Here is a 71,371-nt window from a genome sequence, read left to right on the forward strand (position 1 = left end):
ATTGCCATCTTTGTGAGTAGATTGAGCCAAGAAATATATTGACCTTTCTTGAACCTGGGATTTATTGGTTTCCTTTCAGGTTCCATGTCTGTTTTTCTATTTTGGCATCAGCTCTCAGCACGAATAAAGAATAATTTATTGCTACCACAGAGACAATTTTAATCTCATGTATTCCCAATCTACCACCCTACCTTTCATCTCTCTCCCAGACTAGGTGTAGGGCACAACCTGATGTATCCAGGGATCATCCAAAGTTCATGTCTACCTTAAACTTCCTGTATCTTCTCACAGTCAGTGCCTTCCTACATGACCAGCAGGCATGTGCCCCTGACCATCCTGAGAACTCATGTGTCATCCCACATACTTCCCAATCTCTGTGTCTCGGAAACCACTCCTAGAGGTGGTGAAGGAAGTGATGGATGGGCAAAATGCCATCTTGTAGGCCCGTTGTTGTGGGGTTCCTTCATGTCAACTCTACCCTCCATACCTTTTGTCTTTACCAGTTTTTACATTCCAACACCCTTTGTCCTGCCTCTAGGTGTGTGATCCCTGCGAAAGTGTGTGTTCTTACCCACATACTGACATGCCCACTCAGCAGCACATAGTACTGTGTACCATCTCTTTAGATTTTCAGCTGGATGTGTATGTCTGACTTGTGAGAGTGACATTTTATTTGTTTAGAACTTTTTTTATGTAGATTTCTGTTTGCAATATAGACTTCTTTTGGGCCATATTAGAGGACCTCCATTATGATTTTGTTTTCCTTTTTCATTATTTCATTAAATAGTATCCTTCATTCCCCACTTCTCTATATAGTAGTTCCTGCTTTAGACTCAGTCAGAACTTTTGGTACTTCTTTCAAGATTGTTTTTGTAATTATCCTGACCTATCTTCAAATCACATCCTAAATTATGTTCTGCTTATCTCAAACTAATGATATTTTTAGATTTATTTTTGTTGTCAGCTATATCGTTGTGTGTAACTATAGTGCGCATCCTCTGACAATATGCTGGTTGATGTTGCAATGACCATGCTGCTGGTACTGTTTGAATATGTATATATGTTCTACACTTTTCATATATTACTACACACTTCCCATGCAAGTGCACAAGTGATTAGAGGAACCATAAAGGTTATTACAATCATGTTTATTGTAACATGGATCTTTGTGATAAGTATTCATGAGTAAGCATTAATGGAGATTGCGATTGTGATGGTGGTATCCACATTTACCGAGGTCTGTCACTATGCAAAACAGGCGATAGTTTAGGTCAGGATCAGGCTGTGCAATTGTGGCAGGTGGGTGGACTAAGCTGGAGGGGCTGCATGTACCTGTTGTCCACCACAGGTACCAGGGGCATGGCTTGGTCTTGGTGTGCTGACTGTGATATTGTCAGTAGTAAGGGCACAAATCATTTGCAAGCCATCCTTATTCCACCTCTTATTATCATCACTTAACTCTTTATCACACATTTGGTCTTGTTGGTGGTTGCACATGGTTCTCAGGTGGGTATTGATTAAGAGTAGAGATGCTTCAATGTGTTCAATGCCATCTTGCATAGAATTCTTCTGGTTGAAGCATTCCCTATTTAGATAATATCTAAAGACACCTTGTACAAAGGGAGATTAAGGGTCAATCAATCAATCAATCAATCAGCTTTTGTAAACCATGGCAACTCAACCATGAGGGTCTCAAAGTGCTGGGGGGGCAGAGGGGAAGGGCCTCATCTGAAGAGCCACATCTTGAGGTTCTTCTTTCTTAGACCTGACAGCCTTAGGGTGGTCCCCCCTAACTTTTTGCCTGCCTCCATCCACTTTTTGGACACTGTTTTTGCTGGTTTTAGGACTCTGTGAACTTTACCACTGCTAACCAGTGCTAAAGTGCATATGCTCTCTCCCTTAAAACATGTTGACATTGGTTTATACCCAATTGGCTTATTTAATCTACTTGTAAGACCCCAGTAAAGGGCACTACATGTGCCCAGGGACTATAGACTAAATGCTACTAGTGGGCCTGCAGCACTGATTGTGCCACCCACTTAAGTATCCTCTTAACCATGCCTTAGGCCTGTCATTGTAAGGCATGTGTGTGCAGTTTCACTGCTACTTTGACTTGGCAAGCCCTAAACTCCCATTTTCCTTCATGTAAGTCACCCCTACGGTAGGCCCTAGCTAACCCATGAGGCAGGGCACCTTGTAGATAAAAGGCAGGACATGTATCTATGCAGTTTATATGTCCAGGTACTGTAAAACTCCTAAATTAGTTTTTACACTGCTGCAAGGCCCGCTCCTTTCATAGGCTAACATCAGGGCTACCCTCATATACTGTTTTAGTGGTAGACTCTGATCTGAAAGGTCATATTTAGTATAGCCAGCATGATAATACAAAATTCTGCTGTCTGGTGAAGTTCGATTTAATATTACTATTTTAGAAATGCCACTTTTAGAAAGTGAGCATTTCTCTTCACTTAAATCCTGTGCCTTACAATCCATGTCTGGCTAGATTTAGTTGGCAGCTCCCTGTGCATTCACTCAGACCACCCCAAACACAGGATGCTCAGTCATACTTGCACACATCTGTATATTGAATGGGTCTTCCTGGGCTGGGAGGGTGGAGGTCCTGACACTTACATGTCAAAGGACAGTAGCCTGCCCTCACACAAAGGAATGCCACACCCCCTACTGGGACCCAGGAAGACAGGAGGGAACTGAAAGGGGACTGTGTCCACTTATAAGCCACTCTTTGAAGTCTCCCCCACTTTAAAGGGACATTTGGGTATTTAAGCAGGGTCTCTGACCCTACCAATTCAGAGACTTCAGGACAAGGTACCACTGGAGAAGAAACCCTGAACCAGAACCTGCAACCTGCCAAGAGGAACTGCCTGGCTGCCCAGGGACTCACCTGACTGTTTTTCTGCAAAGGACTGCTGCCCAGCTGTTGCCCTGCTACCTTGCTGTCCTCTGGCTCGCTGAGAAGTGCTCTCCAAGGACTTGGCTAGAGCTTGCCTTCTGTTCCTTGAAGTCTCAGGACCAAAAAGACTTCATCCTGCAAAAGGACTCCTTGTGCGGTGAGCATTGGACGCACAGCCTGCAAGAAACGATGCATAGCCTGCATCACGGTCAGAAAATCAATGCACGCCGAACCGGATCGATGAAGCCCGACTTCCCGAAAAGGAGAACAATGCAGCGCCAGCGATGCAACCGGAAATTCAATGCATGGCCCACTGGATTGATGCAGAGCCGAACCAGAATGACGCAGCCTGACTTCCTGAGAGAAGAATGGAAGCAGCGCCTGCTGTGCGGCAGAAATTTCCATGCATCGCCCACCGGATCGACACAGCCCCTGTGACTTCATCCTGCACGCCCAGGATTTCAACGCATCGTCCCTGGGGCATCCTAAAACCCTGCAACCCGAAGAGGATCTCAGTCTATGTGCCGGAAATTGACACAAAGCCTGCCCTGTGTGAAAACTCAATGACGTCTCGTCTGTGTGAACCAGAAAAATCAACGCACACCTCCTCATTTTCCACGCAACTCCTCCTCTGTGGTCCCTTACGGAGAATTTGAACATAAACCAGGCACTTTGTACTTGCAAGAGACATTTGTTGCTTTTTAAGAACTAAAGACTCTTTATATCATTTTCTCAGTGATATTTTAACGTGTACTTATTAAATCTTAATTGTTTTGACCTGCATTTAACCAGATAAATATTTTATATTTTTCTAAACACTGTGTGGTGTATTTTTGTGGTGTTATATTGTGTTATTGCATGATTTACTGCACAAATACTTTACACATGTCCTTCTAAGTTAAGCCTGACTGCTCAGTGCCAAGCTACCAGAGGGTGGGCACAGGATAATTTCGATTGTATGGGACTTACCCTGACTAGAGTGAGGGTCCTTGCTTGGACAGGGGTAACCTGACTGCTAATCAAATACCCCATTTCTAACATTCCTGGAGATGGTAAGTGACAGGCTTTGTCTGAGGTGCAGGGGGAGGTTGTTTCAGCTCTTTGCTCTAATGTAGGTGAAGGATCGTCCTCCGGCGGTGGTTTTGTAGATGCGAGGGATGGTCGCCAGGGCCATCTGGGTGGAACAGAGGGATCTAGCTGGGGTGTGGAAGGAGACGCGGTGGTTCAGATAGGCTGGTCCTGCGTTGTGTATGGCCTTGTACGTGTGGCTGTGTAGCTTGAAGGTGATTAGTTTCTCAACAGTGAGCCAGTGGAGGGTCCTTAGGTGCTGGAAGATGTGTTCTCGGTTTTGGAGGTCCAGAAGGAGTCTGGCGGCAGTGTTCTGGATGAGTTGTAGTTTTTTGATGGTTCTATTCGAGGAGCCTGCATAGAGGGTGTTGCCGTAGTCGAACTTGCTTGTGACTAAGGCGTGGGTGGCTGTCCTGCGACAGTCTGCTGGGATCCATCTGAAGATCTTCCGAAGTTTGCAGAGTGTGTGCCAACAGGAGGAGGTGACTAAGTTTATTATGGATAGGGAGGAGTCGAGGATGATGCCTAGGTTGTGGGCGTGCTCTGGCACTGCAGGTGGGGCACTGAAGGATGTGGGCCACCAGGAGTCGTCCCAAGCTGAGGTGACGTTACCAAAGATTATGAGCTCAGGCTTGTCAGAGTTGAGCTTGAGGCAGCTTTCTCTCATCCAGGTGGTGACGGCTGCCATTCCTGAGTGGAAGTTCCTTTTGGCCATGTCCGGGTCTTGAGTTGTGTGCCGTCGGCATGACATTACATTCATACCGTGGCTTCTGACAATGGCTGCGAGAGGGGCTATGTATATGTTGAACAGTGTGGGATTAGTGAGGGCTAGCTTCTAAGGAGAGGCATCATGGAGACTTATGTGTATGACGGATTCACTGCTCACCTGCAGAATCCATGTTATTGTAACAATGGAAAACACATGTGTCCTCTAAGAGTGAGAGGCTGGAACAGGAGTTTCACCTGCGGTAGTTGCAAGCTGCTTGATGGAGATAGGTGAGTTCTGCATCACTGAAAATAATATTTGTGGCATTGGTCCTGTGGTTGGAGAATTGCAGTCTGAAGAACTGGCAATTTTTTGACTGACGTTGACATGGTGAAAGGTGAACCATCCTGCATAGGACCAAAATCTCCTCATACCCAAATATGTTGTGGGCTGCTGAGAAGGCTACCTAATTAAAAGGGGGGTTTCTCCCAAAATGGCAGTTTGCCTCAGATACTTTTATAATGAGTATGAAGAAAAACACTTACTGATATGCACAACATGGTCTGAATTGGGTATTTCACATGACACACTGTTACACACTTAAATATGCAATATAAGTTATTAGGTCCACCGTACTTTCAATAGGCCCCAGAACATTAAACAGTATCATGTCTGAACTAACAATGCCATAGGTGATGTATGAGTGTAAGAACCCTGAGATGTGATATGTTTGCTAGTAGTTCAGCAAGACAGTTAGAGGGCATAGAAATGGAGACACTTATGAGTATATGTGCACCCTGTGACTGTTGACATCTGACTTTATTAAAATGGCATTTCTTAAGCCAAAGTGATGTAGTTGGAGCCAATTATTGACCAATAATTCCATACCTACATATATGTTTGACTATTTTCTGGTGACATAGTGATGGAAATGGTCACACAGTGATGTGCAGAAACTGTGGGAATGTATATCACTGATTGGCAGATGGTTACTGTTCTGCTTGCACAGTGTGCTCCAGTTCTGGTACAATGGTTGCATCTTAGTACTGTGACAAGTGGATACTGGGTATCTCCTACTATGGAGATATATGAATTGAAGCACTATCATTGTTTTGTGCTGACTGACTAGTACTTCTAGAAATATGGGTAATATTGTAGCTCATGGAACTGTGGTACACAGTCCAATTCAACGGCACAAACTCTGACAACAGAGACAGTGACAGATTGACAGTTGTTGATCACTTATGCCCACTAGACATCTATATTCTCTGATGCAATATTGGGACACTCAAGGTCTCAGTATGATCAGGGAACAAGTAGATATGTGAATGATTTTGAGTGGAAGTTATTTAGATTATGCCTCATTTTTCTTTATAAAAGTATAATATTAAGCACTCCTATTTTTAGAACAAGGCCCAATAATATCATCTCATTTATGCTGTGGTGCTAGATGTGCAGGTGTTAATTTTAAACTCTGCACACATTTTTATATAACTATCTCCCCTGTAATACACCCAGGAGCATCTACATTTGGGGAAAGTAGAGATTGAGCAAAACAGACTATGGGCCTGATTACAAGTTTGGCAGCCTTGGTACTACTGCCACAGCCAAATTACGAAGTTGGCGGTTTGCTGAATGATTGATTGCCAGAGTCAACCCAACACTGCCAGCCACTCACCGACTACCTCAATGACGACCAAGGAATAGCAACTGAGAGATTGCGACACAGACAAGGTAATTGCCATTCAGATTGTGATGGGCGTTTCCATCAAGCCAACTGTGGTGGGGAGACCATTTGATTTGAGATGGCAGAACCAAAAGAAATGGGGTACTAGCTCCCTGATCCCCTTCTTTTCCCTTTAGTCTCTAACATGGAGCCCTTCATCCAGAGCCCCTCTTCACAGCAGCAACTTCATCCCAAAGAAAAAAATAATAATTAAACAGGTAAGCACCTTTTGTATTTTCCTACCATTGACTAGACCGGGCATATAAGGTCCAGCAATGGAACAGTACTTAGGGGGTGATTCTCACCCTGGCGGCCGGTGACCGCCAGGGTCACCGGCCACGGGAGCACCGCCGACAGACCGGCGGTGCTCCCACGAGCATTCTGACCGCGGCGGTTCAGCCGCGGTCAGAAGCGGCAAGTCGGCGGGCTCCCGCCGACTTACCGCTGCTCGGGGGAATCCTTCATGGCGGCGGAGCGCGCTCCGCCGCCATGAGGATTCTGACCCCCCCTACCGCCATCCTGTTCATGGCGGGAAAGCCGCCATGAACAGGATGGCGGTAGGGGGTGCCGCGGGGCCCCCGTAAGAGGGCCCCGAAAAGTATTTCAGTGTCTGCCTTGCAGACACTGAAATACGCGACGGGTGCCACTGCACCCGTTGCACCTTCCCACTCTGCCGGCTCGATTACGAGCCGGCATCCTCGTGGGAAGGGAGTTTTTCCCTGGGCTGGCGGGCGGTCTTTTGGAGACCGCCCGCCAGCCCAGGGAAAAACTCATAATACCCTCCGCGGTCTTCTGACCGCGGAGCGGTATAATGGGGGCGGAATTCTGGCGGGCGGCCTCCGCCGCCCGCCAGAATCAGAATCACCCCCTTATTGTGTTATGTGTACATTTTAGTACTATTCAGTCAAAATGTTCACACCTGCATCAACACATATAGAAAATATTCCTTGTACTGCTGACTGTATCCTGTGCCAGTCCATGGCCGTCAGTGAAACCACCGGTGGGCCAGTGGTAACATCATAATACGACGGATAGGAGACCATTGACTCAGCAGTGTTTTGGGACCGCAGCTGCTGTAGTATGGCAGTAAGACCATCCAACTAGTAATCAAGCCCTCTGTCAAACATGCAGGGAATTCATATTATCACTTAGATAAATCATTAGTACAAGTGTGACTATGCTTGCAATTTTACAAATCATGACACTGTATACCTAACAGTTCTGTACTCATTTCCAAGTATCACTCTGCATGCATATTTGAGTCATTGGCATTGGATCAACCTAAGACCTCACAGATGGTGGTAAACAGGAGATGACAGGCAAGGCATAAAGTATACAATTCACCATAGACTCTCATTTGTTGAAACGCATCACATACCGTTAGTCAGATGAAATATTGATTGATGAAATTGACCCTGATGTCTTCAGCTTCATGTACATCATGCTCATCCTCACTTGGCAAATCTGCCTTTCCAACCACATAATCTGCTGGCGCACCCTCATCTGGTATGAATGGTATCTGATATCCCAGGGCAAGGCTGTGGAGCATGCAGCAGGCAATACTAATTTGATGGATGAGTAGACGAAGGCTCCTCCAGATTTATTGAGGCTGTGAAATCTTGCCTTCAGTAGCCCAAACGTCCGTTCCACAACACACCTTGTTCTTCTGTTGACCTCACTGAAGCAGACTTCTCCTGGCATGGTAGGGTACCTCACTGGTGTCGACAACCAAGGATGATTTGGATAGCCATTGTCTTTGTGTGACAAATAGGTAAAACCACACAAACATATATCATAGACATGCACATTTGTGATAGCAGGAGAACAACTTCACAGACATGCATAACATCTATGACTTACCAACCAGCCAGGCCCTTTCTGTGTACAGTCATGTCATCAGCAGTGGGATATTACTGTTCCACATGAATAAGGAATCATGGACTGATCCAGGATACTTTGCACATACCTTGTGAAATGTACAGGTCAGCCAAACAGACCACTTAGACGTAGTTGGAATGGTAGTTTTTCTCTTCCTATACACCTGTTCATTGGCACTGGGGGAGGCACTGGGGGAACCAAGGCAACATGGTTGCTATCTATGGCTCCAACCACATGTGGAATGTGTCCCAAAGCACAATACTCTGCCTTCACATAGGCCAAACCCTCACGCTGGGGAAATCTGTTGTAGCTGCCCAGGTGTTTCAACAATGCAGAAAGTACAGCCTTCAAAACCATAATGTACATGGGCTGAGACATCCCTGCAGTTTGGGCAACTTTATTCTGAAAGGACCCAGTGGCCAGAAAGGGTATCACTGACCTGACTTGAACGATGGGAGGTATGCTATTGGGATTGCAAATGGCAGGCATCAGATCTGTCTCCAACTAACAACATAGATCCATGATTGCATGTCTATTCAGGTGTATTATAAGTCTGTCCTGCATGGTGTGCAGGTCCACCAGTGGGTGGTACACTGGAGTTTGTCTACCTCTGCTCATGCCAGGTGAACTATGTGGAAAAACAATTTGATTGTAGGTGTCTTTTCCAATGTACACATGATGAATATGTTCATATACAAGTCTGACATATCTGTTGTCAATGCAAGATACAACATATGACATCTCAAGTACAGCATCATGCTATGTATTCTATTATACTCTCCTTTGTTCACATTCCCTTAATCCTCTAATATATTATACATACAATTTATCTGTGACTGTCAGTGTCTGATACTCCAACTTAGTATACATGTGAAACATATTTGTTGCACCTATGCTACATTACCGATGCACATAGGATGTTGAGAATAGGTGTACATTTCCATTTACACAATTCCCTTTATCACACACCTTTTACTACTCACATGCACAATTAGACTACTAAACTATTTTTCACAATATGGGGAACCATTGATGACATAGATTCCAATACTTCTTAATACATATAATTGCATCAGAATGGCAGCTGCCTGACCTACTGTACTGGACATGATGAAGTGACCTCACTACGCTGGCAGATGGCGGTTACAACTGTGGTGGGCATTTCCATTGGAACACATTGCTGCCTTTGGAGGACTTAACCAATGGTGATGTCCACCGGTGGTGATGGTCCTCTACGTGGCGGACGTGATCGCCATCTTCTGCAGGATTGCTTAATTGACTTCTGACACTGCTGCCAGCAAGACCTCTACTACCTGAACTGCGAACTGACTCTGGGAGCAATCATGTCATGTCATGTCCTGCAGGTGATAGGGCCCCAGCCTTCACCCGCAAAGAGCTGGACAAGCTTGAGGAGGTCCTACCCCTGCATGAATAGCTATATGGTGCACCAGAGCAGCAGGTGAGTCCAATGGTGTACCAATGTGTGAAAGGTGGAGTGTATGATGGTGTACATGAAATGTGAATTTGTAAAGGTATTGCCACTCATGTCTGGTTGTATGGAGATGTGTACATGTGCATAGGAAGACATACTGTAGTGTCACATGGTAGATAGTATGCAATGAAACCTTCTTCATATGCAGCATAGGTTGCAGCATGGACAACAATGATGATGTTTTTTTAGACAGTTCATGTTATGGACAATCATGTGGCCTGGTCATATGCGTGTATTCAATACCAGGTGCTGATCATGCATGTTGTATGGGACACTCCACTTCACACATGGGCTGCCTACAGATGCTAAATTCTGAAGGAGTTTGAACTCAGAGGATGGGAATATCTGCCTACTTGCGGTGACTGAAGTGTTCTGACCACTTATGTTGGTATGGTGCATGTGTATATGCCTTTCTCCTTTTGTCTGTGTCATCCATGTAGGTCAATGCTCATCAAAAAAAGGAATCTTGCATGCCATCACCGAGCAGGTGTGGACCCCGGAGGTCCACAGCAGGCGGAGCACCCACTGTAGGAAGTGGTGGGAGGACCTGAGACGATGGGCCTGGAAGATTGCAGAGGCCCATCTGAGGATGTCCTCCCAACAAGGGAGAGGTGCCCATCAAAACTTGACCCCCCCTAATGGCCCACATTTTGACAGTGGCCTACCCCGAGTTGGATGGGCATTTGAAGGCAGCACAGCAGCTGCAAGGGGGTATATTTCACTACTGACATTTGAATCCCGATGCCAGTTCAGTGTCTGATGTGTAAGTATCTAAACTGTAACAATGTGGTAAGTGTTAAAGGTGAAGGGTCTCCTAGGAATACATAGAAGTACAATTGCTACCACTGATGCACAAGTGTGAACATGGTATTGTTTATAGGGAAATATGACTCACCTATGTTAAGCCTATTGAATGACAGCATTTATTGATGCACATGTGAATGTGTTATTTGTTTACCTCTACAGTGCAATACATATGTATGCCTGTTGTGTCATCCTTCCAACCTACTGATCCATAGTCCAGATATCCTGTTGGTAAGTTGTCCAGCTCTTTGGTCACAGTCCATTCCTGCTCCACCGGATCTAGCTCTATGTGCAACATAGAGTCTCACAGGTGAGAAACCGTCCAAATATTCCTGAGTTGTGAAATAGATGTCAACCTCATGTGAGGGTGCTATCTTATTCAGATATTCCACATGGCATACCTGCTACACTTACTCAGAGATGTGAGGAGGTATCCCCATTGTTAATTGTGGACTGTACATTGGCAAATATGATGATTGATCAGGATGGATATCCTACATGATGAAAAGTATGGTGGTAATTATACATTCCTAGTGCAGGGCATATCATACACATGTAAGTACAGACTATCTACACCATGTACGTGTTATTGAGAGGGTAAGTGGCTAGCCTGCAATACACTTAGCAAATTTGTTTTGCCTATTCTACATAGGATAGGATATCTCTTATATAGGTACAACATCAACTGTTTTTTGCCAACATCATGTGTACATTGGTACTTCCTGCCATTTTTAAGATTTAAGATTTAGGTATTGCATGCTTACTTTTGCTATTCTGAATACGTTTTGAAGTATTTTAGAATGGATAAGCTCATTTAATCATGACTACATAGTGTTGCAGGTGTTGTAGTTGACGGTGACATGTTAGTGGAATGGTGTATGTTGTCAGTCAAATTGCTGGGATCTAGGTGTATGTGTCAATCATAGTTACTTTAGAAGTGGTTTATGTCCGTGTCACTGTACTCCAAAGATGTAAGGTGATTCATGTCTGAAGTGTTGATAGTGATGTTGGTCATTTGATCTGGGCAGCTTCAAGTTGCTACTCAGCATGATTAGTGAAATTGTATGTAGCCTACATGCACACAGCAGGTGTCCATTGTATTGAAGATGTTGGTATGCTCCGTGTGGTTGTCTGTAGGTATATCCTTTGTGCTAAGTAGACTATGTGAGAATGACTAAGATGAGTAGGTTCTGAATGTTTGTCCAATCCCTAGCAAAAACACAGTTGATACATGTGTAGGATAAATGGTTTGGGAGTTTATTATACATCAACATTGGATATCCCAAATAATGTAGATGCATCTGAGTTATTTGCCATTGTGAATTTTTTAGACACAATTGTATTTTAAAGATGGGATAGCTTAGCAACATGTGTTGTAACTGGAATTTGATGAGGTAACTTTCATAGAACATGATGTCAGGCAATTGATCGAGCAAATGTAGATTTGGAGTAGGTATGAATTTGAAATCAAAGTGGACACTGATTTCCATGCATGGATTGTTTTTTCACAGTGATGCTCTGTATAGGGACACACTTTTTATGGTGACAAATCAGCTTGCGCAGGAATAGTTTGTGTTTTAGCTGTGCTGATAGGATGGTGATGTAGTGGTCAGATAGTAGGCTTATGTTGGGTGTGACATTGTTGTCATATGGGGTTGTGGGAAGTATGCTGTTGTGACATGATGTTGGATCAAAATGGTTCCTACCTGGTGAACACATAAATGTGATGTTACTGTTGTGTATGGTGTAATGTATGTGTATGTAGAGAATGTGATGGCCCTAACTCTCTCTCTGTTTCTCAGCATCAGCATTGGCAGGCAAAGGAGATGGGGCACACCCAAGTGTGGAAGCTGCTGTTCATGGGACCCTACGTGCTGATACCACCATCACTGAGGGACCCTGTGGCCCAGACGGCGAGGGGAGTGCCATGAGGGAAACAGGATCCACGTCTTCATCTTAGGAATCCTCCTCCAGTGGACACTCCCTGGTGGTGGCAGACCCATCTGGGACCACCCAAGCACCATCTGCCACCCCCGTTACTACCACTGCCCTCCCTGTAGCTCCCTGTAGCTCCCCACCCAGTTGGCTGTGCCTGCTCACCCAGGAGGATGTGCATCTCCTTTGCTGCAGGCACCTCTTTCCCTGCACCTGATAGCCCTCTGCCCTTAGTGAGGAGTCCATTGACCTCCTGAGGTCCATCTCTGTGGGTCAATCGACTGAATGCCATCCAGGGATTAGCACCTCAGATCCAACAGAGTAATGCATTCCTGGAGGGCATTCACGGGGCACTGGCTGGCCTACAGAGATACATTAAGGGTCTGGCCTCCACACTGATGGCAGCCAGTCATCCTTTGTCTCCTGTCCACCCGTCACCTTCCTCTTCCCAGTCCCAAACCCCTCTTCACCGACCCAGCCAAAGCAAACAGACCGACAGTCATGCATCCACCTCAACATCCAAGGGTAGGTCAAACAAACACAAACACCAAAAAACGCAACACTGGCATGCATGCAAGCAGCATTCAGAGGCACACACAGCAACAGTCACAACCTGCCCTGACACCCCAGCTATCCTCAGCATCACTGACAGCACATCTGACACACCTGCAGACAATACACCAACGTTCACTGATCCAGCCACTCCACCAATCCTACCCACAGACAGTACCACAGCAGACCCTCAGACATCCACCCCAGTCACCACACCCACAGACTCCATAAACACTGACACACCTACATGCTGCACATCCACCCTACCTGCAGTCACCACGCCAACAGACAGTCACCCACCCACCACGGCATCCCTAGCACCTTCTTCCCCTCATCTCAAGACACATAAACAGCCACACTCACCCACCCAATAGACACCAACACCCACAAATATACCTTGCACAAACATGCACTCATTACATCGACAACACCTCAGACAACCACTCCCTCTCCCTCCACACCCAAACCATTTTGCTATGACCTTCCCTGTCTGTCTAAAACAGCTTTTCTTTTGGAGTTTGCACTTTTCCCTACTCCTCTCCTACCCCATGATACCCCTGGACATTCTGTGTCTCTCCCAGATCCGGCCATACCACCTCCAAGACCTTCCCTGCCCCACCTGAAAGTACCCATGCCCCTCCCCCTGCCAAGAATTCTATCCCTCCTAAAAAAAACAACCCTCTCCTAAACCTAAGATTAAGCCAACCCCCCAAACCAGATCCTAAGAGCCCCCTTCAAAACCTAAACTCAAACCCCCCTCTACCATCCCTCTCCAGATGCCCCCGGAGGTGCCTGCCTGCCCCATAGTTACCCTTACCTGTGGAGGTTACATGGCAGCCAGGAGTGAGGTTTGGGGCACACATAAGTGCATTGTGTGCATTTCTGACTGTCATTTATGGACTGGCCTATGGCCTTTGTTTTTCCAAAGAACCTGTTCTTGGTTTCCTGCCTAAATCTTTGTCATGCATTTCTTTCCCTAGTATGGAGTTGTTCCTGGCTAACATTAGTTGTGTGTCTGTATGGGTCTGTGCTGATTGGGCTACCTGTGTTGTTTAGCCAGTAGGTGAGGTTGCTTGCAATGCTTTTGTCTGAAAGTGGTAGGGTGTGTTTTGTGTGACGGACAATTATGTGATCAAGATTTTTTGTAGTGTTGGTATTGAGTGTTGTTTGTGTTGAGATGTGTTTGTTGGTGTGTTGTGTGGCTTTTTGTGCATTGACTGTGTGCATATTTTGTGCATGGTATGTTAGATACGATGTTCTGTGTAAGTTGATCAGTAAGTAGTATGGTTGTGTATTTGTGTGCAATTTTTGCCTCTTGGTGTTATGTTGTGTTGTTTGTGGGATGTGTCCCAGAGTAGTGTTCCCTGTGGATCCCAGCCATGAGGTTGGAGATGGTGTGGTTGTGTTGTGGTTGTGACCTGTTGTGGGGTACTGTGTGAGTGTGGGCCTGTGCAGTATTTCCGTGTGTACCTGTGTGTGTTTGTGATGTGTGAATGTGTGTGTGTCTGTGTGGGGGTGTGTGTTTGTTTGTGTGTGGTGTTCGTAGCATGGTGGTTGTCTATATGAGAGTGTGTGTGTGACTGCATGTGAGAGAGCATTTTAGTGTGCTGTTACATGTTTCGACATCGCACCTCCTTCCCGAATGTATGTTGTGTGAGTGTACAGAAATTGACAATCTGCAACAGTACCAGGTAAAGTGTGAGTACTTACGGTTGCTGTTGTCGTTGCAGATTCCGGAGTTTTTGGACGAGCAGGAGCAGCTGGAAGACATCTAGTTCAGGTTCTGTGGTGGCTCCAGACAAGTATGGATTCCTGAGGGTGAGGGTCTCCTTTTATGCAGTTGGTTTCCGACTGGGGTTCCTTGGTGGTGTATCCACGGCAGAAAGCTTGGAGGTGTGTAACCTTGTAATCTGCCCAGCGGAAACATGGTCTCTGCCAGCCTGCAGGTGGCTACTGCTGTCCGTGGTAGCCAGACTGCAGTGGCAGTCTCATGGTTGCTTTGGCTGTGTTCTGTACTGAATGCCACCAATGTCATAATTTAGGGGTTTTCTCCACCAGCCTGTTGGTGGTACGACTGACAGCATGGTGGTCCTGAGACCGCCAAACTTGTAATGAGGCCCTAAGTGTCAATTGAGGACGTCTTTGATCGGTACACATTTATTTAATTTACTCTGTACTGTGTAACTGAATGTTGCAAATGCCTTTTTTTAGCTTCCTCTAGAGCAAGCAAAGGAAATGCTGGCCACACTTTAGAGACCATAAGTAGGGCAACTTGGAGTCGGAAGGTGGAGCTATCAACACTGAAGAAACCTACGGCACAGAGGGTGAGAGGGCTGGCCAGGAGACCACTTCCGCATCACATTTTGAGGCCTCAGGCTCAATTCACCTCCTCCTGGTGGCGGCTGAAACATCACATGCTTCAATATCCGCTAGTATGACCATCACTTGCACCACCCTCACTCATGTCTGCACAGTACCAAGCCACTATCCAGTCAATCAATGGTCTGGGGTCTTCTTTGACTTCATCATCTCTCACCCTGTGTGCCATCCCTCAGATACGTGTGCCAGAGGAGGCACTACCAGAGACATGCTCTCTTTATGTATTAGACAGGCACAGGCAAATGTCTTCCAGGATGTCAATCATTTGAGCAAGTTGTTGACTGACAGGTTTGATGGCATACAACAATGACATCTGCCCCACAGAGACGTTATTAATAACTCTTCCAGTGCCTCCTCTGATACCAGTGCTTCCTGCACACCTGCCCTTATTCCTCTTTCTGACTGCATTTCAACCTCAAGCCCATTTAAGCACCAGACCACGTTTCAGGACCTGACCCAATTTCAAAACCCACCCAGTTTCCCCTGCTCACCAAATTTCTCCAACTTCCTCCACAATTTGACCAGTCTCTAAATAATCCCATACCTTGAAACACTCCCATATAATTGACAATACCATGCTCTTAAACATTAATCTCCTGAAATCCCAAGCGCTGCCCCGCCTAAAAGTATCCTAAAATCCCCCACCTGTTGCAAAAATTAGACATGTGGACTAACATCTGCTGCAGAAGGACGGAGATCCCCCTCGAGAGGGCATTGCTGCAAATGTTGGGAGGCAATTGTAAATAAACTATTACAGGAACCTATTTATCTGCCCCACCCACAGAAATGGATCTTAATTTTTTTTAAATACATTGGTTTATCCAGAGAGAGAGGATTTGTGTTAGACCTTTTTCCAACTTATATAAAGTTAATATTGAATGGTTTGAGCCTAATGTTTACTTGTAGATATTGATTGGTGTTGAAAATGTTATAATGTCTGTCATACAAAAGTACACATTTCAATATGCTGCTTGTGCTATCACAGGTCTTGTGATTTCCTGTATGTTTCATTGTGGAAGATGTAGTTCATTTCCTCTCCAGTGCGCTGAAGTACAGGGATGGTGTTGTGAGGGGTTGGTGTGTGTGTGTGTGTGTGTGTCGGACTAAAGCTAACTTTGTTATTTGGAAGTTAAAATATAGGATTACTTTCAGGTGTTGAAGTTCACATAGTGTACAAGACACATATTAATTATGCCTACACCTGGGTTGACTACATAAATAGAATGCCTGGAATGTAAGTATGTGTCCTTCTCGTGTTATTATGCACAAGCATTTAACATGCAACAAAACAGTGAGGGTGTGTTGTGTTAATAATTGTTGAAGCGCACAAGTGAATCATATGATTGTGGAGTGTAAGGTATGTGGGTGAATTGAGATCAAGGGTAGCCTCATAGTAGTTGTATATTTGAATAACTTTTGTTTAGAGTTATTAACAGCATACATATATTTAAAAAAATAAATATAAACAGTCTAGTTCTAGTGTACTAGGATTATATGTTTATCAAAGCATTTACATTTTTTTTTAAGTGCAGTACCTTTCTGATTTGAGAGAGGTGGCCAAACCGTGTTAGTTAAGTATTTTATATTGGTATGTATGGTGAGGCAGGTGGCTAGCCAGCAAGACACACTATACTGTTGCTATATATGCTTTGGTAGAAAGAAGGTTTAGTGACATTGGTAGTTAACAATGCAAAGTTAACGTTTTAAAAAAGGTTGGACTTACTTTCTGTTTTCTTGTGCATTTTGTTGTTGTTTCTCGACCATTGTTAGATAGCGTCCTTGACTTGTAGTAGCATGGTATGTTGAATGAGTAGGGTGTGGATTGTGTGAGTGCTGACGGTAGGGTTTGTTTTTTATGCTATTTGTCTCCAGCAGGGGTGTGGAGGATAAAGCACGACGTTTCAATCAAACAAAATTATACTTTAAATAGGGTGAACAGAATACAGATTTTTCTTCCACTGTGTTTAGGGTATACCGTTCTTCATGAAGTAAGACAAATGTGTCAAAGGCTTAAGAGGGATGGTGGACTGATGTCTTTCAAACCACCATACTCTAAATAAGGCAGACGGACCTCTTTGGTTGCACAGACTGTTTTTGATGTCTTGTGCACATCCGTCAAACTCCACTTTAGGCACTAAGGGCCAGATGTAGCAAAAATAAAAATTGCGACTCGCATTTTGCGAGTTGATGCGACTCGCAAAATGCGAGTCGCAAATTGGAATGTCAGAAAAAAAAGCGATCCGATTTTGCGACTCGCAGCCAGACTCGCAACGCTGTGTGCGAGTCCGCAGTTTGCGAGGTCGCTGTTTGCGAGTGTGCAAAAAACGAACTCGCAATTAGCGAGTGGGTGTCGCAAATTGCGATTACCTTCAAAATTGCTTGCAGGTGCAGCAGAACACTCCAGAAAGCATACCAGAACACTCTGGAAACACTTCCTGGCACGTGATGATGACATCACAGCCAGGAAGTTAACAAATACACCTGGGAGGAGGCAGGACCACACCCTTTTATAACTGCCAGTCTTCACACTGAACAAGCAGCAGCAGCCATGGAGGGAACCCCACGAAAAAGAAAAATCTAATTTTCTGAGAGGGAGCTGGAGGTGCTGACTGAGGAATGCTGTCAGCACCATGATGAGCTCTTTGGGAGAGCAGCCCTCACTGTTCCTGAGGCAACCAAAAAGAAACTCTGGCAGGACATGCAAGAAAAAATTAATTCCCTGGGTGTGAGCCACAGGACAATTGAGGACATAAAGAAGAGGTGGTATGACCTCCGCTCCCGGACCAAGGAGAGGGTGGCAGAAAGGCTCCGGGAGATGAGAGGCACTGGAGGGGGACCATCATCTGTGCCACCACCCACACCCCTGGAAGAAAGGGTTGAGGAAACATTTGAGCAGGAGGCAGTGTGTGGATTTGGGGACCTGGAAACCTCAGAGCCCAGCACATCAACCGGTGAGTACCATGTGATAAGCCTGTACCCCTATCAATGTCATACCCCACCCACCATGTACACAGGTGCATGCGCAACCAAATTAGCTCCATTTCAGGGTAGAAAAAGCCAGAATGATGCATTATGGGAAATGTAGTCAAAGAGGCAGTTCAAAGGCAAATGTTTATTAGGAATTGTGCAATAGATACTAGACACTGACAGTGTGTTCCCCATGTCCCACAGGTCTCCAGCAAGACACCCCCAACACCCCAACCACCCAGGCCCAGGAGGACACCCCAGGACCTGCCAGCACCCTCACCTGCACAGTCAGCAGCATTCCTGCAGTGGTAACGCCTGCTGCAACAATCACGCCAGGAGCTGCCCCAGCAACAGGCAGGGAGGATACAGGTGTGAGCACAGGGCAGCCACCGCTGCGCAGGCGGCGCAGGGCAAGACCATCTGGATCCGGGATACTTCCTCCAACCAGCAGTGAGGCACATCTGCTGCGGGGTCAGCGCCTGCAGAACAGAACATTGGGCAGGATTAGTGGTGTGCTGCACCGCTTTGTTAGACACAACCATGCAAGCATGCAGCACCTTAACAGACGCATGGACCAGATGTGCCAGAACACTGGGGACATTGCCCTTGCCATCAGGGAACTGGCGGCCGGACTGCTGGGCCAGGCAGAGGCTGGGCGGCGCAGAGATCGCCAGATAATGCTAAGACTGGACAGGATGGCCACATCGATCGGCAGGCTAGCCATCAATACAACAGGCCTGTCGAGGAGGACAGTTGGCCTGCAATTAGAGATGGGCCATTTTGCTGGGGATGTTGCCAGGGGCCTGGGACGTCTCACCCACATAGTTGAACTTATGGAGACACTGGAGATGTCGAGGGCCACCGGGGAAACACCCCAAGACAGTGAGGAGGGCTCAACAGTGAGCAGTGTCTCTGCCACTGACAGTAGGGTGCTGAGGAGTGGTAGGCACAGCACCATGGACGCAGCAGGGACCAGCCAGGCTGGCAGGAGGGGCAGGAGATCATAGATAACAGCCAGGACAGATTAATGTGGCACATGGCGTTAATGTGCCACAGGACTGGTTGGCATTTTCCTGCCCATGGACAATTTCTACTTGTATATAGTTTCTTCATGACATTAATAAAACAGTTATTTTTGTTCCACTTAACAAATGGAGTTTTTGGTTAATAGGTGAGTATGGTGGGAGTTGACACGTACCGTCCAAAATATTGCGTTGCAATGTGGTCCCGTCTCAGTCTGCCTTGATTAGCTAGACTCCTATCCCCATGATGGCGATGTGGTTGTTCTTGCTCTTCATCATCAGGATCTGGGTCTGCAGGGGTGAGAGGTAGCCAACGTCGGGTGGCTATGTTGTGGAGGATGGCGCATGCGACCACAATTTTGAAAGCGGTAATGGGGGTGTATTGGAGGGCGTCTCCACTGCGGTGGAGGCATCTGAATCTTGCCTTCAGCAGTCCGAAGGTGCGCTCGATCAGGTTCCTGGTCCTCTTATGCGCACTGTTGTATTGCCTCTCTGATTCAGTTCTGGGTGTTAAAAACGGAGTCATGATCCAAGGCCTGAGAGCATATGCACTGTCACCTGTTGGGCACAAAAGTACACTGTTAGGAAGTCCAGATAGTCGTGCACAGTGACCTGTGTGTATGACTGCAAGTGTCTGTGGCTCTACCTAGGAGGTAACCATCTCCAAATTCCCCACGTTCCAGGCGTTGATGTATCCCACTATGCCTAAAAATGTATGAGTCATGGGTACTGCCAGGAAACTTAGCTACGATGTCCGTGATGACATAATGGGCATCACAAACAACCTGCATGTTGAGTGAGTGGGTACACTTCCTGTTGCGGAAAATGTGTTCCAGATTAGCAGGGGGGCATATTTGAATGTGTGTCCCATCTACACACCCTATGACATGAGGAAAGTGGGCAATGCGGTAAAAGTCCAGCTTGGTGCTGTTAATTTCTGCCTCATTCCTTGGTAAGTATATGAAGTGAGACATATGCGTGACTAAGGCATCTAGGAATGCCCTAAGGAACCTTGACACTGCACTTTGGGATACCCCACCTGCCACGGCAATGACCCCCTGATAGCTCCCTGAGGCCAAGAGGTGCAGTGCGCATAGTACTTGCACATGCGTAGGGATGGCGCAGCCACGCAGAGTCTTGTGTTCTAGCTGTGGTTTCAGTAAATCTATTAATTCTAGAATGCCTGCGCTGCTAAGGCGGTATTTGTCATAGATCTCCTCTTCAGTTTGCTGAAAAAGAGTCTGCCTGGTTCTATATATCTTCTCCTGTCTGTGGCCCCTCCTCCTCCTCTGCTGGGCTGCGTAGACTCTCCTCCTCACTGCTATCAGGTATATCTCCGCCATCTTGAGTAACCCAGATGCCTTCTGGGTCCCCTTTTATAGTTTGGTAATGGTTACCACCTGCTCTGAGTTAGTGGTAAATGGGACATGCAAACTGGGCTTTTTGCGACTAGTCGCAATTTGCGAGTTGCAATTGCATATGGGTTGCGACTCGCAAATTGCGACTTGCATTTTGCGGGTCGCAAAATGGGGTCGCACCGGATGCGACTCGCAAACGGGTCCCATCGCTTTTTGCGAGTCGGAAATGGGCTTTTTGCATCCCATTTCCGATTTTGCACTGTCGCAAATTGCGATTCGGCCCGTTTGCGAGTCGCAATCGTTTGCTACATCTGGCCCCTAATCCACTCCAGGTGTGCAGTAACACAGGGAAACAAATATTACAAGCTGGGCACCTTTACTAATATGGATCTGAACCTTTGTTACCCATAGCAACCTCAAAATCCACACATTAATGCTTTCAGTTTGGTAATGCAAAGCATGAATGCAACTACAGAGGGTCTAAATTTGCAACTGGTAAACTGAAGGACTCAGCATTCTAAATGTTCAAAATTTGACTGAAACCTTAGCTGTTTAGCCAGGCCTCCAAATACATTATTTGAATGATCTATAGACATTCACTGCAGAAATTTAATAACTCCCTATTGTAGTAAATTAGAATATACATCTTTATCAAAGTGGTTTGCAGAATCTGACCTTCCCTGGCCTGCCTCTCATTCACATTGTAGTCCCTTCATAAGCACTGTGAAAAAACTACTGATGTGTGAGAGCATACATATTGTCATAAGGGGCCATATCATGATGGGCTTCAAAAACAAGACGTCCATCTTCTCTGACATATCACAAGTGTATTATAGCCTAATACACTTATAATACATGTACTTCTGCAATCCCTATATAAAAGGTCTCTAATTTCTTTATAGTAAGTTAATCGTGAAACACCCAGTTGACTACTATTAAGAAATAACATAGCAACTCGTTTACGATAGCTTATTACAGTAGAGTTTCTGAAGTCACAATGCTTGCTGCCACAGCCAGCAGCTGAGGGGAAGGCAGGTCGGTTGCGGAGCATAATTGTAGCAGCTGTCTAAAGATTTAAAATGTAACGTGGCTTTTCTTAGTTTTTCTACCAGTAAAATGACAAACAGAAAGGAGACTTTTAGCACAGCATTTTTCTTTTTTGTATGCCTTAGGGAATAATAGAAAAGTTAGAGTCTTTGTGCACAATGCTACACATTAGTTGGTACTGCACTTTCTTTCTCAAACTTTCTTTATTACGCTTTGAAACGCTCAGATTTTACATTGACAGTGCTGGTATCACAAATGACATGCAACACAGTCAGAAATGCTAGCAACTAACTCAGATTTGTAAGAGGTAGGTCTAAAGCTCATGTCAAAACAGAAATCAGTGAAATGAAAAGAATAGTGATTCAAACACTGTTATTCAATTACATATAATTGTTCTGCAGTGCAAGTGCCCATTGTAACCTAGTTCCCCAAAGCATCCCTAAACAAAGGAACCAATTAGGTAACAAGCATGGTTGGAGGTGAAAAGGCTGTTGACATCTGCTGGGGAGCAGTGACCGGTGGACATGGAACCGAACCACCAAGGGGTAGACATGACAAAGATGTAGGGCATTCATGAGTTTATGGGGTGTCAAACCTGAAAGAGGTGAATCGTTCTTGTACGGGTAGGACATGAGAAGAATGGGAGCCCTGTAGAAAGAAAGCCACTAAGGATCCCCAAACAAAGTCAGAACCATTCCTGCGAGGATGCCTGTCATGCATTTCATCATGAGATCCTGTCAAAGGTAGGCATACCATTGCAACATTGTAAAGGCATTTCTTCCAGGCTGCAGCTGTGCCGTTTTTGCCGCCACCAAGCACAGCCACAAAATGGACCAACCTCCCAATGTTTGGTGTTTAAGGGACTTATCCTGGAGATCTAGAAGGACAATTCAAAGGTATGCTGGAGGGGAGTCCTAGAATATATTTCATATGTGCCAAGATCTCAGCCCAATATGGTTGTATCACAGCACAGTCCCACCAGGTGTGTCTAAAATCACCCAGTAGGCCTCAGCCCCTCCAACAGTGGTCAGTCGTATTTGGAAATGTTTTCTGGAGTTTGGCCGGTTGGTAGTACCAATCGTAAAGCACATTACAGTGGGCCTCCCTCAGTCCAAATAATGTTCTACGGTGATCGGTGTCCCCAGGTTGAGTTTCTAGCGTTTCATATTGTGAGGAGTCGAAGCATGGACAGTGGAGGTCAGGAGTGAATAGAGAAAGAAATACAGTCTCAACTCCTCCACAAATTTCTCTACGGGGATGAGGTCCCTGGTGGCAGCTACCCTTAGTGTGGGCTGGATAGCCCAGTGTTTAGTGTATAGTAGTATATCTCGGAAGTTGAAAGTTATGGCGGCAATTCTAAAAGGTGAGTATATTTCACATCCCGGAAGGGATCTAATATATTGAGGCACCCGCCCTCCTGCCACAACTTGACCCAAGGGTAGGTCGCTCCCCCTGCCGCTGCAGCTCCTCCAAGTTCCCGAGTTCCTGTGTTCCTGAGACCCACCTAACTGTAAGTACCCCCCTCCTCCCAGCCCCTCGCCCTGCCCCGCGCCACTCACCTTCTCTCCTGCTCCTGCTTCTATTCCTCCTCTCTGTCTCTTCCTCCTCGCTCCCCCTCTGCAATCTTCTTCTGTGTTCTTCTGTTCTTCTCTTCTGTTCTTCTGTTCTTCTGTGTTCTTCCGGTCTTCTGTGTTCTTCTTCTCTGTTCTTCTCGGTGCTTCTGTGTTCTTCTTCTCGGTTCTTCTCTGTTCTTCTCTGTTCTTCTCTGTTCTTCTGCTCTTCCGATCTTCTGTGCTTCTGTCTTCTGTTCTTCTGTTCTTCTGTCTTCTGTTCTTCTGTCTTCTGTTCTCCTGTCTTCGGCTCTTCTACCTCCTCCGTCTTCTTCCCCCGAGCCTGCCCTCCTGCTCCTTCCTCATCCCCCTCCCTCACTCGCCTCCCCCTCTCTCACCCCTAGCTAACCCGTTCGCTATCTACCTCCCTCACTCCTCCTATCTTCCTATCTCTCTAGCTCCCTATCTCACTATCTAACTCCCCCACTCTCCACCTCCTCCTACCTACCTATCTGTCTATCTATCTATTTCCCTATCTATCGACTTCTCTATCTATTTTCTCTATCTATTTCTCTATCTCTCCCCCCCTCCCGCCACCCCCTCTACTACCTATCTCCCTATCCTCTCACTCTACCTCTCTCCCTCACCCACCTCTACAACCCCCCCTCCCCTATCTTCACAACCCTACTCCTATCTCTCTCCCTAATCTCCAAACCTCCTAACACTCACCCTCCTCCACCCTAAACCCCCTCCCCCAGCTCCTCTCACTCTACCTGTCCCCCCCCCTCCCTCGCGCTTTCCCGCCGCGACCTCCTGCACGCCCCCGCCCCCCAGCTCCCATTCGCCCCCAGCTGACCCCTTCCCCCCCCTCCTACCTCTTATGGCGGCCGCTGCGCGACAGTGGTAGCGACCCTTGACCCAAGGGTAGGTCGCTCCCCCTGCCGCTGCAGCTCCTCCAAGTTCCCGAGTTCCTGTGTTCCTGAGACCCACCTAACTGTAAGTACCCCCCTCCTCCCAGCCCCTCGCCCTGCCCCGCGCCACTCACCTTCTCTCCTGCTCCTGCTTCTTTTCCTCCTCTCTGTCTCTTACTCCTCGCTCCCCTCTGCAATCTTCTTCTGTGTTCTTCTGTTCTTCTCTTCTGTTCTTCTGTTCTTCCCTTCTGTTCTTCTGTGTTCTTCCGGTCTTCTGTGTTCTTCTTCTCTGTTCTTCTCGGTGCTTCTGTGTTCTTCTTCTCGGTTCTTCTCGGTTCTTCTCTGTTCTTCTCTGTTCTTCTCTGTTCTTCTGCTCTTCCGATCTTCTGTGCTTCTGTCTTCTGTTCTTCTGTCTTCTGTTCTCCTGTCTTCGGCTCTTCTACCTCCTCCGTCTTCTTCCCCCGAGCCTGCCCTCCTGCTCCTTCCTCATCCCCCTCCCTCACTCGCCTCCCCCTCTCTCACCCCTAGCTAACCCGTTCGCTATCTACCTCCCTCACTCCTCCTATCTTCCTATCTCTCTAGCTCCCTATCTCACTATCTAACTCCCCCACTCTCCACCTCCTCCTACCTACCTATCTGTCTATCTATTTCCCTATCTATCGACTTCTCTATCTATTTTCTCTATCTATTTCTCTATCTCTCCCCCCCTCCCGCCACCCCCTCTACTACCTATCTCCCTATCCTCTCACTCTACCTCTCTCCCTCACCCACCTCTACAACCCCCCCTCCCCTATCTTCACAACCCTACTCCTATCTCTCTCCCTAATCTCCAAACCTCCTAACACTCACCCTCCTCCACCCTAAACCCCCTCCCCCAGCTCCTCTCACTCTACCTGTCCCCCCCCTCCCTCGCGCTTTCCCGCCGCGACCTCCTGCACGCCCCCGCCCCCCAGCTCCCATTCGCCCCCAGCTGACCCCTCCCCCCCCTCCTACCTCTTATGGCGGCCGCTGCGCGACAGTGGTAGCGACCCTTGACCCAAGGGTAGGTCGCTCCCCCTGCCGCTGCAGCTCCTCCAAGTTCCCGAGTTCCTGTGTTCCTGAGACCCACCTAACTGTAAGTACCCCCCTCCTCCCAGCCCCTCGCCCTGCCCCGCGCCACTCACCTTCTCTCCTGCTCCTGCTTCTTTTCCTCCTCTCTGTCTCTTCCTCCTCGCTCCCCCTCTGCAATCTTCTTCTGTGTTCTTCTGTTCTTCTCTTCTGTTCTTCTGTTCTTCCCTTCTGTTCTTCTGTGTTCTTCCGGTCTTCTGTGTTCTTCTTCTCTGTTCTTCTCGGTGCTTCTGTGTTCTTCTTCTCGGTTCTTCTCTGTTCTTCTCTGTTCTTCTCTGTTCTTCTGCTCTTCCGATCTTCTGTGCTTCTGTCTTCTGTTCTTCTGTTTTTCTGTCTTCTATTCTTCTGTCTTCTGTTCTCCTGTCTTCGGCTCTTCTACCTCCTCCGTCTTCTTCCCCCGAGCCTGCCCTCCTGCTCCTTCCTCATCCCCCTCCCTCACTCGCCTCCCCCTCTCTCACCCCTAGCTAACCCGTTCGCTATCTACCTCCCTCACTCCTCCTATCTTCCTATCTCTCTAGCTCCCTATCTCACTATCTAACTCCCCCACTCTCCACCTCCTCCTACCTACCTATCTGTCTATCTATCTATTTCCCTATCTATCGACTTCTCTATCTATTTTCTCTATCTATTTCTCTATCTCTCCCCCCCTCCCGCCACCCCCCTCTACTACCTATCTCCCTATCCTCTCACTCTACCTCTCTCCCTCACCCACCTCTACAACCCCCCCTCCCCTATCTTCACAACCCTACTCCTATCTCTCTCCCTAATCTCCAAACCTCCTAACACTCACCCTCCTCCACCCTAAACCCCCTCCCCCAGCTCCTCTCACTCTACCTGTCCCCCCCCTCCCTCGCGCTTTCCCGCCGCGACCTCCTGCACGCCCCCGCCCCCCAGCTCCCATTCGCCCCCAGCTGACCCCTCCCCCCCCCTCCTACCTCTTATGGCGGCCGCTGCGCGACAGTGGTAGCGACCCTTGACCCAAGGGTAGGTCGCTCCCCCTGCCGCTGCAGCTCCTCCAAGTTCCCGAGTTCCTGTGTTCCTGAGACCCACCTAACTGTAAGTACCCCCCTCCTCCCAGCCCCTCGCCCTGCCCCGCGCCACTCACCTTCTCTCCTGCTCCTGCTTCTTTTCCTCCTCTCTGTCTCTTCCACCTCGCTCCCCCTCTGCAATCTTCTTCTGTGTTCTTCTGTTCTTCTCTTCTGTTCTTCTGTTCTTCCCTTCTGTTCTTCTGTGTTCTTCCGGTCTTCTGTGTTCTTCTTCTCTGTTCTTCTCGGTGCTTCTGTGTTCTTCTTCTCGGTTCTTCTCTGTTCTTCTCTGTTCTTCTCTGTTCTTCTCTGTTCTTCTGCTCTTTCGATCTTCTGTGCTTCTGTCTTCTGTTCTTCTGTTCTTCTGTCTTCTGTTCTTCTGTCTTCTGTTCTCCTGTCTTCGGCTCTTCTACCTCCTCCGTCTTCTTCCCCCGAGCCTGCCCTCCTCCTCCTTCCTCATCCCCCTCCCTCACTCGCCTCCCCCTCTCTCACCCCTAGCTAACCCGTTCGCTATCTACCTCCCGCACTCCTCCTATCTTCCTATCTCTCTAGCTCCCTATCTCACTATCTAACTCCCCCAATCTCCACCTCCTCCTACCTACCTATCTGTCTATCTATCTATTTCCCTATCTATCGACTTCTCTATCTATTTTCTCTATCTATTTCTCTATCTCTCCCCCCCTCCCGCCACCCCCTCTACTACCTATCTCCCTATCCTCTCACTCTACCTCTCTCCCTCACCCACCTCTACAACCCCCCCTCCCCTATCTTCACAACCCTACTCCTATCTCTCTCCCTAATCTCCAAACCTCCTAACACTCACCCTCCTCCACCCTAAACCCCCTCCCCCAGCTCCTCTCACTCTACCTGTCCCCCCCCTCCCTCGCGCTTTCCCGCCGCGACCTCCTGCACGCCCCCGCCCCCCAGCTCCCATTCGCCCCCAGCTGACCCCTCCCCCCCCCTCCTACCTCTTATGGCGGCCGCTGCGCGACAGTGGTAGCGACCCTTGACCCAAGGGTAGGTCGCTCCCCCTGCCGCTGCAGCTCCTCCAAGTTCCCGAGTTCCTGTGTTCCTGAGACCCACCTAACTGTAAGTACCCCCCTCCTCCCAGCCCCTCGCCCTGCCCCGCGCCACTCACCTTCTCTCCTGCTCCTGCTTCTTTTCCTCCTCTCTGTCTCTTCCTCCTCGCTCCCCCTCTGCAATCTTCTTCTGTGTTCTTCTGTTCTTCTCTTCTGTTCTTCTGTTCTTCCCTTCTGTTCTTCTGTGTTCTTCCGGTCTTCTGTGTTCTTCTTCTCTGTTCTTCTCGGTGCTTCTGTGTTCTTCTTCTCGGTTCTTCTCTGTTCTTCTCTGTTCTTCTCTGTTCTTCTCTGTTCTTCTGCTCTTCCGATCTTCTGTGCTTCTGTCTTCTGTTCTTCTGTTCTTCTGTCTTCTATTCTTCTGTCTTCTGTTCTCCTGTCTTCGGCTCTTCTACCTCCTCCGTCTTCTTCCCCCGAGCCTGCCCTCCTGCTCCTTCCTCATCCCCCTCCCTCACTCGCCTCCCCCTCTCTCACCCCTAGCTAACCCGTTCGCTATCTACCTCCCTCACTCCTCCTATCTTCCTATCTCTCTAGCTCCCTATCTCACTATCTAACTCCCCCACTCTCCACCTCCTCCTACCTACCTATCTGTCTATCTATCTATTTCCCTATCTATCGACTTCTCTATCTATTTTCTCTATCTATTTCTCTATCTCTCCCCCCCTCCCGCCACCCCCTCTACTACCTATCTCCCTATCCTCTCACTCTACCTCTCTCCCTCACCCACCTCTACAACCCCCCCTCCCCTATCTTCACAACCCTACTCCTATCTCTCTCCCTAATCTCCAAACCTCCTAACACTCACCCTCCTCCACCCTAAACCCCCTCCCCCAGCTCCTCTCACTCTACCTGTCCCCCCCCTCCCTCGCGCTTTCCCGCCGCGACCTCCTGCACGCCCCCGCCCCCCAGCTCCCATTCGCCCCCAGCTGACCCCTCCCCCCCCTCCTACCTCTTATGGCGGCCGCTGCGCGACAGTGGTAGCGACCCTTGACCCAAGGGTAGGTCGCTCCCCCTGCCGCTGCAGCTCCTCCAAGTTCCCGAGTTCCTGTGTTCCTGAGACATACCTAACTGTAAGTACCCCCCTCCTCCCAGCCCCTCGCCCTGCCCCGCGCCACTCACCTTCTCTCCTGCTCCTGCTTCTTTTCCTCCTCTCTGTCTCTTCCTCCTCGCTCCCCCTCTGCAATCTTCTTCTGTGTTCTTCTGTTCTTCTCTTCTGTTCTTCTGTTCTTCCCTTCTGTTCTTCTGTGTTCTTGCGGTCTTCTGTGTTCTTCTTCTCTGTTCTTCTCAGTGCTTCTGTGTTCTTCTTCTCGGTTCTTCTCTGTTCTTCTCTGTTCTTCTCTGTTCTTCTCTGTTCTTCTGCTCTTCCGATCTTCTGTGCTTCTGTCTTCTGTTCTTCTGTTCTTCTGTCTTCTGTTCTTCTGTCTTCTGTTCTCCTGTCTTCGGCTCTTCTACCTCCTCCGTCTTCTTCCCCCGAGCCTGCCCTCCTGCTCCTTCCTCATCCCCCTCCCTCACTCGCCTCCCCCTCTCTCACCCCTAGCTAACCCGTTCGCTATCTACCTCCCTCACTCCTCCTATCTTCCTATCTCTCTAGCTCCCTATCTCACTATCTAACTCCCCCACTCTCCACCTCCTCCTACCTACCTATCTGTCTATCTATCTATTTCCCTATCTATCGACTTCTCTATCTATTTTCTCTATCTATTTCTCTATCTCTCCCCCCCTCCCGCCACCCCCTCTACTACCTATCTCCCTATCCTCTCACTCTACCTCTCTCCCTCACCCACCTCTACAACCCCCCTCCCCTATCTTCACAACCCTACTCCTATCTCTCTCCCTTATCTCCAAACCTCCTAACACTCACCCTCCTCCACCCTAAACCCCCTCCCCCAGCTCCTCTCACTCTACCTGTCCCCCCCCCTCCCTCGCGCTTTCCCGCCGCGACCTCCTGCACGCCCCCGCCCCCCAGCTCCCATTCGCCCCCAGCTGACCCCTCCCCCCCCTCCTACCTCTTATGGCGGCCGCTGCGCGACAGTGGTAGCGACCCTTGACCCAAGGGTAGGTCGCTCCCCCTGCCGCTGCAGCTCCTCCAAGTTCCCGAGTTCCTGTGTTCCTGAGACCCACCTAACTGTAAGTACCCCCCTCCTCCCAGCCCCTCGCCCTGCCCCGCGCCACTCACCTTCTCTCCTGCTCCTGCTTCTTTTCCTCCTCTCTGTCTCTTCCTCCTCGCTCCCCCTCTGCAATCTTCTTCTGTGTTCTTCTGTTCTTCTCTTCTGTTCTTCTGTTCTTCCCTTCTGTTCTTCTGTGTTCTTCCGGTCTTCTGTGTTCTTCTTCTCTGTTCTTCTCGGTGCTTCTGTGTTCTTCTTCTCGGTTCTTCTCTGTTCTTCTCTGTTCTTCTCTGTTCTTCTCTGTTCTTCTGCTCTTCCGATCTTCTGTGCTTCTGTCTTCTGTTCTTCTGTTCTTCTGTCTTCTGTTCTTCTGTCTTCTGTTCTCCTGTCTTCGTCTCTTCTACCTCCTCCGTCTTCTTCCCCCGAGCCTGCCCTCCTGCTCCTTCCTCATCCCCCTCCCTCACTCGCCTCCCCCTCTCTCACCCCTAGCTAACCCGTTCGCTATCTACCTCCCTCACTCCTCCTATCTTCCTATCTCTCTAGCTCCCTATCTCACTATCTAACTCCCCCACTCTCCACCTCCTCCTACCTACCTATCTGTCTATCTATCTATTTCCCTATCTATCGACTTCTCTATCTATTTTCTCTATCTATTTCTCTATCTCTCCCCCCCTCCCGCCACCCCCTCTACTACCTATCTCCCTATCCTCTCACTCTACCTCTCTCCCTCACCCACCTCTACAACCCCCCCTCCCCTATCTTCACAACCCTACTCCTATCTCTCTCCCTAATCTCCAAACCTCCTAACACTCACCCTCCTCCACCCTAAACCCCCTCCCCCAGCTCCTCTCACTCTACCTGTCCCCCCCCTCCCTCGCGCTTTCCCGCCGCGACCTCCTGCACGCCCCCGCCCCCCAGCTCCCATTCGCCCCCAGCTGACCCCTCCCCCCCCCTCCTACCTCTTATGGCGGCCGCTGCGCGACAGTGGTAGCGACCCTTGACCCAAGGGTAGGTCGCTCCCCCTGCCGCTGCAGCTCCTCCAAGTTCCTGTGTTCCTGAGACCCACCTAACTGTAAGTACCCCCCTCCTCCCAGCCCCTCGCCCTGCCCCGCGCCACTCACCTTCTCTCCTGCTCCTGCTTCTTTTCCTCCTCTCTGTCTCTTCCTCCTCGCTCCCCCTCTGCAATCTTCTTCTGTGTTCTTCTGTTCTTCTCTTCTGTTCTTCTGTTCTTCCCTTCTGTTCTTCTGTGTTCTTCCGGTCTTCTGTGTTCTTCTTCTCTGTTCTTCTCGGTGCTTCTGTGTTCTTCTTCTCGGTTCTTCTCTGTTCTTCTCTGTTCTTCTCTGTTCTTCTGCTCTTCCGATCTTCTGTGCTTCTGTCTTCTGTTCTTCTGTTCTTCTGTCTTCTGTTCTTCTGTCTTCTGTTCTCCTGTCTTCGTCTCTTCTACCTCCTCCGTCTTCTTCCCCCGAGCCTGCCCTCCTGCTCCTTCCTCATCCCCCTCCCTCACTCGCCTCCCCCTCTCTCACCCCTAGCTAACCCGTTCGCTATCTACCTCCCTCACTCCTCCTATCTTCCTATCTCTCTAGCTCCCTATCTCACTATCTAACTCCCCCACTCTCCACCTCCTCCTACCTACCTATCTGTCTATCTATCTATTTCCCTATCTATCGACTTCTCTATCTATTTTCTCTATCTATTTCTCTATCTCTCACCCCCTCCCGCCACCCCCTCTACTACCTATCTCCCTATCCTCTCACTCTACCTCTCTCCCTCACCCACCTCTACAACCCCCCTCCCCTATCTTCACAACCCTACTCCTATCTCTCTCCCTTATCTCCAAACCTCCTAACACTCACCCTCCTCCACCCTAAACCCCCTCCCCCAGCTCCTCTCACTCTACCTGTCCCCCCCCCTCCCTCGCGCTTTCCCGCCGCGACCTCCTGCACGCCCCCGCCCCCCAGCTCCCATTCGCCCCCAGCTGACCCCTCCCCCCCCCTCCTACCTCTTATGGCGGCCGCTGCGCGACAGTGGTAGCGACCCTTGACCCAAGGGTAGGTCGCTCCCCCTGCCGCTGCAGCTCCTCCAAGTTCCCGAGTTCCTGTGTTCCTGAGACCCACCTAACTGTAAGTACCCCCCTCCTCCCAGCCCCTCGCCCTGCCCCGCGCCACTCACCTTCTCTCCTGCTCCTGCTTCTTTTCCTCCTCTCTGTCTCTTCCTCCTCGCTCCCCCTCTGCAATCTTCTTCTGTGTTCTTCTGTTCTTCTCTTCTGTTCTTCTGTTCTTCCCTTCTGTTCTTCTGTGTTCTTCCGGTCTTCTGTGTTCTTCTTCTCTGTTCTTCTCGGTGCTTCTGTGTTCTTCTTCTCGGTTCTTCTCTGTTCTTCTCTGTTCTTCTCTGTTCTTCTCTGTTCTTCTGCTCTTCCGATCTTCTGTGCTTCTGTCTTCTGTTCTTCTGTTCTTCTGTCTTCTGTTCTTCTGTCTTCTGTTCTCCTGTCTTCGTCTCTTCTACCTCCTCCGTCTTCTTCCCCCGAGCCTGCCCTCCTGCTCCTTCCTCATCCCCCTCCCTCACTCGCCTCCCCCTCTCTCACCCCTAGCTAACCCGTTCGCTATCTACCTCCCTCACTCCTCCTATCTTCCTATCTCTCTAGCTCCCTATCTCACTATCTAACTCCCCCACTCTCCACCTCCTCCTACCTACCTATCTGTCTATCTATCTATTTCCCTATCTATCGACTTCTCTATCTATTTTCTCTATCTATTTCTCTATCTCTCCCCCCCTCCCGCCACCCCCTCTACTACCTATCTCCCTATCCTCTCACTCTACCTCTCTCCCTCACCCACCTCTACAACCCCCCCTCCCCTATCTTCACAACCCTACTCCTATCTCTCTCCCTAATCTCCAAACCTCCTAACACTCACCCTCCTCCACCCTAAACCCCCTCCCCCAGCTCCTCTCACTCTACCTGTCCCCCCCCTCCCTCGCGCTTTCCCGCCGCGACCTCCTGCACGCCCCCGCCCCCCAGCTCCCATTCGCCCCCAGCTGACCCCTCCCCCCCCCTCCTATCTCTTATGGCGGCCGCTGCGCGACAGTGGTAGCGACCCTTGACCCAAGGGTAGGTCGCTCCCCCTGCCGCTGCAGCTCCTCCAAGTTCCTGAGTTCCTGTGTTCCTGAGACCCACCTAACTGTAAGTACCCCCCTCCTCCCAGCCCCTCGCCCTGCCCCGCGCCACTCACCTTCTCTCCTGCTCCTGCTTCTTTTCCTCCTCTCTGTCTCTTCCTCCTCGCTCCCCCTCTGCAATCTTCTTCTGTGTTCTTCTGTTCTTCTCTTCTGTTCTTCTGTTCTTCCCTTCTGTTCTTCTGTGTTCTTCCGGTCTTCTGTGTTCTTCTTCTCTGTTCTTCTCGGTGCTTCTGTGTTCTTCTTCTCGGTTCTTCTCTGTTCTTCTCTGTTCTTCTCTGTTCTTCTGCTCTTCCGATCTTCTGTGCTTCTGTCTTCTGTTCTTCTGTTCTTCTGTCTTCTGTTCTTCTGTCTTCTGTTCTCCTGTCTTCGTCTCTTCTACCTCCTCCGTCTTCTTCCCCCGAGCCTGCCCTCCTGCTCCTTCCTCATCCCCCTCCCTCACTCGCCTCCCCCTCTCTCACCCCTAGCTAACCCGTTCGCTATCTACCTCCCTCACTCCTCCTATCTTCCTATCTCTCTAGCTCCCTATCTCACTATCTAACTCCCCCACTCTCCACCTCCTCCTACCTACCTATCTGTCTATCTATCTATTTCCCTATCTATCGACTTCTCTATCTATTTTCTCTATCTATTTCTCTATCTCTCCCCCCCTCCCGCCACCCCCTCTACTACCTATCTCCCTATCCTCTCACTCTACCTCTCTCCCTCACCCACCTCTACAACCCCCCTCCCTATCTTCACAACCCTACTCCTATCTCTCTCCCTTATCTCCAAACCTCCTAACACTCACCCTCCTCCACCCTAAACCCCCTCCCCCAGCTCCTCTCACTCTAGCTGTCCCCCCCCCTCCCTCGCGCTTTCCCGCCGCGACCTCCTGCACGCCCCCGCCCCCCAGCTCCCATTCGCCCCCAGCTGACCCCTCCCCCCCCCTCCTACCTCTTATGGCGGCCGCTGCGCGACAGTGGTAGCGACCCTTGACCCAAGGGTAGGTCGCTCCCCCTGCCGCTGCAGCTCCTCCAAGTTCCCGAGTTCCTGTGTTCCTGAGACCCACCTAACTGTAAGTACCCCCCTCCTCCCAGCCCCTCGCCCTGCCCCGCGCCACTCACCTTCTCTCCTGCTCCTGCTTCTTTTCCTCCTCTCTGTCTCTTCCTCCTCGCTCCCCCTCTGCAATCTTCTTCTGTGTTCTTCTGTTCTTCTCTTCTGTTCTTCTGTTCTTCCCTTCTGTTCTTCTGTGTTCTTCCGGTCTTCTGTGTTCTTCTTCTCTGTTCTTCTCGGTGCTTCTGTGTTCTTCTTCTCGGTTCTTCTCTGTTCTTCTCTGTTCTTCTCTGTTCTTCTCTGTTCTTCTGCTCTTCCGATCTTCTGTGCTTCTGTCTTCTGTTCTTCTGTTCTTCTGTCTTCTGTTCTTCTGTCTTCTGTTCTCCTGTCTTCGTCTCTTCTACCTCCTCCGTCTTCTTCCCCCGAGCCTGCCCTCCTGCTCCTTCCTCATCCCCCTCCCTCACTCGCCTCCCCCTCTCTCACCCCTAGCTAACCCGTTCGCTATCTACCTCCCTCACTCCTCCTATCTTCCTATCTCTCTAGCTCCCTATCTCACTATCTAACTCCCCCACTCTCCACCTCCTCCTACCTACCTATCTGTCTATCTATCTATTTCCCTATCTATCGACTTCTCTATCTATTTTCTCTATCTATTTCTCTATCTCTCCCCCCCTCCCGCCACCCCCTCTACTACCTATCTCCCTATCCTCTCACTCTACCTCTCTCCCTCACCCACCTCTACAACCCCCCCCTCCCCTATCTTCACAACCCTACTCCTATCTCTCTCCCTAATCTCCAAACCTCCTAACACTCACCCTCCTCCACCCTAAACCCCCTCCCCCAGCTCCTCTCACTCTACCTGTCCCCCCCCTCCCTCGCGCTTTCCCGCCGCGACCTCCTGCACGCCCCCGCCCCCCAGCTCCCATTCGCCCCCAGCTGACCCCTCCCCCCCCTCCTACCTCTTATGGCGGCCGCTGCGCGACAGTGGTAGCGACCCTTGACCCAAGGGTAGGTCGCTCCCCCTGCCGCTGCAGCTCCTCCAAGTTCCTGAGTTCCTGTGTTCCTGAGACCCACCTAACTGTAAGTACCCCCCTCCTCCCAGCCCCTCGCCCTGCCCCGCGCCACTCACCTTCTCTCCTGCTCCTGCTTCTTTTCCTCCTCTCTGTCTCTTCCTCCTCGCTCCCCCTCTGCAATCTTCTTCTGTGTTCTTCTGTTCTTCTCTTCTGTTCTTCTGTTCTTCCCTTCTGTTCTTCTGTGTTCTTCCGGTCTTCTGTGTTCTTCTTCTCTGTTCTTCTCGGTGCTTCTGTGTTCTTCTTCTCGGTTCTTCTCTGTTCTTCTCTATTCTTCTCTGTTCTTCTCTGTTCTTCTGCTCTTCCGATCTTCTGTGCTTCTGTCTTCTGTTCTTCTGTTCTTCTGTCTTCTGTTCTTCTGTCTTCTGTTCTCCTGTCTTCGGCTCTTCTACCTCCTCCGTCTTCTTCCCCCGAGCCTGCCCTCCTGCTCCTTCCTCATCCCCCTCCCTCACTCGCCTCCCCCTCTCTCACCCCTAGCTAACCCGTTCGCTATCTACCTCCCTCACTCCTCCTATCTTCCTATCTCTCTAGCTCCCTATCTCACTATCTAACTCCCCCACTCTCCACCTCCTCCTACCTACCTATCTGTCTATCTATCTATTTCCCTATCTATCGACTTCTCTATCTATTTTCTCTATCTATTTCTCTATCTCTCCCCCCCTCCCGCCACCCCCTCTACTACCTATCTCCCTATCCTCTCACTCTACCTCTCTCCCTCACCCACCTCTACAACCCCCCCTCCCCTATCTTCACAACCCTACTCCTATCTCTCTCCCTAATCTCCAAACCTCCTAACACTCACCCTCCTCCACCCTAAACCCCCTCCCCCAGCTCCTCTCACTCTACCTGTCCCCCCCCCTCCCTCGCGCTTTCCCGCCGCGACCTCCTGCACGCCCCCGCCCCCCAGCTCCCATTCGCCCCCAGCTGACCCCTCCCCCCCCCTCCTACCTCTTATGGCGGCCGCTGCGCGACAGTGGTAGCGACCCTTGACCCAAGGGTAGGTCGCTCCCCCTGCCGCTGCAGCTCCTCCAAGTTCCCGAGTTCCTGTGTTCCTGAGACCCACCTAACTGTAAGTACCCCCCTCCTCCCAGCCCCTCGCCCTGCCCCGCGCCACTCACCTTCTCTCCTGCTCCTGCTTCTTTTCCTCCTCTCTGTCTCTTCCTCCTCGCTCCCCCTCTGCAATCTTCTTCTGTGTTCTTCTGTTCTTCTCTTCTGTTCTTCTGTTCTTCCCTTCTGTTCTTCTGTGTTCTTCCGGTCTTCTGTGTTCTTCTTCTCTGTTCTTCTCGGTGCTTCTGTGTTCTTCTTCTCGGTTCTTCTCTGTTCTTCTCTGTTCTTCTCTGTTCTTCTCTGTTCTTCTGCTCTTCCGATCTTCTGTGCTTCTGTCTTCTGTTCTTCTGTCTTCTGTTCTTCTGTCTTCTGTTCTCCTGTCTTCGGCTCTTCTACCTCCTCCGTCTTCTTCCCCCGAGCCTGCCCTCCTGCTCCTTCCTCATCCCCCTCCCTCACTCGCCTCCCTCTCTCTCACCCCTAGCTAACCCGTTCGCTATCTACCTCCCTCACTCCTCCTATCTTCCTATCTCTCTAGCTCCCTATCTCACTATCTAACTCCCCCACTCTCCACCTCCTCCTACCTACCTATCTGTCTATCTATCTATTTCCCTATCTATCGACTTCTCTATCTATTTTCTCTATCTATTTCTCTATCTCTCCCCCCCTCCCGCCACCCCCTCTACTACCTATCTCCCTATCCTCTCACTCTACCTCTCTCCCTCACCCACCTCTACAACCCCCCCTCCCCTATCTTCACAACCCTACTCCTATCTCTCTCCCTAATCTCCAAACCTCCTAACACTCACCCTCCTCCACCCTAAACCCCCTCCCCCAGCTCCTCTCACTCTACCTGTCCCCCCCCCTCCCTCGCGCTTTCCCGCCGCGACCTCCTGCACGCCCCCGCCCCCCAGCTCCCATTCGCCCCCAGCTGACCCCTCCCCCCCCCTCCTACCTCTTATGGCGGCCGCTGCGCGACAGTGGTAGCGACCCTTGACCCAAGGGTAGGTCGCTCCCCCTGCCGCTGCAGCTCCTCCAAGTTCCCGAGTTCCTGTGTTCCTGAGACCCACCTAACTGTAAGTACCCCCCTCCTCCCAGCCCCTCGCCCTGCCCCGCGCCACTCACCTTCTCTCCTGCTCCTGCTTCTTTTCCTCCTCTCTGTCTCTTCCTCCTCGCTCCCCCTCTGCAATCTTCTTCTGTGTTCTTCTGTTCTTCTCTTCTGTTCTTCTGTTCTTCCCTTCTGTTCTTCTGTGTTCTTCCGGTCTTCTGTGTTCTTCTTCTCTGTTCTTCTCGGTGCTTCTGTGTTCTTCTTCTCGGTTCTTCTCTGTTCTTCTCTGTTCTTCTCTGTTCTTCTCTGTTCTTCTGCTCTTCCGATCTTCTGTGCTTCTGTCTTCTGTTCTTCTGTCTTCTGTTCTTCTGTCTTCTGTTCTCCTGTCTTCGGCTCTTCTACCTCCTCCGTCTTCTTCCCCCGAGCCTGCCCTCCTGCTCCTTCCTCATCCCCCTCCCTCACTCGCCTCCCTCTCTCTCACCCCTAGCTAACCCGTTCGCTATCTACCTCCCTCACTCCTCCTATCTTCCTATCTCTCTAGCTCCCTATCTCACTATCTAACTCCCCCACTCTCCACCTCCTCCTACCTACCTATCTGTCTATCTATCTATTTCCCTATCTATCGACTTCTCTATCTATTTTCTCTATCTATTTCTCTATCTCTCCCCCCCTCCCGCCACCCCCTCTACTACCTATCTCCCTATCCTCTCACTCTACCTCTCTCCCTCACCCACCTCTACAACCCCCCCTCCCCTATCTTCACAACCCTACTCCTATCTCTCTCCCTAATCTCCAAACCTCCTAACACTCACCCTCCTCCACCCTAAACCCCCTCCCCCAGCTCCTCTCACTCTACCTGTCCCCCCCCCTCCCTCGCGCTTTCCCGCCGCGACCTCCTGCACGCCCCCGCCCCCCAGCTCCCATTCGCCCCCAGCTGACCCCTCCCCCCCCCTCCTACCTCTTATGGCGGCCGCTGCGCGACAGTGGTAGCGACCCTTGACCCAAGGGTAGGTCGCTCCCCCTGCCGCTGCAGCTCCTCCAAGTTCCCGAGTTCCTGTGTTCCTGAGACCCACCTAACTGTAAGTACCCCCCTCCTCCCAGCCCCTCGCCCTGCCCCGCGCCACTCACCTTCTCTCCTGCTCCTGCTTCTTTTCCTCCTCTCTGTCTCTTCCTCCTCGCTCCCCCTCTGCAATCTTCTTCTGTGTTCTTCTGTTCTTCTCTTCTGTTCTTCTGTTCTTCCCTTCTGTTCTTCTGTGTTCTTCCGGTCTTCTGTGTTCTTCTTCTCTGTTCTTCTCGGTGCTTCTGTGTTCTTCTTCTCGGTTCTTCTCTGTTCTTCTCTGTTCTTCTCTGTTCTTCTGCTCTTCCGATCTTCTGTGCTTCTGTCTTCTGTTCTTCTGTTCTTCTGTCTTCTGTTCTTCTGTCTTCTGTTCTCCTGTCTTCGGCTCTTCTACCTCCTCCGTCTTCTTCCCCCGAGCCTGCCCTCCTGCTCCTTCCTCATCCCCCTCCCTCACTCGCCTCCCCCTCTCTCACCCCTAGCTAACCCGTTCGCTATCTACCTCCCTCACTCCTCCTATCTTCCTATCTCTCTAGCTCCCTATCTCACTATCTAACTCCCCCACTCTCCACCTCCTCCTACCTACCTATCTGTCTATCTATCTATTTCCCTATCTATCGACTTCTCTATCTATTTTCTCTATCTATTTCTCTATCTCTCCCCCCCTCCCGCCACCCCCTCTACTACCTATCTCCCTATCCTCTCACTCTACCTCTCTCCCTCACCCACCTCTACAACCCCCCTCCCCTATCTTCACAACCCTACTCCTATCTCTCTCCCTAATCTCCAAACCTCCTAACACTCACCCTCCTCCACCCTAAACCCCCTCCCCCAGCTCCTCTCACTCTACCTGTCCCCCCCCCTCCCTCGCGCTTTCCCGCCGCGACCTCCTGCACGCCCCCCAGCTCCCATTCGCCCCCAGCTGACCCCTCCCCCCCCCTCCTACCTCTTATGGCGGCCGCTGCGCGACAGTGGTAGCGACCCTTGACCCAAGGGTAGGTTGCTCCCCCTGCCGCTGCAGCTCCTCCAAGTTCCCGAGTTCCTGTGTTCCTGAGACCCACCTAACTGTAAGTACCCCCCTCCTCCCAGCCCCTCGCCCTGCCCCGCGCCACTCACCTTCTCTCCTGCTCCTGCTTCTTTTCCTCCTCTCTGTCTCTTCCTCCTCGCTCCCCCTCTGCAATCTTCTTCTGTGTTCTTCTGTTCTTCTCTTCTGTTCTTCTGTTCTTCCCTTCTGTTCTTCTGTGTTCTTCCGGTCTTCTGTGTTCTTCTTCTCTGTTCTTCTCGGTGCTTCTGTGTTCTTCTTCTCGGTTCTTCTCTGTTCTTCTCTGTTCTTCTCTGTTCTTCTCTGTTCTTCTGCTCTTCCGATCTTCTGTGCTTCTGTCTTCTGTTCTTCTGTCTTCTGTTCTTCTGTCTTCTGTTCTCCTGTCTTCGGCTCTTCTACCTCCTCCGTCTTCTTCCCCCGAGCCTGCCCTCCTGCTCCTTCCTCATCCCCCTCCCTCACTCGCCTCCCTCTCTCTCACCCCTAGCTAACCCGTTCGCTATCTACCTCCCTCACTCCTCCTATCTTCCTATCTCTCTAGCTCCCTATCTCACTATCTAACTCCCCCACTCTCCACCTCCTCCTACCTACCTATCTGTCTATCTATCTATTTCCCTATCTATCGACTTCTCTATCTATTTTCTCTATCTATTTCTCTATCTCTCCCCCCCTCCCGCCACCCCCTCTACTACCTATCTCCCTATCCTCTCACTCTACCTCTCTCCCTCACCCACCTCTACAACCCCCCCTCCCCTATCTTCACAACCCTACTCCTATCTCTCTCCCTAATCTCCAAACCTCCTAACACTCACCCTCCTCCACCCTAAACCCCCTCCCCCAGCTCCTCTCACTCTACCTGTCCCCCCCCCTCCCTCGCGCTTTCCCGCCGCGACCTCCTGCACGCCCCCGCCCCCCAGCTCCCATTCGCCCCCAGCTGACCCCTCCCCCCCCCTCCTACCTCTTATGGCGGCCGCTGCGCGACAGTGGTAGCGACCCTTGACCCAAGGGTAGGTCGCTCCCCCTGCCGCTGCAGCTCCTCCAAGTTCCCGAGTTCCTGTGTTCCTGAGACCCACCTAACTGTAAGTACCCCCCTCCTCCCAGCCCCTCGCCCTGCCCCGCGCCACTCACCTTCTCTCCTGCTCCTGCTTCTTTTCCTCCTCTCTGTCTCTTCCTCCTCGCTCCCCCTCTGCAATCTTCTTCTGTGTTCTTCTGTTCTTCTCTTCTGTTCTTCTGTTCTTCCCTTCTGTTCTTCTGTGTTCTTCCGGTCTTCTGTGTTCTTCTTCTCTGTTCTTCTCGGTGCTTCTGTGTTCTTCTTCTCGGTTCTTCTCGGTTCTTCTCTGTTCTTCTCTGTTCTTCTCTGTTCTTCTGCTCTTCCGATCTTCTGTGCTTCTGTCTTCTGTTCTTCTGTCTTCTGTTCTCCTGTCTTCGGCTCTTCTACCTCCTCCGTCTTCTTCCCCCGAGCCTGCCCTCCTGCTCCTTCCTCATCCCCCTCCCTCACTCGCCTCCCCCTCTCTCACCCCTAGCTAACCCGTTCGCTATCTACCTCCCTCACTCCTCCTATCTTCCTATCTCTCTAGCTCCCTATCTCACTATCTAACTCCCCCACTCTCCACCTCCTCCTACCTACCTATCTGTCTATCTATCTATTTCCCTATCTATCGACTTCTCTATCTATTTTCTCTATCTATTTCTCTATCTCTCCCCCCTCCCGCCACCCCCTCTACTACCTATCTCCCTATCCTCTCACTCTACCTCTCTCCCTCACCCACCTCTACAACCCCCCCTCCCCTATCTTCACAACCCTACTCCTATCTCTCTCCCTAATCTCCAAACCTCCTAACACTCACCCTCCTCCACCCTAAACCCCCTCCCCCAGCTCCTCTCACTCTACCTGTCCCCCCCCCCCCTCGCGCTTTCCCGCCGCGACCTCCTGCACGCCCCCGCCCCCCAGCTCCCATTCGCCCCCAGCTGACCCCTCCCCCCCCCTCCTACCTCTTATGGCGGCCGCTGCGCGACAGTGGTAGCGACCCTTGACCCAAGGGTAGGTCGCTCCCCCTGCCGCTGCAGCTCCTCCAAGTTCCCGAGTTCCTGTGTTCCTGAGACCCACCTAACTGTAAGTACCCCCCTCCTCCCAGCCCCTCGCCCTGCCCCGCGCCACTCACCTTCTCTCCTGCTCCTGCTTCTTTTCCTCCTCTCTGTTTCTTCCTCCTCGCTCCCCCTCTGCAATCTTCTTCTGTGTTCTTCTGTTCTTCTCTTCTGTTCTTCCCTTCTGTTCTTCTGTGTTCTTCCGGTCTTCTGTGTTCTTCTTCTCTGTTCTTCTCGGTGCTTCTGTGTTCTTCTTCTCGGTTCTTCTCTGTTCTTCTCTGTTCTTCTCTGTTCTTCTGCTCTTCCGATCTTCTGTGCTTCTGTCTTCTGTTCTTCTGTTCTTCTGTCTTCTGTTCTTCTGTCTTCTGTTCTCCTGTCTTCGGCTCTTCTACCTCCTCCGTCTTCTTCCCCCGAGCCTGCCCTCCTGCTCCTTCCTCATCCCCCTCCCTCACTCGCCTCCCCCTCTCTCACCCCTAGCTAACCCATTCGCTATCTACCTCCCTCACTCCTCCTATCTTCCTATCTCTCTAGCTCCCTATCTCACTATCTAACTCCCCCACTCTCCACCTCCTCCTACCTACCTATCTGTCTATCTATCTATTTCCCTATCTATCGACTTCTCTATCTATTTTCTCTATCTATTTCTCTATCCCTCCCCCCCTCCCGCCACGCCCTCTACTACCTATCTCCCTATCCTCTCACTCTACCTCTCTCCCTCACCCACCTCTACAACCCCCCCTCCCCTATCTTCACAACCCTACTCCTATCTCTCTCCCTAATCTCCAAACCTCCTAACACTCACCATCCTCCACCCTAAACCCCCTCCCCCATCTCCTCTCACTCTACCTGTCCCCCCCCTCCCTCGCGCTTTCCCACCGCGACCTCCTGCACGCCCCCGCCCCCCAGCTCCCATTCGCCCCCAGCTGACCCCTCCCCCCCCCTCCTACCTCTTATGGCGGCCGCTGCGCGACAGTGGTAGCGACCCTTGACCCAAGGGTAGGTCGCTCCCCCTGCCGCTGCAGCTCCTCCAAGTTCCCGAGTTCCTGTGTTCCTGAGACCCACCTAACTGTAAGTACCCCCCTCCTCCCAGCCCCTCGCCCTGCCCCGCGCCACTCACCTTCTCTCCTGCTTCTTTTCCTCCTCTCTGTCTCTTCCTCCTCGCTCCCCCTCTGCAATCTTCTTCTGTGTTCTTCTGTTCTTCTCTTCTGTTCTTCCCTTCTGTTCTTCTGTGTTCTTCCGGTCTTCTGTGTTCTTCTTCTCTGTTCTTCTCGGTGCTTCTGTGTTCTTCTTCTCGGTTCTTCTCTGTTCTTCTCTGTTCTTCTCTGTTCTTCTGCTCTTCCGATCTTCTGTGCTTCTGTCTTCTGTTCTTCTGTTCTTCTGTCTTCTGTTCTTCTGTCTTCTGTTCTCCTGTCTTCGGCTCTTCTACCTCCTCCGTCTTCTTCCCCCGAGCCTGCCCTCCTGCTCCTTCCTCATCCCCCTCCCTCACTCGCCTCCCCCTCTCTCACCCCTAGCTAACCCGTTCGCTATCTACCTCCCTCACTCCTCCTATCTTCCTATCTCTCTAGCTCCCTATCTCACTATCTAACTCCCCCACTCTCCACCTCCTCCTACCTACCTATCTGTCTATCTATCTATTTCCCTATCTATCGACTTCTCTATCTATTTTCTCTATCTATTTCTCTATCCCTCCCCCCCTCCCGCCACCCCCTCTACTACCTATCTCCCTATCCTCTCACTCTACCTCTCTCCCTCACCCACCTCTACAACCCCCCCTCCCCTATCTTCACAACCCTACTCCTATCTCTCTCCCTAATCTCCAAACCTCCTAACACTCACCCTCCTCCACCCTAAACCCCCTCCCCCAGCTCCTCTCACTCTACCTGTCCCCCCCCCTCCCTCGCGCTTTCCCGCCGCTACCTCCTGCACGCCCCCGCCCCCCAGCTCCCATTCGCCCCCAGCTGACCCCTCCCCCCCCTCCTACCTCTTATGGCGGCCGCTGCGCGACAGTGGTAGCGACCCTTGACCCAAGGGTAGGTCGCTCCCCCTGCCGCTGCAGCTCCTCCAAGTTCCCGAGTTCCTGTGTTCCTGAGACCCACCTAACTGTAAGTACCCCCCTCCTCCCAGCCCCTCGCCCTGCCCCGTGCCACTCACCTTCTCTCCTGCTCCTGCTTCTTTTCCTCCTCTCTGTCTCTTCCTCCTCGCTCCCCCTCTTCAATCTTCTTCTGTGTTCTTCTGTTCTTTTCTTCTGTTCTTCTGTTCTTCCCTTCTGTTCTTCTGTGTTCTTCCGGTCTTCTGTGTTCTTCTTCTCTGTTCTTCTCGGTGCTTCTGTGTTCTTCTTCTCGGTTCTTCTCTGTTCTTCTCTGTTCTTCTCTGTTCTTCTCTGTTCTTCTGCTCTTCCGATCTTCTGTGCTTCTGTCTTCTGTTCTTCTGTTCTTCTGTCTTCTGTTCTTCTGTCTTCTGTTCTCCTGTCTTCGGGTCTTCTACCTCCTCCGTCTTCTTCCCCCGAGCCTGCCCTCCTGCTCCTTCCTCATCCCCCTCCCTCACTCGCCTCCCCCTCTCTCACCCCTAGCTAACCCGTTCGCTATCTACCTCCCTCACTCCTCCTATCTTCCTATCTTTCTAGCTCCCTATCTCACTATCTAACTCCCCCACTCTCCACCTCCTCCTACCTACCTATCTGTCTATCTATCTATTTCCCTATCTATCGACTTCTCTATCTATTTTCTCTATCTATTTCTCTATCTCTCCCCCCCTCCCGCCACCCCCTCTACTACCTATCTCCCTATCCTCTAACTCTACCTCTCTCCCTCACCCACCTCTACAACCCCCCCTCCCCTATCTTCACAACCCTACTCCTATCTCTCTCCCTAATCTCCAAACCTCCTAACACTCACCCTCCTCCACCCTAAACCCCCTCCCCCAGCTCCTCTCACTCTACCTGTCCCCCCCTCCCTCGCGCTTTCCCGCCGCGACCTCCTGCACGCCCCCGCCCCCCAGCTCCCATTCGCCCCCAGCTGACCCCTCCCCCCCCCTCCTACCTCTTATGGCGGCCGCTGCGCGACAGTGGTAGCGACCCTTGACCCAAGGGTAGGTCGCTCCCCCTGCCGCTGCAGCTCCTCCAAGTTCCCGAGTTCCTATGTTCCTGAGACCCACCTAACTGTAAGTACCCCCCTCCTCCCAGCCCCTCGCCCTGCCCCGCGCCACTCACCTTCTCTCCTGCTCCTGCTTCTTTTCCTCCTCTCTGTCTCTTCCTCCTCGCTCCCCCTCTGCAATCTTCTTCTGTGTTCTTCTGTTCTTCTCTTCTGTTCTTCTGTTCTTCCCTTCTGTTCTTCTGTGTTCTTCCGGTCTTCTGTGTTCTTCTTCTCTGTTCTTCTCGGTGCTTCTGTGTTCTTCTTCTCGGTTCTTCTCTGTTCTTCTCTGTTTTTCTCTGTTCTTCTCTGTTCTTCTGCTCTTCCGATCTTCTGTGCTTCTGTCTTCTGTTCTTCTGTCTTCTGTTCTTCTGTCTTCTGTTCTCCTGTCTTCGGCTCTTCTACCTCCTCCGTCTTCTTCCCCCGAGCCTGCCCTCCTGCTCCTTCCTCATCCCCCTCCCTCACTCGCCTCCCCCTCTCTCACCCCTAGCTAACCCGTTCGCTATCTACCTCCCTCACTCCTCCTATCTTCCTATCTCTCTAGCTCCCTATCTCACTATCTAACTCCCCCACTCTCCACCTCCTCCTACCTACCTATCTGTCTATCTATCTATTTCCCTATCTATCGACTTCTCTATCTATTTTCTCTATCTATTTCTCTATCTCTCCCCCCCTCCCGCCACCCCCTCTACTACCTATCTCCCTATCCTCTCACTCTACCTCTCTCCCTCACCCACCTCTACAACCCCCCCTCCCCTATCTTCACAACCCTACTCCTATCTCTCTCCCTAATCTCCAAACCTCCTAACACTCACCCTCCTCCACCCTAAACCCCCTCCCCCAGCTCCTCTCACTCTACCTGTCCCCCCCCTCCCTCGCGCTTTTCCGCCGCGACCTCCTGCACGCCCCCGCCCCCCAGCTCCCATTCGCCCCCAGCTGACCCCTCCCCCCCCCCTACCTCTTATGGCGGCCGCTGCGCGACAGTGGTAGCGACCATTGACCCAAGGGTAGGTCGCTCCCCCTGCCGCTGCAGCTCCTCCAAGTTCCCGAGTTCCTATGTTCCTGAGACCCACCTAACTGTAAGTACCCCCCTCCTCCCAGCCCCTCGCCCTGCCCCGCGCCACTCACCTTCTCTCCTGCTCCTGCTTCTTTTCCTCCTCTCTGTCTCTTCCTCCTCGCTCCCCCTCTGCAATCTTCTTCTGTGTTCTTCTGTTCTTCTCTTCTGTTCTTCTGTTCTTCCCTTCTGTTCTTCTGTGTTCTTCCGGTCTTCTGTGTTCTTCTTCTCTGTTCTTCTCGGTGCTTCTGTGTTCTTCTTCTCGGTTCTTCTCTGTTCTTCTCTGTTCTTCTCTGTTCTTCTGCTCTTCCGATCTTCTGTGCTTCTGTCTTCTGTTCTTCTGTCTTCTGTTCTTCTGTCTTCTGTTCTCCTGTCTTTGGCTCTTCTACCTCCTCCGTCTTCTTCCCCCGAGCCTGCCCTCCTGCTCCTTCCTCATCCCCCTCCCTCACTCGCCTCCCCCTCTCTCACCCCTAGCTAACCCGTTCGCTATCTACCTCCCTCACTCCTCCTATCTTCCTATCTCTCTAGCTCCCTATCTCACTATCTAACTCCCCCACTCTCCACCTCCTCCTACCTACCTATCTGTCTATCTATCTATTTCCCTATCTATCGACTTCTCTATCTATTTTCTCTATCTATTTCTCTATCTCTCCCCCCCTCCCGCCACCCCCTCTACTACCTATCTCCCTATCCTCTCACTCTACCTCTCTCCCTCACCCACCTCTACAACCCCCCCTCCCCTATCTTCACAACCCTACTCCTATCTCTCTCCCTAATCTCCAAACCTCCTAACACTCACCCTCCTCCACCCTAAACCCCCTCCCCCAGCTCCTCTCACTCTACCTGTCCCCCCCCCTCGCGCTTTCCCGCCGCAACCTCCTGCACGCCCCCGCCCCCCAGCTCCCATTCGCCCCCAGCTGACCCCTCCCCCCCTCCTACCTCTTATGGCGGCCGCTGCGCGACAGTGGTAGCTACCCTTGACCCAAGGGTAGGTCGCTCCCCCTGCCGCTGCAGCTCCTCCAAGTTCCCGAGTTCCTGTGTTCCTGAGACCCACCTAACTGTAAGTACCCCCCTCCTCCCAGCCCCTCGCCCTGCCCCGCGCCACTCACCTTCTCTCCTGCTCCTGCTTCTTTTCCTCCTCTCTGTCTCTTCCTCCTCGCTCCCCCTCTTCAATCTTCTTCTGTGTTCTTCTGTTCTTCTCTTCTGTTCTTCTGTTCTTCCCTTCTGTTCTTCTGTGTTCTTCCGGTCTTCTGTGTTCTTCTTCTCTGTTCTTCTCGGTGCTTCTGTGTTCTTCTTCTCGGTTCTTCTCTGTTCTTCTCTGTTCTTCTCTGTTCTTCTCTGTTCTTCTGCTCTTCCGATCTTCTGTGCTTCTGTCTTCTGTTCTTCTGTTCTTCTGTCTTCTGTTCTTCTGTCTTCTGTTCTCCTGTCTTCGGCTCTTCTACCTCCTCCGTCTTCTTCCCCCGAGCCTGCCCTCCTGCTCCTTCCTCATCCCCCTCCCTCACTCGCCTCCCCCTCTCTCACCCCTAGCTAACCCGTTCGCTATCTACCTCCCTCACTCCTCCTATCTTCCTATCTTTCTAGCTCCCTATCTCACTATCTAACTCCCCCACTCTCCACCTCCTCCTACCTACCTATCTGTCTATCTATCTATTTCCCTATCTATCGACTTCTCTATCTATTTTCTCTATCTATTTCTCTATCTCTCCCCCCCTCCCGCCACCCCCTCTACTACCTATCTCCCTATCCTCTCACTCTACCTCTCTCCCTCACCCACCTCTACAACCCCCCCTCCCCTATCTTCACAACCCTACTCCTATCTCTCTCCCTAATCTCCAAACCTCCTAACACTCACCCTCCTCCACCCTAAACCCCCTCCCCCAGCTCCTCTCACTCTACCTGTCCCCCCCTCCCTCGCGCTTTCCCGCCGCGACCTCCTGCACGCCCCCGCCCCCCAGCTCCCATTCGCCCCCAGCTGACCCCTCCCCCCCCCTCCTACCTCTTATGGCGGCCGCTGCGCGACAGTGGTAGCGACCCTTGACCCAAGGGTAGGTCGCTCCCCCTGCCGCTGCAGCTCCTCCAAGTTCCCGAGTTCCTATGTTCCTGAGACCCACCTAACTGTAAGTACCCCCCTCCTCCCAGCCCCTCGCCCTGCCCCGCGCCACTCACCTTCTCTCCTGCTCCTGCTTCTTTTCCTCCTCTCTGTCTCTTCCTCCTCGCTCCCCCTCTGCAATCTTCTTCTGTGTTCTTCTGTTCTTCTCTTCTGTTCTTCTGTTCTTCCCTTCTGTTCTTCTGTGTTCTTCCGGTCTTCTGTGTTCTTCTTCTCTGTTCTTCTCGGTGCTTCTGTGTTCTTCTTCTCGGTTCTTCTCTGTTCTTCTCTGTTCTTCTCTGTTCTTCTGCTCTTCCGATCTTCTATGCTTCTGTCTTCTGTTCTTCTGTCTTCTGTTCTTCTGTCTTCTGTTCTCCTGTCTTCGGCTCTTCTACCTCCTCCGTCTTCTTCCCCCGAGCCTGCCCTCCTGCTCCTTCCTCATCCCCCTCCCTCACTCGCCTCCCCCTCTCTCACCCCTAGCTAACCCGTTCGCTATCTACCTCCCTCACTCCTCCTATCTTCCTATCTCTCTAGCTCCCTATCTCACTATCTAACTCCCCCACTCTCCACCTCCTCCTACCTACCTATCTGTCTATCTATCTATTTCCCTATCTATCGACTTCTCTATCTATTTTCTCTATCTATTTCTCTATCTCTCCCCCCCTCCCGCCACCCCCTCTACTACCTATCTCCCTATCCTCTCACTCTACCTCTCTCCCTCACCCACCTCTACAACCCCCCCTCCCCTATCTTCACAACCCTACTCCTATCTCTCTCCCTAATCTCCAAACCTCCTAACACTCACCCTCCTCCACCCTAAACCCCCTCCCCCAGCTCCTCTCACTCTACCTGTCCCCCCCCTCCCTCGCGCTTTCCCGCCGCGACCTCCTGCACGCCCCCGCCCCCCAGCTCCCATTCGCCCCCAGCTGACCCCTCCCCCCCCTCCTACCTCTTATGGCGGCCGCTGCGCGACAGTGGTAGCGACCCTTGACCCAAGGGTAGGTCGCTCCCCCTGCCGCTGCAGCTCCTCCAAGTTCCCGAGTTCCTGTGTTCCTGAGACCCACCTAACTGTAAGTACCCCCCTCCTCCCAGCCCCTCGCCCTGCCCCGCGCCACTCACCTTCTCTCCTGCTCCTGCTTCTTTTCCTCCTCTCTGTCTCTTCCTCCTCGCTCCCCCTCTGCAATCTTCTTCTGTGTTCTTCTGTTCTTCTCTTCTGTTCTTCTGTTCTTCCCTTCTGTTCTTCTGTGTTCTTCCGGTCTTCTGTGTTCTTCTTCTCTGTTCTTCTCGGTGCTTCTGTGTTCTTCTTCTCGGTTCTTCTCGGTTCTTCTCTGTTCTTCTCTGTTCTTCTCTGTTCTTCTGCTCTTCCGATCTTCTGTGCTTCTGTCTTCTGTTCTTCTGTCTTCTGTTCTCCTGTCTTCGGCTCTTCTACCTCCTCCGTCTTCTTCCCCCGAGCCTGCCCTCCTGCTCCTTCCTCATCCCCCTCCCTCACTCGCCTCCCCCTCTCTCACCCCTAGCTAACCCGTTCGCTATCTACCTCCCTCACTCCTCCTATCTTCCTATCTCTCTATCTCCCTATCTCACTATCTAACTCCCCCACTCTCCACCTCCTCCTACCTACCTATCTGTCTATCTATCTATTTCCCTATCTATCGACTTCTCTATCTATTTTCTCTATCTATTTCTCTATCTCTCCCCCCCTCCCGCCACCCCCTCTACTACCTATCTCCCTATCCTCTCACTCTACCTCTCTCCCTCACCCACCTCTACAACCCCCTCTCCCCTATCTTCACAACCCTACTCCTATCTCTCTCCCTAATCTCCAAACCTCCTAACACTCACCCTCCTCCACCCTAAACCCCCTCCCCCAGCTCCTCTCACTCTACCTGTCCCCCCCCCTCCCTCGCGCTTTCCCGCCGCGACCTCCTGCACGCCCCCGCCCCCCAGCTCCCATTCGCCCCCAGCTGACCCCTCCCCCCCCCTCCTACCTCTTATGGCGGCCGCTGCGCGACAGTGGTAGCGACCCTTGACCCAAGGGTAGGTCGCTCCCCCTGCCGCTGCAGCTCCTCCAAGTTCCCGAGTTCCTGTGTTCCTGAGACCCACCTAACTGTAAGTACCCCCCTCCTCCCAGCCCCTCGCCCTGCCCCGCGCCACTCACCTTCTCTCCTGCTCCTGCTTCTTTTCCTCCTCTCTGTCTCTTCCTCCTCGCTCCCCCTCTGCAATCTTCTTCTGTGTTCTTCTGTTCTTCTCTTCTGTTCTTCTGTTCTTCCCTTCTGTTCTTCTGTGTTCTTCCGGTCTTCTGTGTTCTTCTTCTCTGTTCTTCTCGGTGCTTCTGTGTTCTTCTTCTCGGTTCTTCTCTGTTCTTCTCTGTTCTTCTCTGTTCTTCTGCTCTTCCGATCTTCTGTGCTTCTGTCTTCTGTTCTTCTGTTCTTCTGTCTTCTGTTCTTCTGTCTTCTGTTCTCCTGTCTTCGGCTCTTCTACCTCCTCCGTCTTCTTCCCCCGAGCCTGCCCTCCTGCTCCTTCCTCATCCCCCTCCCTCACTCGCCTCCCCCTCTCTCACCCCTAGCTAACCCATTCGCTATCTACCTCCCTCACTCCTCCTATCTTCCTATCTCTCTAGCTCCCTATCTCACTATCTAACTCCCCCACTCTCCACCTCCTCCTACCTACCTATCTGTCTATCTATCTATTTCCCTATCTATCGACTTCTCTATCTATTTTCTCTATCTATTTCTCTATCTCTCCCCCCCTCCCGCCACCCCCTCTACTACCTATCTCCCTATCCTCTCACTCTACCTCTCTCCCTCACCCACCTCTACAACCCCCCCTCCCCTATCTTCACAACCCTACTCCTATCTCTCTCCCTAATCTCCAAACCTCCTAACACTCACCCTCCTCCACCCTAAACCCCCTCCCCCAGCTCCTCTCACTCTACCTGTCCCCCCCCCTCCCTCGCGATTTCCCGCCGCGACCTCCTGCACGCCCCCGCCCCCCAGCTCCCATTCGCCCCCAGCTGACCCCTCCCCCCCCCTCCTACCTCTTATGGCGGCCGCTGCGCGACAGTGGTAGCGACCCTTGACCCAAGGGTAGGTCGCTCCCCCTGCCGCTGCAGCTCCTCCAAGTTCCCGAGTTCCTGTGTTCCTGAGACCCACCTAACTGTAAGTACCCCCCTCCTCCCAGCCCCTCGCCCTGCCCCGCGCCACTCACCTTCTCTCCTGCTCCTGCTTCTTTTCCTCCTCTCTGTCTCTTCCTCCTCGCTCCCCCTCTGCAATCTTCTTCTGTGTTCTTCTGTTCTTCTCTTCTGTTCTTCTGTTCTTCCCTTCTGTTCTTCTGTGTTCTTCCGGTCTTCTGTGTTCTTCTTCTCTGTTCTTCTCGGTGCTTCTGTGTTCTTCTTCTCGGTTCTTCTCTGTTCTTCTCTATTCTTCTCTGTTCTTCTCTGTTCTTCTGCTCTTCCGATCTTCTGTGCTTCTGTCTTCTGTTCTTCTGTTCTTCTGTCTTCTGTTCTTCTGTCTTCTGTTCTCCTGTCTTCGGCTCTTCTACCTCCTCCGTCTTCTTCCCCCGAGCCTGCCCTCCTGCTCCTTCCTCATCCCCCTCCCTCACTCGCCTCCCCCTCTCTCACCCCTAGCTAACCCGTTCGCTATCTACCTCCCTCACTCCTCCTATCTTCCTATCTCTCTAGCTCCCTATCTCACTATCTAACTCCCCCACTCTCCACCTCCTCCTACCTACCTATCTGTCTATCTATCTATTTCCCTATCTATCGACTTCTCTATCTATTTTCTCTATCTATTTCTCTATCTCTCCCCCCCTCCCGCCACCCCCTCTACTACCTATCTCCCTATCCTCTCACTCTACCTCTCTCCCTCACCCACCTCTACAACCCTACTCCTATCTCTCTCCCTAATCTCCAAACCTCCTAACACTCACCCTCCTCCACCCTAAACCCCCTCCCCCAGCTCCTCTCACTCTACCTGTCCCCCCCCTCCCTCGCGCTTTCCCGCCGCGACCTCCTGCACGCCCCCGCCCCCCAGCTCCCATTCGCCCCCAGCTGACCCCTCCCCCCCCTCCTACCTCTTATGGCGGCCGCTGCGCGACAGTGGTAGCGACCCTTGACCCAAGGGTAGGTCGCTCCCCCTGCCGCTGCAGCTCCTCCAAGTTCCCGAGTTCCTGTGTTCCTGAGACCCACCTAACTGTAAGTACCCCCCTCCTCCCAGCCCCTCGCCCTGCCCCGCGCCACTCACCTTCTCTCCTGCTCCTGCTTCTTTTCCTCCTCTCTGTCTCTTCCTCCTCGCTCCCCCTCTTCAATCTTCTTCTGTGTTCTTCTGTTCTTCTCTTCTGTTCTTCTGTTCTTCCCTTCTGTTCTTCTGTGTTCTTCCGGTCTTCTGTGTTCTTCTTCTCTGTTCTTCTCGGTGCTTCTGTGTTCTTCTTCTCGGTTCTTCTCTGTTCTTCTCTGTTCTTCTCTGTTCTTCTGCTCTTCCGATCTTCTGTGCTTCTGTCTTCTGTTCTTCTGTTCTTCTGTCTTCTGTTCTTCTGTCTTCTGTTCTCCTGTCTTCGGCTCTTCTACCTCCTCCGTCTTCTTCCCCCGAGCCTGCCCTCCTGCTCCTTCCTCATCCCCCTCCCTCACTCGCCTCCCCCTCTCTCACCCCTAGCTAACCCGTTCGCTATCTACCTCCCTCACTCCTCCTATCTTCCTATCTTTCTAGCTCCCTATCTCACTATCTAACTCCCCCACTCTCCACCTCCTCCTACCTACCTATCTGTCTATCTATCTATTTCCCTATCTATCGACTTCTCTATCTATTTTCTCTATCTATTTCTCTATCTCTCCCCCCCTCCCGCCACCCCCTCTACTACCTATCTCCCTATCCTCTCACTCTACCTCTCTCCCTCACCCACCTCTACAACCCCCCCTCCCCTATCTTCACAACCCTACTCCTATCTCTCTCCCTAATCTCCAAACCTCCTAACACTCACCCTCCTCCACCCTAAACCCCCTCCCCCAGCTCCTCTCACTCTACCTGTCCCCCCCCTCCCTCGCGCTTTCCCGCCGCGACCTCCTGCACGCCCCCACCCCCCAGCTCCCATTCGCCCCCAGCTGACCCCTCCCCCCCCCTCCTACCTCTTATGGCGGCCGCTGCGCGACAGTGGTAGCGACCCTTGACCCAAGGGTAGGTCGCTCCCCCTGCCGCTGCAGCTCCTCCAAGTTCCCGAGTTCCTATGTTCCTGAGACCCACCTAACTGTAAGTACCCCCCCTCCTCCCAGCCCCTCGCCCTGCCCCGCGCCACTCACCTTCTCTCCTGCTCCTGCTTCTTTTCCTCCTCTCTGTCTCTTCCTCCTCGCTCCCCCTCTGCAATCTTCTTCTGTGTTCTTCTGTTCTTCTCTTCTGTTCTTCTGTTCTTCCCTTCTGTTCTTCTGTGTTCTTCCGGTCTTCTGTGTTCTTCTTCTCTGTTCTTCTCGGTGCTTCTGTGTTCTTCTTCTCGGTTCTTCTCTGTTCTTCTCTGTTCTTCTCTGTTCTTCTCTGCTCTTCCGATCTTCTGTGCTTCTGTCTTCTGTTCTTCTGTCTTCTGTTCTTTTGTCTTCTGTTCTCCTGTCTTCGGCTCTTCTACCTCCTCCGTCTTCTTCCCCCGAGCCTGCCCTCCTGCTCCTTCCTCATCCCCCTCCCTCACTCGCCTCCCCCTCTCTCACCCCTAGCTAACCCGTTCGCTATCTACCTCCCTCACTCCTCCTATCTTCCTATCTCTCTAGCTCCCTATCTCACTATCTAACTCCCCCACTCTCCACCTCCTCCTACCTACCTATCTGTCTATCTATCTATTTCCCTATCTATCGACTTCTCTATCTATTTTCTCTATCTATTTCTCTATCTCTCCCCCCCTCCCGCCACCCCCTCTACTACCTATCTCCCTATCCTCTCACTCTACCTCTCTCCCTCACCCACCTCTACAACCCCCCCTCCCCTATCTTCACAACCCTACTCCTATCTCTCTCCCTAATCTCCAAACCTCCTAACACTCACCCTCCTCCACCCTAAACCCCCTCCCCCAGCTCCTCTCACTCTACCTGTCCCCCCCCCCTCCCTCGCGCTTTCCCGCCGCGACCTCCTGCACGCCCCCGCCCCCCAGCTCCCATTCGCCCCCAGCTGACCCCTCCCCCCCCCCTACCTCTCATGGCGGCCGCTGCGCGACAGTGGTAGCGACCCTTGACCCAAGGGTAGGTCGCTCCCCCTGCCGCTGCAGCTCCTCCAAGTTCCCGAGTTCCTGTGTTCCTGAGACCCACCTAACTGTAAGTACCCCCCTCCTCCCAGCCCCTCGCCCTGCCCCGCGCCACTCACCTTCTCTCCTGCTCCTGCTTCTTTTCCTCCTCTCTGTCTCTTCCTCCTCGCTCCCCCTCTGCAATCTTCTTCTGTGTTCTTCTGTTCTTCTCTTCTGTTCTTCTGTTCTTCCCTTCTGTTCTTCTGTGTTCTTCCGGTCTTCTGTGTTCTTCTTCTCTGTTCTTCTCGGTGCTTCTGTGTTCTTCTTCTAGGTTCTTCTCTGTTCTTCTCTGTTCTTCTCTGTTCTTCTCTGTTCTTCTGCTCTTCCGATCTTCTGTGCTTCTGTCTTCTGTTCTTCTGTTCTTCTGTCTTCTGTTCTTCTGTCTTCTGTTCTCCTGTCTTCGGCTCTTCTACCTCCTCCGTCTTCTTCCCCCGAGCCTGCCCTCCTGCTCCTTCCTCATCCCCCTCCCTCACTCGCCTCCCCCTCTCTCACCCCTAGCTAACCCGTTCGCTATCTACCTCCCTCACTCCTCCTATCTTCCTATCTCTCTAGCTCCCTATCTCACTATCTAACTCCCCCACTCTCCACCTCCTCCTACCTACCTATCTGTCTATCTATTTCCCTATCTATCGACTTCTCTATCTATTTTCTCTATCTATTTCTCTATCTCTCCCCCCCTCCCGCCACCCCCTCTACTACCTATCTCCCTATCCTCTCACTCTACCTCTCTCCCTCACCCACCTCTACAACCCCCCCTCCCCTATCTTCACAACCCTACTCCTATCTCTCTCCCTAATCTCCAAACCTCCTAACACTCACCCTCCTCCACCCTAAACCCCCTCCCCCAGCTCCTCTCACTCTACCTGTCCCCCCCTCCCTCGCGCTTTCCCGCCGCGACCTCCTGCACGCCCCCGCCCCCCAGCTCCCATTCGCCCCCAGCTGACCCCTCCCCCCCCCCTCCTACCTCTTATGGCGGCCGCTGCGCGACAGTGGTAACGACCCTTGACCCAAGGGTAGGTCGCTCCCCCTGCCGCTGCAGCTCCTCCAAGTTCCCGAGTTCCTGTGTTCCTGAGACCCACCTAACTGTAAGTACCCCCCTCCTCCCAGCCCCTCGCCCTGCCCCGCGCCACTCACCTTCTCTCCTGCTCCTGCTTCTTTTCCTCCTCTCTGTCTCTTCCTCCTCGCTCCCCCTCTGCAATCTTCTTCTGTGTTCTTCTGTTCTTCTCTTCTGTTCTTCTGTTCTTCCCTTCTGTTCTTCTGTGTTCTTCCGGTCTTCTGTGTTCTTCTTCTCTGTTCTTCTCGGTGCTTCTGTGTTCTTCTTCTCGGTTCTTCTCTGTTCTTCTCTGTTCTTCTCTGTTCTTCTGCTCTTCCGATCTTCTGTGCTTCTGTCTTCTGTTCTTCTGTTCTTCTGTCTTCTGTTCTTCTGTCTTCTGTTCTCCTGTCTTCGGCTCTTCTACCTCCTCCGTCTTCTTCCCCCGAGCCTGCCCTCCTGCTCCTTCCTCATCCCCCTCCCTCACTCGCCTCCCCCTCTCTCACCCCTAGCTAACCCGTTCGCTATCTACCTCCCTCACTCCTCCTATCTTCCTATCTCTCTAGCTCCCTATCTCACTATCTAACTCCCCCACTCTCCACCTCCTCCTACCTACCTATCTGTCTATCTATCTATTTCCCTATCGACTTCTCTATCTATTTTCTCTATCTATTTCTCTATCTCTCCCCCCCTCCCGCCACCCCCTCTACTACCTATCTCCCTATCCTCTCACTCTACCTCTCTCCCTCACCCACCTCTACAACCCCCCCTCCCCTATCTTCACAACCCTACTCCTATCTCTCTCCCTAATCTCCAAACCTCCTAACACTCACCCTCCTCCACCCTAAACCCCCTCCCCCAGCTCCTCTCACTCTACCTGTCCCCCCCCCTCCCTCGCGCTTTCCCGCCGCGACCTCCTGCACGCCCCCGCCCCCCAGCTCCCATTCGCCCCCAGCTGACCCCTCCCCCCCCTCCTACCTCTTATGGCGGCCGCTGCGTGACAGTGGTAGCGACCCTTGACCCAAGGGTAGGTCGCTCCCCCTGCCGCTGCAGCTCCTCCAAGTTCCCGAGTTCCTGTGTTCCTGAGACCCACCTAACTGTAAGTACCCCCCTCCTCCCAGCCCCTCGCCCTGCCCCGCGCCACTCACCTTCTCTCCTGCTCCTGCTTCTTTTCCTCCTCTCTGTCTCTTCCTCCTCGCTCCCCCTCTGCAATCTTCTTCTGTGTTCTTCTGTTCTTCTCTTCTGTTCTTCTGTTCTTCCCTTCTGTTCTTCTGTGTTCTTCCGGTCTTCTGTGTTCTTCTTCTCTGTTCTTCTCGGTGCTTCTGTGTTCTTCTTCTCGGTTCTTCTCTGTTCTTCTCTGTTCTTCTCTGTTCTTCTCTGTTCTTCTGCTCTTCCGATCTTCTGTGCTTCTGTGCTTCTGTTCTTCTGTTCTTCTGTCTTCTGTTCTTCTGTCTTCTGTTCTCCTGTCTTCGGCTCTTCTACCTCCTCCGTCTTCTTCCCCCGAGCCTGCCCTCCTGCTCCTTCCTCATCCCCCTCCCTCACTCGCCTCCCCGTCTCTCACCCCTAGCTAACCCGTTCGCTATCTACCTCCCTCACTCCTCCTATCTTCCTATCTCTCTAGCTCCCTATCTCACTATCTAACTCCCCCACTCTCCACCTCCTCCTACCTACCTATCTGTCTATCTATCTATTTCCCTATCTATCGACTTCTCTATCTATTTTCTCTATCTATTTCTCTATCTGTCCCCCCCCTCCCGCCACCCCCTCTACTACCTATCTCCCTATCCTCTCACTCTACCTCTCTCCCTCACCCACCTCTACAACCCCCCCTCCCCTATCTTCACAACCCTACTCCTATCTCTCTCCCTAATCTCCAAACCTCCTAACACTCACCCTCCTCCACCCTAAACCCCCTCCCCCAGCTCCTCTCACTCTACCTGTCCCCCCCTCCCTCGCGCTTTCCCGCCGCGACCTCCTGCACGCCCCCGCCCCCCAGCTCCCATTCGCCCCCAGCTGACCCCTCCCCCCCCCTCCTACCTCTTATGGCGGCCGCTGCGCGACAGTGGTAGCGACCCTTGACCCAAGGGTAGGTCGCTCCCCCTGCCGCTGCAGCTCCTCCAAGTTCCCGAGTTCCTGTGTTCCTGAGACCCACCTAACTGTAAGTACCCCCCTCCTCCCAGCCCCTCGCCCTGCCCCGCGCCACTCACCTTCTCTCCTGCTCCTGCTTCTTTTCCTCCTCTCTGTCTCTTCCTCCTCGCTCCCCCTCTGCAATCTTCTTCTGTGTTCTTCTGTTCTTCTCTTCTGTTCTTCTGTTCTTCCCTTCTGTTCTTCTGTGTTCTTCCGGTCTTCTGTGTTCTTCTTCTCTGTTCTTCTCGGTGCTTCTGTGTTCTTCTTCTCGGTTCTTCTCTGTTCTTCTCTGTTCTTCTCTGTTCTTCTGCTCTTCCGATCTTCTGTGCTTCTGTCTTCTGTTCTTCTGTTCTTCTGTCTTCTGTTCTTCTGTCTTCTGTTCTCCTGTCTTCGGCTCTTCTACCTCCTCCGTCTTCTTCCCCCGAGCCTGCCCTCCTGCTCCTTCCTCATCCCCCTCCCTCACTCGCCTCCCCCTCTCTCACCCCTAGCTAACCCGTTCGCTATCTACCTCCCTCACTCCTCCTATCTTCCTATCTCTCTAGCTCCCTATCTCACTATCTAACTCCCCCACTCTCCACCTCCTCCTACCTACCTATCTGTCTATCTATCTATTTCCCTATCTATCGACTTCTCTATCTATTTTCTCTATCTATTTCTCTATCTCTCCCCCCCTCCCGCCACCCCCTCTACTACCTATCTCCCTATCCTCTCACTCTACCTCTCCCCCTCACCCACCTCTACAACCCCCCTCCCCTATCTTCACAACCCTACTCCTATCTCTCTCCCTAATCTCCAAACCTCCTAACACTCACCCTCCTCCACCCTAAACCCCCTCCCCCAGCTCCTCTCACTCTACCTGTCCCCCCCCCTCCCTCGCGCTTTCCCGCCGCGACCTCCTGCACGCCCCCGCCCCCCAGCTCCCATTCGCCCCCAGCTGACCCCTCCCCCCCCCTCCTACCTCTTATGGCGGCCGCTGCGCGACAGTGGTAGCGACCCTTGACCCAAGGGTAGGTCGCTCCCCCTGCCGCTGCAGCTCCTCCAAGTTCCCGAGTTCCTGTGTTCCTGAGACCCACCTAACTGTAAGTACCCCCCTCCTCCCAGCCCCTCGCCCTGCCCCGCGCCACTCACCTTCTCTCCTGCTCCTGCTTCTTTTCCTCCTCTCTGTCTCTTCCTCCTTGCTCCCCCTCTGCAATCTTCTTCTGTGTTCTTCTGTTCTTCTCTTCTGTTCTTCTGTTCTTCCCTTCTGTTCTTCTGTGTTCTTCCGGTCTTCTGTGTTCTTCTTCTCTGTTCTTCTCGGTGCTTCTGTGTTCTTCTTCTCGGTTCTTCTCGGTTCTTCTCTGTTCTTCTCTGTTCTTCTCTGTTCTTCTGCTCTTCCGATCTTCTGTGCTTCTGTCTTCTGTTCTTCTGTCTTCTGTTCTCCTGTCTTCGGCTCTTCTACCTCCTCCGTCTTCTTCCCCCGAGCCTGCCCTCCTGCTCCTTCCTCATCCCCCTCCCTCACTCGCCTCCCCCTCTCTCACCCCTAGCTAACCCGTTCGCTATCTACCTCCCTCACTCCTCCTATCTTCCTATCTCTCTAGCTCCCTATCTCACTATCTAACTCCCCCACTCTCCACCTCCTCCTACCTACCTATCTGTCTATCTATCTATTTCCCTATCTATCGACTTCTCTATCTATTTTCTCTATCTATTTCTCTATCTCTCCCCCCCTCCCGCCACCCCCTCTACTACCTATCTCCCTATCCTCTCACTCTACCTCTCTCCCTCACCCACCTCTACAACCCCCCCTCCCCTATCTTCACAACCCTACTCCTATCTCTCTCCCTAATCTCCAAACCTCCTAACACTCACCCTCCTCCACCCTAAACCCCCTCCCCCAGCTCCTCTCACTCTACCTGTCCCCCCCCTCCCTCGCGCTTTCCCGCCGCGACCTCCTGCACGCCCCCGCCCCCCAGCTCCCATTCGCCCCCAGCTGACCCCTCCCCCCCCCCTCCTACCTCTTATGGCGGCCGCTGCGCGACAGTGGTAGCGACCCTTGACCCAAGGGTAGGTCGCTCCCCCTGCCGCTGCAGCTCCTCCAAGTTCCAGAGTTCCTGTGTTCCTGAGACCCACCTAACTGTAAGTACCCCCCTCCTCCCAGCCCCTCGCCCTGCCCCGCGCCACTCACCTTCTCTCCTGCTCCTGCTTCTTTTCCTCCTCTCTGTCTCTTCCTCCTCGCTCCCCCTCTGCAATCTTCTTCTGTGTTCTTCTGTTCTTCTCTTCTGTTCTTCTGTTCTTCCCTTCTGTTCTTCTGTGTTCTTCCGGTCTTCTGTGTTCTTCTTCTCTGTTCTTCTCGGTGCTTCTGTGTTCTTCTTCTCGGTTCTTCTCTGTTCTTCTCTGTTCTTCTCTGTTCTTCTGCTCTTCCGATCTTCTGTGCTTCTGTCTTCTGTTCTTCTGTTCTTCTGTCTTCTGTTCTTCTGTCTTCTGTTCTCCTGTCTTCGGCTCTTCTACCTCCTCCGTCTTCTTCCCCCGAGCCTGCCCTCCTGCTCCTTCCTCATCCCCCTCCCTCACTCGCCTCCCCCTCTCTCACCCCTAGCTAACCCGTTCGCTATCTACCTCCCTCACTCCTCCTATCTTCCTATCTCTCTAGCTCCCTATCTCACTATCTAACTCCCCCACTCTCCACCTCCTCCTACCTACCTATCTGTCTATCTATCTATTTCCCTATCTATCGACTTCTCTATCTATTTTCTCTATCTATTTCTCTATCTCTCCCCCCCTCCCGCCACCCCCTCTACTACCTATCTCCCTATCCTCTCACTCTACCTCTCCCCCTCACCCACCTCTACAACCCCCCCTCCCCTATCTTCACAACCCTACTCCTATCTCTCTCCCTAATCTCCAAACCTCCTAACACTCACCCTCCTCCACCCTAAACCCCCTCCCCCAGCTCCTCTCACTCTACCTGTCCCCCCCCCCCCCCTCGCGCTTTCCCGCCGCGACCTCCTGCACGCCCCCGCCCCCCAGCTCCCATTCGCCCCCAGCTGACCCCTCCCCCCCCCTCCTACCTCTTATGGCGGCCGCTGCGCGACAGTGGTAGCGACCCTTGACCCAAGGGTAGGTCGCTCCCCCTGCCGCTGCAGCTCCTCCAAGTTCCCGAGTTCCTGTGTTCCTGAGACCCACCTAACTGTAAGTACCCCCCTCCTCCCAGCCCCTCGCCCTGCCCCGCGCCACTCACCTTCTCTCCTGCTCCTGCTTCTTTTCCTCCTCTCTGTCTCTTCCTCCTCGCTCCCCCTCTGCAATCTTCTTCTGTGTTCTTCTGTTCTTCTGTTCTGTTCTTCTGTTCTTCCCTTCTGTTCTTCTGTGTTCTTCCGGTCTTCTGTGTTCTTCTTCTCTGTTCTTCTCGGTGCTTCTGTGTTCTTCTTCTCGGTTCTTCTCGGTTCTTCTCTGTTCTTCTCTGTTCTTCTCTGTTCTTCTGCTCTTCCGATCTTCTGTGCTTCTGTCTTCTGTTCTTCTGTCTTCTGTTCTCCTGTCTTCGGCTCTTCTACCTCCTCCGTCTTCTTCCCCCGAGCCTGCCCTCCTGCTCCTTCCTCATCCCCCTCCCTCACTCGCCTCCCCCTCTCTCACCCCTAGCTAACCCGTTCGCTATCTACCTCCCTCACTCCTCCTATCTTCCTATCTCTCTAGCTCCCTATCTCACTATCTAACTCCCCCACTCTCCACCTCCTCCTACCTACCTATCTGTCTATCTATCTATTTCCCTATCTATCGACTTCTCTATCTATTTTCTCTATCTATTTCTCTATCTCTACCCCCCTCCCGCCACCCCCTCTACTACCTATCTCCCTATCCTCTCACTCTACCTCTCTCCCTCACCCACCTCTACAACCCCCCCTCCCCTATCTTCACAACCCTACTCCTATCTCTCTCCCTAATCTCCAAACCTCCTAACACTCACCCTCCTCCACCTTAAACCCCCTCCCCCAGCTCCTCTCACTCTACCTGTCCCCCCCCTCCCTCGCGCTTTCCCGCCGCGACCTCCTGCACGCCCCCGCCCCCCAGCTCCCATTCGCCCCCAGCTGACCCCTCCCCCCCCCCTACCTCTTATGGCGGCCGCTGCGCGACAGTGGTAGCGACCCTTGACCCAAGGGTAGGTCGCTCCCCCTGCCGCTGCAGCTCCTCCAAGTTCCCGAGTTCCTGTGTTCCTGAGACCCACCTAACTGTAAGTACCCCCCTCCTCCCAGCCCCTCGCCCTGCCCCGCGCCACTCACCTTCTCTCCTGCTCCTGCTTCTTTTCCTCCTATCTGTCTCTTCCTCCTCGCTCCCCCTCTGCAATCTTCTTCTGTGTTCTTCTGTTCTTCTCTTCTGTTCTTCTGTTCTTCCCTTCTGTTCTTCTGTGTTCTTCCGGTCTTCTGTGTTCTTCTTCTCTGTTCTTCTCGGTGCTTCTGTGTTCTTCTTCTCGGTTCTTCTCTGTTCTTCTCTGTTCTTCTGCTCTTCCGATCTTCTGTGCTTCTGTCTTCTGTTCTTCTGTCTTCTGTTCTCCTGTCTTCAGCTCTTCTACCTCCTCCGTCTTCTTCCCCCGAGCCTGCCCTCCTGCTCCTTCCTCATCCCCCTCCCTCACTCGCCTCCCCCTCTCTCACCCCTAGCTAACCCGTTCGCTATCTACCTCCCTCACTCCTCCTATCTTCCTATCTCTCTAGCTCCCTATCTCACTATCTAACTCCCCCACTCTCCACCTCCTCCTACCTACCTATCTGTCTATCTATCTATTTCCCTATCTATCGACTTCTCTATCTATTTTCTCTATCTATTTCTCTATCTCTCCCCCCCTCCCGCCACCTCCTCTACTACCTATCTCCCTATCCTCTCACTCTACCTCTCTCCCTCACCCACCTCTACAACCCCCCCTCCCCTATCTTCACAACCCTACTCCTATCTCTCTCCCTAATCTCCAAACCTCCTAACACTCACCCTCCTCCACCCTAAACCCCCTCCCCCAGCTCCTCTCACTCTACCTGTCCCCCCCCCTCCCTCGCGCTTTCCCGCCGCGACCTCCTGCACGCCCCCGCCTCCCAGCTCCCATTCGCCCGCAGCTGACCCCTCCCCCCCCCCTCCTACCTCTTATGGCGGCCGCTGCGCGACAGTGGTAGCAACCCTTGACCCAAGGGTAGGTCGCTCCCCCTGCCGCTGCAGCTCCTCCAAGTTCCCGAGTTCCTGTGTTCCTGAGACCCACCTAACTGTAAGTACCCCCCTCCTCCCAGCCCCTCGCCCTGCCCCGCGCCACTCACCTTCTCTCCTGCTTCTTTTCCTCCTCTCTGTCTCTTCCTCCTCGCTCCCCCTCTGCAATCTTCTTCTGTGTTCTTCTGTTCTTCTCTTCTGTTCTTCTGTTCTTCCCTTCTGTTCTTCTGTGTTCTTCCGGTCTTCTGTGTTCTTCTTCTCTGTTCTTCTCGGTGCTTCTGTGTTCTTCTTCTCGGTTCTTCTCTGTTCTTCTCTGTTCTTCTCTGTTCTTCTGCTCTTCCGATCTTCTGTGCTTCTGTCTTCTGTTCTTCTGTTCTTCTGTCTTCTGTTCTTCTGTCTTCTGTTCTCCTGTCTTCGGCTCTTCTACCTCCTCCGTCTTCTTCCCCCGAGCCTGCCCTCCTGCTCCTTCCTCATCCCCCTCCCTCACTCGCCTCCCCCTCTCTCACCCCTAGCTAACCCGTTCGCTATCTACCTCCCTCACTCCTCCTATCTTCCTATCTCTCTAGCTCCCTATCTCACTATCTAACTCCCCCACTCTCCACCTCCTCCTACCTACCTATCTGTCTATCTATCTATTTCCCTATCTATCGACTTCTCTATCTATTTTCTCTATCTATTTCTCTATCTCTCCCCCCCTCCCGCCACCCCCTCTACTACCTATCTCCCTATCCTCTCACTCTACCTCTCTCCCTCACCCACCTCTACAACCCCCCTCCCCTATCTTCACAACCCTACTCCTATCTCTCTCCCTAATCTCCAAACCTCCTAACACTCATCCTCCTCCACCCTAAACCCCCTCCCCCAGCTCCTCTCACTCTACCTGTCCCCCCCCCCCTCCCTCGCGCTTTCCCGCCGCGACCTCCTGCACGCCCCCGCCCCCCAGCTCCCATTCGCCCCCAGCTGACCCCTCCCCCCCCTCCTACCTCTTATGGCGGCCGCTGCGCGACAGTGGTAGCGACCCTTGACCCAAGGGTAGGTCGCTCCCCCTGCCGCTGCAGCTCCTCCAAGTTCCCGAGTTCCTGTGTTCCTGAGACCCACCTAACTGTAAGTACCCCCCTCCTCCCAGCCCCTCGCCCTGCCCCGCGCCACTCACCTTCTCTCCTGCTCCTGCTTCTTTTCCTCCTCTCTGTCTCTTCCTCCTCGCTCCCCCTCTGCAATCTTCTTCTGTGTTCTTCTGTTCTTCTCTTCTGTTCTTCTGTTCTTCCCTTCTGTTCTTCTGTGTTCTTCCGGTCTTCTGTGTTCTTCTTCTCTGTTCTTCTCGGTGCTTCTGTGTTCTTCTTCTCGGTTCTTCTCTGTTCTTCTCTGTTCTTCTCTGTTCTTCTCTGTTCTTCTGCTCTTCCGATCTTCTGTGCTTCTGTCTTCTGTTCTTCTGTTCTTCTGTCTTCTGTTCTTCTGTCTTCTGTTCTCCTGTCTTCGGCTCTTCTACCTCCTCCGTCTTCTTCCCCCGAGCCTGCCCTCCTGCTCCTTCCTCATCCCCCTCCCTCACTCGCCTCCCCCTCTCTCACCCCTAGCTAACCCGTTCGCTATCTACCTCCCTCACTCCTCCTATCTTTCTATCTCTCTAGCTCCCTATCTCACTATCTAACTCCCCCACTCTCCACCTCCTCCTACCTACCTATCTGTCTATCTATCTATTTCCCTATCTATCGACTTCTCTATCTATTTTCTCTATCTATTTCTCTATCTCTCCCCCCCTCCCGCCACCCCCTCTACTACCTATCTCCCTATCCTCTCACTCTACCTCTCTCCCTCACCCACCTCTACAACCCCCCCTCCTCTATCTTCACAACCCTACTCCTATCTCTCTCCCTAATCTCCAAACCTCCTAACACTCACCCTCCTCCACCCTAAACCCCCTCCCCCAGCTCCTCTCACTCTACCTGTCCCCCCCCTCCCTCGCGCTTTCCCGCCGCGACCTCCTGCACGCCCCCGCCCCCCAGCTCCCATTCGCCCCCAGCTGACCCCTCCCCCCCCTCCTACCTCTTATGGCGGCCGCTGCGCGACTGCGCAGCGGGCGCGCGCAGCGGGCACGCCGCTGGCGCGCCGGAGGCGCGCCAGAGGGAAGCCCGTCTGCGCCCGTCCGCGCCTGGCCCGCGCCCAGCCCGCTCCCAGCGCCACGACCCCTGGTCCCCAGCTCCCCCAAGCCCCGCTGATCCGCTACGACCCCACCACCCTCCACGCCCTCAACCCAGGGCGCTCCAAAACCTGCTTCCTAGCTCACCCCAAACGCACCCATGGACCCTTCGCCTGCAACTCCTGCAAACGCATCTTCCACCACGCAACTACCACGACCACAAGCCCACGCGCCATCAACCACCTCAAGTGCATCCTGATCAACGCTCGTTCCGTCCACAAGCACGCCGTTGAACTTTGGGACCTCCTGGACTCCACAGCCCCGGACGTCGCCTTCATCACGGAGACATGGATGAACGCCTCCTCTGCTCCAGACATCGCTACCGCCATCCCCGAAGGCTACAAGATCTCCAGAAAAGACCGCAGCAACCAAGTAGGAGGAGGTGTCGCCATCATCTTCAAAGACTCCATCAGCGTCACCACCTCCACCGAAGACCCCCCCCTCGCCGCTGAACACCTGCATTTTCAGATTCGCACCGACCCAAGGACCACCCTCAGAGGATCCCTCGTCTACCGTCCTCCCGGACCTCGCGCCTCTTTCAGCGACGCCATCGCCGACTTCATCTCCCCGCACGCCCTCGCCTCACCGGACTACATCCTCCTAGGCGACCTCAACTTCCATCTGGAACAAAACAACGACCCCAACACCACCACCCTGCTCGACAACCTCGCCAACCTCGGCCTCAAACAACTGGTGAACACCGCCACCCACATCGCCGGACACACGCTCGACCCTATCTTCTCCGCCAGCAAACACGTCTTCTTCAGCCACACCTCTGCCCTACACTGGACCGACCACAGCTGCGTCCACTTCACATTCCGACGCGAGACCTCCCACCTCCGCACTCAACCCACCCCTCGTCGACAGTGGAACAAGATCCCTGAAGAGCAACTCTTCTCCGCTCTTGCCGCCAACCAACCCACCCTCACCACCGACCCCAACGACGCAGCTCTCAACCTCACAAACTGGATCTCCAACTGCGCTGACAACCTTGCTCCCCTCAAACGCAAGCGACAGACCAACACCAAAAAACCTCTCTGGTTCTCTGACACCCTCAAAGAATCAAAGAAAACTTGTCGTGCCCTTGAGAAGGCCTGGCGCAAGGACCACACCGCGGACAACATGACCGCCCTCAAGAACGCTACACGCGAACACCACCACCTGATCCGCACTGCCAAAAGGAACTTTTTCACCGACAGACTAGACAAAAACAGCCACAACAGCAGAGAACTCTTCAGAATCGTCAAAGAGTTCTCCAAGCCCAGCGCCAGCGCCAACGCCGTCACGCCCTCACAGGATTTGTGCGAATCCCTCGCCACTTTCTTCCATCGCAAGATCAGCGACCTCCACGACAGCTTCGGACACCAGACCCAACCACACACCACTGAACCCGCTTCCCCGGACATCACCCTCAACAACTGGACCCACATCAACACGGAAGAGACCAAATCGATCATGAACTCTATCCACTCCGGCGCCCCTTCGGACCCCTGCCCGCACTTCATCTTTAACAAAGCCGACGACATCATCGCCCCGCACCTCCAGACCGTCATCAACTCTTCTTTTTCTTCTGCTACCTTCCCCGAATGCTGGAAGCACGCTGAAGTCAACGCCCTACTAAAGAAACCTACGGCTGACCCAAGCGACCTGAAAAACTTCCGCCCCATCTCTCTTCTACCTTTCCCAGCCAAGTTAATAGAAAAGACCGTCAACAAACAGCTGACCACCTTCCTGGAAGACAACAACCTGCTCGACCCTTCACAAACCGGATTCCGAACCAACCACAGCACGGAAACCGCCCTCATCTCAGTCACAGACGACATCAGAACCCTGATGGACAACGGTGAAACAGTCGCCCTCATTCTCCTCGACCTCTCGGCTGCCTTTGACACCGTCTGTCACCGCACCCTAATCACCCGCCTACGCTCCACCGGGATCCAAGGCCAGGCCCTGGACTGGATCGCCTCCTTCCTCGCTAACCGCTCCCAAAGAGTTTACCTCCCTCCGTTTCGCTCAGAACCCACCAAGATCATCTGCGGCGTACCCCAAGGCTCATCGCTCAGCCCGACACTCTTCAATGTCTACATGAGCCCCCTCGCCGACATCGTACGCAAGCACGACATCATCATCACCTCCTACGCCGACGACACCCAACTTGTACTCTCCCTCACCAAGGACCCCGCCAGCGCCAAGACCAACCTACAAGAGGGTATGAAGGACGTCGCAGATTGGATGAGGCTCAGCCGCCTAAAGCTGAACTCTGAAAAAACGGAAGTCCTCATCCTCGGCAACACCCCGTCCGCCTGGGACGACTCCTGGTGGCCCACGGCCCTCGGCACCGCACCGACCCCCGCAGACCACGCCCGCAACCTCGGCTTCATCTTGGACCCTCTTCTCACCATGACCAAGCAAGTCAACGCCGTGTCCTCCGCCTGCTTCCTCACTCTCCGCATGCTCCGCAAGATCTTCCGCTGGATCCCCGCCGACACCAGAAAAACCGTGACCCACGCCCTTGTCACGAGTCGCCTGGACTACGGCAACACCCTCTACGCCGGGACCACCGCCAAACTCCAAAACCGCCTGCAACGCATCCAAAACGCCTCGGCCCGCCTCATCCTCGACGTACCCCGCAACAGCCACATCTCCGCACACCTGAGACACCTGCATTGGCTCCCAGTCAGCAAAAGGATCACCTTCCGTCTTCTCACCCACGCACACAAAGCCCTCCACAACAAGGGACCGGAATACCTCAACAGACGCCTCAGCTTCTACGTCCCCACCCGCCCCCTCCGCTCCGCTGGCCTCGCACTTGCTGCCGTCCCTCGCACCCGCCGCTCCACGGCCGGTGGGAGATCTTTCTCCTTCCTGGCAGCCAAGACCTGGAACTCCCTCCCCACCAGCCTCAGGACCACCCAGAACCACTCCGCTTTCCGGAGACTCCTAAAGACTTGGCTGTTCGAGCAGCGATAACCCCCCCTTTCCCCCCTAGCGCCTTGAGACCCGCACGGGTGAGTAGCGCGCTTTATAAATGTTAATGATTTGATTTGATTTGATTTGAGTAATAAGGCTGGTTTGAAGGTTGCATTATAGTGAATAGGGGTTAGAGAGAGGGATGCATGTGAACAATACTGTCCCAGTCTTTCAGAGTGGTAATAGTTGGCGTGCTTAAATGGGCGTTTAGTGGTTGATCGTGTTTAGGTTTCCATAGCACATTCCAAATTGTTCTACCAACCACCACTCTACCCATGTGGAGCCAGTGTTTGTCAGATTCTCTTTGGGACCACTCAGAAATTACTCTTAATGAAGACACTTTATAACATAGTGTAAAATCTGGTAGAGCAAGTCCCCCTTCATCCCTCGGGAAAGTCAATACTCTATATGAGAATTTAGGCCTGCGGTTCTGCCAAACAAAGTTCATATTTATCGAGCGAACAGAGGAAAATAAATCTCTCCAATCCCAATGGGGAGTCCCTGAAAGAGATATAAAAGTATCAGCAGCACTTTCATCTTCACCGCATTAATGCAGCCAAGCCAAGTCAGGTACAGAGGAGCCCAGCATGTAAGGTCAATTTTTAATTGCCGCAATAGGGAGGGGTAGTTTGTTTTGTATAGGCCGGTCACTTTATGAGTCATTTTTATCCAAAAGTAGGTGATGTCTTTTTTCACCCATTGGAAGGGTGTATAGGTAGCCACTTCTTCCAGGTCTCTCATCCAGCCAGTCCAATTAAGCAGAAAGGATTTATAAAGGCTGATATGGAACCCAGCAACTGATTCATAGGTTCAAAGTTTGGCAGGTAAGGCTGTCAACGACATTCGGGGGGAGGTGAGAGACAATAATATGTCATCCACAAACAGTTTATTTTATGCTCCACTGAGGAAAAATAGTGCCCGTGGATGGAGGGGGCTGCTTCCATTCTGGCGTCTAGGGGCTCAGTGCGCAGGGCAAATAAAAATGAGGAGAGTTGATACCGCTGCCTCATACTCCATTCCAAGTAATCAGAAGACCCACACCCTGGAGTGGCGATGGGTATAGTTGGCTTGGACCATGGTTATGAAGCAGTCCCCGAACGCAAAGCATTGCAGAGCAAAGGAAAGGAAAGGCCAATCTATCAGGTCAAATATCTTCTAATGCCAAGGGTACAGTCAGTATACTTTTTTGGGTGGCTTTTTTGACTAAGTGGATCACCCTTCTCAAAATATTATGAGCCTGTCTCCCTTTGATAAAGCCGGACTGATCTGGATGGATAAGTTCTGGCATGATGACCTCCAACCTGTTGACTAATATTTTGATGTACAATTTAGCATCATGATTAAGTAAGGCAATTAATTGGTCTGCAAAATGCACAGAGGCAGGAATATTTCCCTGGCTTTGAGATAAAGGATATCAGAGCTTCTCCCATGGCTGAGGTCACTGAGTGTACTTTGGCTACATAATTAAACAGAATTGTCAGATGTGGTACCAGGTTGGAGCTGAAGGTTTTAGAACATTGAGAAGTGAGCCCTTCTGGACCAGGTGACTTATGCAATTTAAAGGTGTCAATGACACCTTAGACCTCTTTATTCATTATGGGATTTTCCAAGGTTTCATTATGAGCTCTTGAGATTTGAGGCAAGTCTACCCCCTCCAGATAGTTAAGTTGCTCTGCAGTGACTGTAGAGTCAGAGATGTGAAGACGTTTGTGAAAGTCATAAAATGGTTGGGCTTTCCGCTATTCTATGTGAACAATTTCCCCGGACCTATGTATTCCCTTTCCTGTTTGGCTCATAGCTGGCTCACTAGTTGTGACCCCTCTTTATTTCACTGTTCATATGTGGTCTTTTTGAGGCACAGTAGGGTCAGTTCTGCTTTATTAGTGTAAATAGTGTTGATTTTTCCCCCATAGGGCTGTGACTTTCCTCTGGAGAGTCAGGTGGGAGAAGCTTTGTGGGCCTGCTCAGCTAGGAGGAGATAGTCCTCCAGTGCCTGTTGTTCTTGGGCCTTTTGTTGTGTTAGAGTTGTAATCAGCAAAATGTATTTCCCTCTAATAACCGCCTTGAAGGCGTCCTATGTTGTTGAGGGGTTAGTGTCTTGGGGTTGTTCAATTGGAAGTAGTGTCTAAGGGGCAGATTTAAGAGCCCCTAGCGCATCCTTGGGCCACATTAGTGTAAAATAGATTTTTGCTAATGTGACCCAACGAGGGATGCATGCATTGCGCCACTTTGTAACCCTTTGCACTACATTATGCCTGCACCAGATATAATGTATGCAAAGGGCGCGTTCCCCTTTTAGGGGGACCAAAAAAATGGCTCAAAGAAATCTAAGATATTTCTGTGCTTAATTGTTTTCTGCACTTTTACCGTCAGCTGAGAGCAGTCATTAACAGGAGGCACAACATTGTTTACAATGGGCTTCAATGGGCTTTGAAGGATTAGCGTCAACATTTATTAAGCTAATCCTGCAAAACTCCGAACTACCGTAAAAAAAATGATGCTAGCTCCCTAACTTCTGCCATGGTGTTAGATACGGTGCACACATGGTGTTGTTAGGGGGCGCTAAGGGATGCTAGAAAAGTGGTGCTGCACTGGTGCAGTGACACTTTTCTTAAATGAGGCCCTAATTCGTTTACTGAGCTAGTCCCTAAAAAGACGGTCTCACATGGGGGGGTTTGGGAAGAACCCTCTATGGATTGTGGATTTCAGAGTGTGCCATTCCAGAATAACCTCCACCGGGGCATGATTGAAGAGTGTAATGGGATGAGTGGTGGCAGCTGAAACAGTGTGCTCTATAGGTGGACTGATGAAAATGTGGTCTAGTCTAGAGAAAGTACGGTGGGAGTAGGAGAAGAAAGAGTAGTCACGGGTGTTGGGGTGGACAGATCTCCAAGCACCCAACAGACCCATTTGTTTTAGTGCCTGCTTCATGTTTTTAGTGAAAATACCCGCATGTGTCCTGTGAGAGTGGGTCATGTCTAGGGTGGGATCCCATAAAAGGCTGAAATCTCCCATCAATGGCATTGTGCAAGCGCAAGTCCTATCCTCACAGCTGACATCCAATGTTAGAAATGGGGCTCCTGGATGGCTAGGGTAGGCACCTAAGCCAGGCCGAACCTGTAGTGAATCCTAGTTGCTTTAATGGGAAGCAGGAGTTAGCTTAGCCTTCTGGCTTGCAGACTTGTGCCCTGTCACCCAGTGACTTTTACCCTACTTAGCTTTCTCTGTTTTAGCGCAATTCTTTAATTATATCTTTCCAAGATGGCTGCATTGTTTTTAGTTAGGACAATGTTTTAGTTTCTATCAGTGCCACTCTGCTAAAGCTTCACTATCAGAGACAGATAAGATGTAGGAATTCACATTAGGTACTTTCCCACTTTGTCCTTTCGAGGAATTGTTCATGTAATTGCTGCCCCAAGCATGTCTTGTTATCTATTGTGTGGGAACAGACCTATGTCAGGGGTCCGATTTACACAGACGGATAGTCAGAGGGATTCCTACCAGATGCTGTCAACGCTATCCGAGCACATCGCCTTGACGCTGACCCAGTCTTCGTGTCCCCAAGGAGTCCCCAAGGAGTCTGATCTATAGACCTCATTCCAGGGTAACAAGGGTAGGGGGCTCTTCTCATGGACATGGTACTGGCAGATTAAGTTAAACACATCTAGCTCTCCCTAGGTTAGGGGGTTAGGTTCACCATGCTAGGTTACTAGGAAATATTTCATATTTCATGTTATTGCAAGATGGTGGGGGTCTTTGTATTCATGACTCTTGTTTCTTTCCATTCTGCATTATTCATTATCCTTATCATTGCAGCCCATGCAACTTATCATAGATTGCAGTATTGTTAATAAAAACCTATTAAGACATCTCTTTCCTTGCCTGTGTGTTTGACTGAGACATGTTGTTCATGTGAGAAAGAGGTGATCTCCGTTTAACCATGACACTCCCTGAGATGTACCACTCTTGAGTCCATGCGTAAAGGCTGCTACAAATCACCTTTTACTGCTTGGGTTTTTGTTGCGGTACTGCTTGTGAGCAGGGAGGGTTGGGATGACAGTTGCGAATTGCTGTAGGACTGGCATAGTCACCTACAAACATAAGTACTGTCATCCTTAAACCAGCAGTCTTGCCTAGATCAAGAGTCTAACTGTGGCAAACCTATCCACTCTAGTCAGGGTGAGGGAGTTAAACACCCAAGATAACCTCTATTCACC

The sequence above is a fragment of the Pleurodeles waltl genome, chromosome 2_1 (assembly GCF_031143425.1).
Source record: "Pleurodeles waltl isolate 20211129_DDA chromosome 2_1, aPleWal1.hap1.20221129, whole genome shotgun sequence".
NCBI lineage: Eukaryota > Metazoa > Chordata > Amphibia > Caudata > Salamandridae > Pleurodeles > Pleurodeles waltl.